Here is a 67,985-nt window from a genome sequence, read left to right on the forward strand (position 1 = left end):
CTTCGTCGCTCTGTCTCTCTCGCGCCCACGCCGGGCACCCCCCGAGCGAGAGAGAGGCAGATCAGTGAAAGCACTGTGGACGGGATCAGCCCGAGGATCAGCGCAGCCCCGGCCAAGCAGTCCAAGTGGCGGCGGCTCTGGAGACTGGGAGTCGTTTTCGTAGAGAAAACTCGCCCTGTCTCTCTCGCACCTCCGCGGAACGCCCCATGAGTGCGAGAGAGACAGAGCGACGAAACGACTCTCAGTCTGGATCGGCGTCGAGCGAAGCAGGCAAAGCAACGACGGCCGAACTATCCAATTCGGGATGGAATAATGAAAGGCGCAAAGGCCTTTGCGAAGTTTGCCTCCCAGAAGGGACATTAAAACGCTGGGGGCAAATTAATCAGCTGCGCAAGTTTCAGATGAGAGCGGCAAAAGCAGTGTTCGCTGGGTTGGCTGGCGCCGCGTCGCGCTGCGTGGTGCACAGTGTAGTGCACAGTATAGCGCGCGGCGAGTCGGGCAAATACTCAAATACTCGACCCGAGTTTCCGTCGCATGATTCAATGGACGCTTTCTTGGAGGCACAGGCTTTGTGCACAAAGCCCTGGCCACGGGCCGCCCAGCCGCGCCCAGCAGACTGATTCTCTCTCTCTCTCTCTCTCTCTCTCTCTCTCTCTCTCTCTCTCTCTCTCTCTCTCTCTCTCTCTCTCTCTCTCTCTCTCTCTCTCGCACCCCGCACTCATGGGGCGGGTGCGAGGGAGATGCGAGCGCTGTTCGGAGTGTGGTTGGACGGCGGCACGCCACGCGCCGCGCGTCGCGCAGGTCGCCCACCCCCGCAAGGCCGCAAGGCTCACACTCACGGCCCTCTCGTTGTGGAGCAGGAAAAAGGCGTCCTTCATTGGCCGTGCCACATGGTCGCCAACAATGCGGCCGCAAAGAAGAAAACGGACAGAAGAAAAATGACGTGTCGGGAATCTCTCCGGACTAAACACGTGACTTCCTCTTTTTTCCCCCCCGGAGACACTGTGGTGTCGGGGCGGCGGCGGTCGGGGCGCCGCGCCGGAGGGATGGCGGTTATATTCTGTACCGCCTCGCCGCCGTGGCCACGCCGTGCCGTGCCGCGGGATTTTCTCCCCAGTGCCCCTCCGAGGAAGCAGCAAATCCAAGTCGTTTGTCATTTGTTTTTCATCACATGCCCGGGCCGGCCCCGCGCGCCCCGCGGCTTGGCTCTGCCTTACTGTCTTGGACTACATTCCGCGCCGCTTGGGGTGCCATGCCGTCGCGCCCCGCGTCGCGCCGTCGCAGTGCGATGCAGGTTGTTTTTTTAATGCTTCCGGAAACAGATCTGGGTCCTCGGGTCCAGGACGCTCAGTCCCCTTCCTAACTAGGCCGCCCGCGAGGGGTCTCCCAGCGGGTGCCGTGATTTTGACGCCAGGCGCCCGTGACTGGCATATTTGGCTGATTAGACTTTAGCAGAGTACACATCCTTCACGTCGAGGGGGCAACCACTCGAGAAACCCTGTGTTCCTTGGAGCCTTAGAAATCTCTGGGAATCCGAAATCTTTCCCAAAAAAAGGCCAAAAAAAGCAGATTTTTGGCGTACAATTGGATAAAATCTTGCGAAAATCTCTTGTCTGAAGAAATCTTGTTTCCCCGAACATCGAACGTGGTGTCCCCCTCGCGTCATGTAGTCAAATCAACCGCATACTGCACTAGAGAAAAATTGTCGACACGCAATAAGTAGACAGGGCAGTGCACCACGCTGGCAGCTTGCTCATGGTCTGCGCGACCACCGCCAGGGACAGCCAGTCCCGACGGGGGAAATCACTCGCGTAATAGTCGGGTCACCGATTCCTAGTATTACGCGTAATAGTAATAGTGTAATAGCCAAATTTTTAAAAAAATTCCCTTTTTACGGTCCGATTTTAGCCTAAATCTGGATATTTTCGAGCGTAATAAGCCTTCTGTAATAGCGTAATAGAACGTAATAGGGATTAGTCGGTTCACAGTTTTTAAGAGTGATTTCCCCCTCGGCCAGTCCTGGGGGCAGCCCATAGCCTAGCCCAGTCATTGGGCCTGCTGCTGCTGCTAGCTGCTGCATGCCCAGGGATTTCGACAAGGCCCCGAGGCGGCCTCGGGCACTGTCCCCGATAGCAACACGGCAAAATCTAGCAGGTTAACCAGGTCGTGGACAACATCAACAACAACAACAACAACAACAACAACAACAACAACAAAAACACTGAGCGCCTTCCAGCGTCGTGGGTCGTAAACTTGCCAGAAAAAACGATCCGTGGCGGGGCGGCGTTCCCCCGTAGTCTATCCATGAGCTATGGGATCACGTGACAGTCGGCGCCAGGCACTGCTCGGCGTGCTCGGCGAGCGCCGCGCTCCGGGATGACAGGGTAGTTTATGTTCCGGGGGAAGGCTTGTCAGAGGGTACCCTGGGTCCGCCTCGCGTCGAAGTCGAAGCAGACGAAACCAAGGACACACCCGTCTGGTGACGGTGCTAGTCAACAACAACGCTCTTGGTCTGTGGTCAGTGCTGACCAACGCGAACACGCACTAACGCACGCACGGACACTGACACTCACTCGCGCGCTCGCGCTCTAGCGCACGCCGCCGCCGTGGCGCACCGGCGCGGACATGGCGGTCGTGCTGGAGATCGTCGCGAGGTTCGTCGCGGGGCGGGCAGCGGGCACGGCGCGGGCGGCACGCACTGGCGGAGCAGAGCAAAGCCTCCGGTGGTCGCGAGAGAACTGAGAGGGGTGGGTCGGGCGCGGCGGCGGCGGCGGCGTCCGAGGCGCCCCGAAGGTGGGGGAAGTACCGACAGAGGGCGCCGCGCCCTTCCGCCCTTCCACCCTCCCCCGCCGCCCCCCGCTGCCGCCCCCGGAGTCCCCGCCGACCCCGCGGGGGGCCGCCGCCGCCGCCTACACCTCCCGTCGCGAATGGCGTATCCGCCGCGGGCCGCGCCGCGCATACCGCCCTCTCGCTGCGGCGGGCTAAGACGCCGCTTTGCATGCGAGGCACGGCACGGCACGGCAGACTGATTCCGAGAGTCGTTTCGTCGCTCTGTCTCTCTCGCACTCGTGCGGTGTCCCGTACGTGTGCGAGAGAGACAGCACGACCAAAGAGACTCTCGGAATCAGTCCGCGGCGCGGCGCGGAGTCAGGCCGGCGAGGCGCTGATCTCTTCTTTACAACCTGAGGAAAGGGCTGGCCGCGTCGGTTCCCCTGCAGGGCCCTGCCTCCCCTACGGACTGATTCCGAGAGCCGTTTGCGTTGCTGTCTCTCTCGCTCCTATACGGAACGGCTCATGAGGGCGAGAGAGACAGAGCGACGGAAACGACTCTCGGAATCAGTCTGCTGGTTCCCCTACACCAGGCAGACGGGTTAAGTGAACGCCGGCGCGCGCCCGCCGGCTGCGGGGTAGGCCACCCAACCGGCACGCCCTCGACGCGGGTCGCCCTGCCGCACGGCGCTCGCCCCGCCGGGACTCTGCGCCGCGCCGGGCAGCACACACGGCAGCACCACGCCCGCCAAGCACCGTCGCACTCGCAATGCAGATTAGACGGACAGTGCACTATAAACAGAAGATGACACTTGAGGCTACTGTTATTTTCAATATGCAAGTTGCCGTGTTTTTCTAACTAATTTAAATATTCAATTTGTATTTACTTATGGAAGCGTCATGGAAATGCGGCTGACTCCCTTCACATGCCCTTTCCCTTCGTCCAAGTTTCGAAAACGGAGGTCCTTCCCTTCCCACGATCTGTAAACCCGTGTGTTGTTTCGCCACACTATCGGCAAGTGACGTCGGAATGATGTGTTTGTTTGTGGAATGATGTCACAGCCACACCCTCCATACAGTCGCGCAAAGCTTCCCTCCGCGCTCCGCAACAGCGTCTCTCGACCGATCTGTATTGATAAAAAGCTAACTTGCGCCGAGCGAAGCACGTCCTGCGACCGGATCCAACGAAGTATCCTTGATAAAAAGACGTTTCCTTAAAATTGAAAGTTTGTGACCACAATAAGAGGCGTAGAAGGCCTGCGCCGAGTGGAACGGACTCCACTTGGCGGAGTGATACTTGTTTCACGTGCTTTCTCGCTTTGTCCTTCCGAGGTGAGTCATGTTTATCAGGTACTTTCCACGCCACACCTTTCGATGAGCATTTTACGCCTACCCACAGTCAGATAAGTAGCCATCGACTTTCATTACTCGCAATCATAGCGTCTCGCGCTCCGCAGGCCTGCACTTCCGAGAGGACTATTTGACGCGGAGGGACTACTTTTGCAAAACAAGGCTCGAGAAGACTCAGCTGTTCCGACATTTGTTATTGAGGCAAAGACGTCGTCTGCGTTTGGTACCTAAATATTTGTGTGTTAATTCGCTCCGTTCGAAACTGAAAATGAAGTTCCAGTACAAGGAGGAGCACGCGTTCGAGAAGAGGAAGAGCGAGGGCGAGAAGATCAGGAGGAAATACCCCGACAGAGTGCCTGTAAGTCCTTTTTGCCGTGGGATGAAAACTGCCTAGGCTCGTCGCCATCAACTCGGGGGTCGGGCTGACGGTTCTTTGTTTACGTTATCTTCATTTCGCCTCGACGCGTTTCTTCCTTGCATCATTCTGTTCGAATTTCAAGTCATTTTCTCTCTTTGAAGAGAATTGGGCCCGCGTATTTCGACCTGACTCCTGTCGAAAACTGGCGAGTGGTGAAAAGCGACGAATGGCGCATTTGTTATTCAAGGCTGAAGTCTCAGCTCAGCTCGCCTGCGTTCTTTGTTCCCCGCGAAGAATCGGGCAAACAAGTCAACAGCTCGTTTTGGTGACGCTAGAGATGTCACAGCGCGTGCTGTTTTCTGAAAAAATGTATTTTTGGATGAATTTCTGGCATTGGAAAATATTGTGTCATTGTGCAATTAAAAAGTGAAACCTACTAAAGGACTCACAGTGCACCTGCTCGTATTAGAGCTTTCCTTGCATTCATCTGCTCAAAATCAAATTACTTTTTATGTGTACCTTTGATGCATTGAATCGAAAGCCATAACTGCCCCAATTACGTCATTAACCTCCAGAAATCTTGAATTTGTTTGGTAGTTTTCACTTTATTTGTCAGTGTCAACTGGATTCTTCAAACAGAATACAGCCATACATTTCAGAAGTAATAGTCCAAAATGAGAAAGTTTGGTTGATGGTGTCTAATATTTCACATGTTGTGTCAATATGACTCACTTAGTGCACTCTACTACTGTACAGTACAGTAGAGATCCATTTGATTCAAAATGTCTTAAATCACCAAACGCCGGTGAACTTGCCCAGGCCTTTATTAAATTAGCCTAAATTCTACCTCCCCATGACTTATGTATTAATTTGTGTGAGCAGCTTCCTGTACCTGGTTACTTACAACTTGTTCCAGGTTATTGTCGAGAAGGCACCAAAGGCAAGGATTGGAGATCTTGACAAGAAGAAATATTTAGTGCCATCTGACTTGACTGTTGGTCAGTTCTACTTCTTGATCCGGAAACGTATCCATCTTCGACCTGAGGACGCCCTTTTCTTCCTTGTAAACAGTGTAGTTCCACCCAGCAGTGCAACCATGGGTTCACTTTACCAGGTTTGTTATAATCGGTCAGCTAAAACTTTCAGACTCTTGTTTGACATGTAGTTCTGGTCTCATGTTATGTTTTTTGTTTTCTAGGAGCACCATGAAGAGGACTTCTTCTTGTACATTGCTTACAGTGATGAGAATGTTTATGGAAAATTATAACTTTAAAACCAAAACTACAGCCAGGAATTTTGAAGCAGAATCAACATAATGGAAAAATCAAGAAAAAGCTTAAAACCTACTTAGAAACCTTACAAAAAAAATTTCATAAAACTACTGAGGCATCTGCTTGTTAGAATGTATCCTTAATTTATTGTAGAGGTTTTATCTTCACTCTTTTGACTTGAGCAGTGTTTGGTTTCTTTCAATTTGTATTAGATCCAATTCCTTTCCTGCTTGTTTCAGGCTGTTGATCTCAGTCTATATTATTTCTGTGATTGCAAACTTTTTATGTAAATTTTTGTTGAGCCATTTGCATCTACCCTTGCAAATAGTGGTTTTAAAAATTGCACTAGCACATAACAATGGTGCTCCTTCAGGACGCTTCCTTCTCCAGTTCGGACTTCTATCACTTTAAAGCATTATATAAAGTATATTTTTGGTTTATGTTTTTCTTATGAATCCTTGCACATATTGTGCAGTTCTTTTTTTTAATTATTGTAATTCTGTTAATTTTGTTTCTTATCGTATACAGGAGTGTTTCACACATGTATGAGTCTAAAATAATGTGTACACTCTGGGAGGGATCTACTATATTCAAAAAAAGTAACTCCTATTCGTAAGACACCTTATATTGTGTAAAACCAGTTTATTTTAGATTACTGTAATAGTAAATCATTTCATGCTTACAAGGATATTGGGTAGTGATAGCTAGTAATAGTCAATGTTCTATTGAACAGGAAGCTAAAAATACATGTGTAAAGTATGACCGTTCGTGTGAGTGATTTGCCGTATGTGTGTGTGACTGTGTGTGTGTGCAATTGATAAATTAATGAAAAGGACAAAAAAACAATTAAAAGCCTTCAAAAAAACCTGAATTTTGCTCTGAAGCTTATTTATTTGAACCTATCCTGTACAAATTATAAATTAATCAGTCTGAGTACAACGAACATAAAAAGAAATTATCTTTGGCACACCTCAACTTGAATGCTATTTATTCAATACAGAAACCGTCTCCTTTGGAGAAATCGATACGTGGTCAGACCGTCGAAAAGAAGTCACTTCACTTCTAAGCTGTTGAACCTGCGGGCCAGTGCAAACAAAAGTGAATCTGAGCTGTTCGCACTGGGCGAGTGGGTGCAATACTTAAATCAGTCAATAAAAGATAAAAGCAGGAAGCAATAAGCCTGGGCGCAAGCAAAACGAAACAGATGGAAAGAGAGACTCACCTGTCTGTACAGGTCGACGATGACGCGCACTTCCGCCTCCTTGCGCGCGAGGCCGTCCTCCAAGTCGCGGATGCGCTGGGCCTGGGCGGCGTCGGCGGCCTCGGGGACGCCCCCAGTGCGGGCACCGCGACGCCGCTCGCGGTCTCGCGCCTCTCCGAGCGCCACCAGCTCCTCGCGGAGCGACACCAGCACGCCGCGCAGCTCCGACAAGCGCTTCTCGTTGGCCAAATCGCACACCTGGCGGGGAAGGGGGAATCACAACGACGGCCCGGGACTCAGGCCGACTGATTGTACAGTGAAGCCGGGCCAGACCTTGGTGGTGGCGACCTTGGTGTTCTTCGGCGCGGCTCTGGGCGCGGCGCGCACACGCCCCGTCGGCTTCCTGGGCGGCGGTCCTGGCGGCACCGCCTCGGCCGCCTTCCTCAGGAACGGGCGCAGGACGTGGCCGTAGTCCGCGACGTGCCGCGGGTAGCACTGGCAGCGCCCGGTCGGCCCGCGAGCCCCGCACTCCCAGCGCTCCTGTCGCAGTGCAAAGCAACGGCGTAAGCCGTCTGCCGCAATCGTGGGTTCGACACCGGCCGGCGGCAGTACGTTTTTTGCCACCTGCGGGCCTCTGTCGGCCGCGAACGTCGCGTTGTCCTCGGGCTGCTCGTGCTTCTCCTGGTCGGACGAGCACGCCGAGTCGTCGCTGGCGTCGCAGGAGGCGTCGTCGTCGCTCGCGTCCACGCCCAGCAGCGGGCAGGGGGCGGCCCGCGGCGGCGCGGAGGGGCAGGAGCGCTGCCGGGGCCGCGGCCGCGACGTGCAGGCAGCCCCGCGAGGGGTGCTGGCGCGGGCCGCGGGGGTGGGGGCGGGGGCGGGGGCCTGGCCGGGGGGCGGCGAAGTCAACGGACGCCACATCCTCCTCTGGGACTGCACCTGTCACAACAAACAGCGCATCGTGATGGGCGCCCCAGTTCCACGTCGACGGCGACATGGCGAAACGGATTGTCTCTTTATCTCTCTCTCTCGCACCCTTGGAGCGCCCTTTGAGCGCGACAGAGACCGTCTGACATGGTGACCTCCTTACCGCCTGGAGGCTGAGCTGCAGGTTGTGGCTGCGGCTGGTGGACGTGGCCGCCACGAAGGGGGCGGCCCGGGGGCGGGTGCTGGGGGCCGCGGGGGGCGGCGTGGTGGGGCGCGTCGCGGTGCCCCTCGGCGTCGTCGGCCCCGCCACGGGCACCAGGGACGGCGCCGGGCCGCGCGGCCGCCGCTTGAGGTGCGACGCGGTGGTGGGCCGCTCATACCGCGGCGCGCAGCGTCCCACCTGCCGGGCACGTCGCGGAGGTCACCAACGTGCTGCCCTGTGGTCGGCCTCTGAGCGGCACTGACCCTCATTCAAAGTAACGCAAATTGGGGGCATCGCGCCGCGCGAGATACGGTCTACGGTCCCCACGAGGTGGCCGATAACGGCCTTCGGGATGCCTTGCGCCTTGGCTGGGCCTTGCAAGCATGCCTGACTGGCAAAGCTGGCCTCCGCTCGGCTTGTTTACTTGGCTCATGTGTAGTGCACTGCAGGCGATGCCGAACAGTGATTTCGTCGCTGTCTCTCTCGCACTCATGGGGCGTCCCGCATAGGTGCGAGAGGGACTCAGCTCATTGCCTCGAATGCCTCTATCGAGAGTGACGCGCGCCAAGATGTGATGCAAGCGAGACCCACGAACCGGAGCCGCACTTTTGATTGTGGCCTCTGTGCGGGGCGGGGCGGGGGAGGGTTGCCGTGGCGGGGGCGGCGCTGACGGGGGCGGCGCTGACGGGGGCGGCCAGTCGCCGCGGGGGCTGCGGGAGGCCGTCTCGGACGGGGGCGGCGCGGGGGGCGGCATGGACACGGTCAGGCTGGACAGACGCTCCGCTGCGCCGCTGTCCGCACTACCGGCTGCACACACACTGCGATAACCCAGAGCAAACACGGCGGTGGGCGAGCAGGCACACTGCAGGACCCTAATCGCCACCCACCTGTCCACGGCCTCGGGACGCCGCGGGACAGGGCGTCGTCGTCACGGCCGGGTCGCGGGCTCTGCAACGGAGGAGGCGGGGTGAGTTGGAGCGCGCGGTGCGGGGGCGTTACTGCAGGCCCGTCGGGGCGTGCCCCCACCGCCAGGACGCCGCCGTGCAAGTGTCCGGCGCCGGCGGGAGAGCGCGGGGCGCGCAGCGGGTCGTCACGCCACTGGGAGCCGCGGGAGCCGCGGGAGCCGGTATCTGCGGACAGGCGGACCGCCGGGCCCCGCTCAACACGCAGAGCTCGGCAGCGAGCTCGGCAGCACATTTCCGAGTGAAAATAACGAAAATAATGGGCGTCGCGCGTTGGACCGCGTCAAGGCCGTCTGATCCCCCGCGCGGCCCGGCGGCGGCGCGCACGTTGCGGTAGCGGGGGTCACTTCCCTCAGTTTGCATATTTTCCATAGCAAATTGCCGTGAGCATTTACCGCCAGATTTGAACCCAGCGACGGCTGCCGTGCCATACTCACGCAGCCGGCCTTCTTGACCGCGTTCAACGCGCGGGCTGGTGCAGTCTGCACCCGGCTGGCGCCCGGCCTCGGTGGGGCCTCCGACGTCCGCGTCGCCGTCATCCAGGTCTAGAGGCAGCAGCGGCAGCCTGGGGCAAGCAGCTGTGGCCAATTCAGTCGGGGAACGTCCTCAACAACGTCCTCGATGACCCAAGGAGCACGCCAGGCCACGCCACACCAGGGCCCAGGGGCACCCGGCCACTAATTTGCCCGATTAAGCGCGGGATAGACGCACCGCCGTCAAGCCGCGCCACTGTACTGAAGCGCGCCGAGGTTCATGAAAGTACACGTTTAGAAGCTGGAGGTTTTCTGGCCACTCACTCGGACGCGCTGTCCAGGCCAGCCAGCATTTCCTGGAGCTGCAGCGGCCGGCCGGGCGGTCGGTCGGACAGCGAGAGGTTCACCACCTGCACCACCCCGTCAACACCGTCACCAAGGTGTCCAGCGGCATTCGGCCCCGAAACGCGAAACAAGCTGACTGACGTCGACCTGGTCCAAGTCGATGGAGGAGCTCCCGGAGGTGGCCGACGACTCGGCGCTGTCGGCGTTGAAGTGCTCGTTGCTGAAGATCTGCATGTCGTCCTCCAGCAGCAGTCGCGGCGTCCTGGGCGTGTCCTCCAGCGGGTCCTCGTAGACGCTGCTCCCGCTGGACACGTAGCCCGCGTCCTGCGCGGTCGCCAGGGTGCAGTTATCCTGGTCATCCTCCTCGTGGCCGTCGATGCCGAGCCCTAGGCCGAGCCCGAGGCCGAGCCCTTTGGTCGGTCGTCGCTCGCTCCCTTCTTCGTCAGCCGAGTGAGTGAGTGTGGGTGCGGCGGGGCTGCCCTGCCGTCTGATTCCGATCAGTGCTTACGTCGCTCTGTTGCTGTCGCCGCACTCATGAGGCGTAAGGCCAGAAAACTGGTGGAGGCGGCCAAAATTCTAGACGTGTTTTGAGCTAAGGAGTCTCTAAATGGGACTCGAACCGAACGTGTGGCCCCACCAATGGATTGCTTTCCGAACGAGGAATCCATTGGTAGGATCACACGTTCTGTGTCTAGGGGCGGAAGAGAGAAAGAACGACGAGGCACTGTTCAGAATCGGACTGTCCTGACCCTGGCCCTATGAGCGCGAAAGTGAGTCCGTAGGCGGGTGAGGGGCGAAGGTCGGCCGGCGGAGGATAAGTTCGGTCGGCGACCGATGCCACGTCGCCATCCGCCAATTCGTCGGCTTCGCGGACGCCAATATGCAAATTTTTGCTTTCGCCTCGCGGATTGATACAGCGCAGATGCCGTGGCGGCTATCGCGGCGGGACGTCGCGGCGCTCGTGGCGGGAGCACTTGTTTCCCCATCGAGTGGAAGTTCTGTGTGTCGCACAGTGGGCCAGAAGACCGGTGGAGGCGGACAAAACTCTAGACGCGTTTTGAGCTCCAGAGTCACTAAATGGAACTCGAACCGAACGTGTGACCCCACCAATGGATTCCTCGTTCGGAGAGCAATCCATTGGTAAGGTCACACGTTCGGTTCGAGTCCCATTTCGCGACTCTGGAGCTCAAAACGCGTTTGGAGTTTTGTCCGCCTCCACCGGCCTGGCCCACTGTGGGTCGTGCCGCCGCCGCCGCCGTTGGTCGTTTTCCCGCCCAACAACACGCCGACGCCGACACTGATAGGGCCGCCAGACTACGCCAGCCTCGCCGGTCGGGCCTACTCCGCGGCCGCGATGCCCGCGGCAGTCACGCCATGGGCCTGGCGGCCCGCAGCCCGCGGCCCGTCATCGGAATCGGATCGGCTGGCGGTCGCTGACGATGCGTTGCACAGGTTGCACACCGTCGCCGTCGCGGAGTCAGGGCCGCGACCAGGCATGTCCAGGAGGCTGCTTCCGAACGGCGCTTTCGTCACTCTGCCTCTCTCGCACTCGTACGCGCCCCACCGCAGGAGTGCGAGAGAGACAGAGCGACGAAAGCACTATCAGTTCGGAATCAGCCCGCGGACTTACTACTTCCCGTCGCTTCAAGTGCCCAATAGACGCGAACGCCGCATGAGTCATAGACGTCGCGCGCGGCCGAGTTCGCCATGTCGTATCCGGGGACGGCGGGGAAGTGGAGTGGACACTGACGTGCGCGGTAGTGTCACCGCGGCGGCCCCCTCCGCCAGCAGCCACGGGACTGGCCCAGAGTCTTAGACTGGCCTAGACCCACCAGGCCGCCCCCTCCGCCAGCAGCGCGGCGGCGGGCCTCCGCTTGCAAGGGGCTGTGCACCAATAAGCGCGGGGCGCGCAACAGCTGACTGATTCCGAGAGTCGTTTTCGTCGCTCTGTCTCTCTCGCACTCATAGAGCGTGCCGTATGGGTGCGAGAGAGACAGAGCGATGAAAAGGACTCTTGGAATCGGCCTGCAGGCACTGCTTGACGCAAGGATGCTGCTCCTGTCTTTCGCAGTCCCATTTTAAAAACAGTCACCCCGCCCCGCGGCTCACGCTGTCTGGTCGCCGGCCGGGACCAGAAGCCAAAAACACAAACAGACTCACACAGACACACCGCCACTCACACAGACATGCGTGATGCGCGGGGCAAGGCACGCGGGCGTCGTCATCTATTTTTGCACTGCGCGCGCCGCGGCGACCTTCTGCCAGGCGTCCATGTCCTGCCCATATCGTGCAGGTCATGATCCACAGGCACGCCCACCTGGGCCGACCTGCTGCCTCACTGGTGGCGCCTGCCCATGTCGCACAGTGCGCCAGAAGACCGGCGTGGAGGCGGTCAAAATCCCGGACGCGTTTTGAGCTCCTGAGTCGCTAAATGGGTTTCGAACCGAACATGTGACCCCACCATTGGATTGGTCTCCGAACGAGGAATCCATCGGTGGTGTCACACGTTCGGTTCGAGTCCTGTTTAGTGACTCCGGAGCTCAAAACGTGTCCAGAGTTTTGGCCGCCTTCGCCGGTCTTCTGGCCCACTGTGTGTCGCACCGTACACCCACCTGTGCCGACCTACGCCTGTTGCCGTCGGCGTCCTGGTCCGCCGCGTCGTCGACGACGACCCCGGTCGTGTCCGAGGCCTGGGGGCCCTGGCGGCCGTGCCGACCCTGGCCGCGGCCTTGCACCGGCCCGTCGGCCAGGCGACGCACGTCCTCGGCCAGCCCGTGCACCAGCCCCAGCACCTGCCGCCACGCCTGGCCAAGCAGTTCAAAAAGACGAGGGAAATAAATAAAATTAATTAAAAAGTATTTTGCTGTTGGTCTTATTGTTGAATCCACTGCACACAAGGCGGCGCACTACTCGTGTGCACTGTTGGCGCAAGCACTAATCTTATCACCGGTCGAGCTCCGTTGGTCTGAATGTTGAAAAACTACTTCTCCGAGAGAGTACAGCCCTAGTATTGACTCGCTTCGCTTGCAGCTGTGCTGGTGATCCCGCCAAAACAAACCCTCGAGCTGTTGCTTTAGAGGGTACTGCGTACGTACCGCGAGCCTGACACAGCTGCACGGCGTCCGCCGAGAGAGCTCAGCTACGCAAAGTGTTTTTGAGTAGATAAAACGGAAGGAATGGCAACTCTCTAGGAATCTATGTGTTGACAAGCGTAGCCCCGCCTCGAGCTGAACAGGTATCAGTCACAACTGCTGCGCGGCGACTACGCACGCTGAGTGGGTCAGCCTGGCGAGTAGGCCGCCTGCTGCTGCGCTGGCACGGGCGGCCGAAGGGTTGCCTACCCACCAGGCTGACACCGCAGTTTCCTCTAAACTTGACTTGTACCTGGTCGTCTGGCTCGACAACGGCAACCATCTCCTCGCTGTCCGTCGTGTGAGACGCCTCGGCCGAGCACGGCGTCGTCGCCGGGGACAGCGGGCGCACGGAGGCGACCTGGGGCTGCGGCCGCGGGCAGGGGCTTTGGAGCAGGGCCAGGGGGGCGGGGGCCGGCCGCGACAGCTGGACATCGCGCTGCTCGGCATCAGCTGGCGGCGAGGCCTGCACTTGCGCCTGGGCCAGAGACTCGTGCCAAGACGCGCTGGCACCGGGTGCCGCGGGCACGGGCACCGCCTCGTCGAACGGCGCGGGGGCGGGGAGGACGATGGTGGTGTCCGAGGACTCCACGGACACGGCGGGCAGGGCGTCGCGCAGGAAGGAGCTGGCGAGGCGGGCGCTGAGGTCCACGTCGGAGGGGCTCGCCTTGGGGACGGGGTTGCCGTCGTGCGGCGGCATGGAGTGCGGAGCGGCGTCCGTCCATGCCTGCTTGGCGGCGGGCAGTCGCGAGTGCAGGGTCTGCGTGTGCACGGAGCGGGCGGGCTGCGGCGCCTGGGGCGGCACGAGCGTCGAGCACGCCGTCAAGTCCACGAAGGGAGGGCTCCGCTTGGGCACGCCAGGAACCCCCTGCGCGCACCGCTGCCGCAGGACGGACGTCAGCGTGTACGACGCGGTGGGGGTCGGTTCTCGCCGCCACGGCGAGCTGCTGGACGTCGGGGTGCTCGTGTCGACGGCGGCCGCCAGTGGAGGCTGCGGCAGCACGGCCGAGGGAGGCGTGGGCCGCAAGAACGCGCTGATGGGCCTGGGCGCTGAGGTCGCGGCGAAGGGCGTCGGCATGGCGCAAGGCGTGGTGCCAAAGGGCCCCGAGGACGGTGGGCCCGCGCCCTCCATGAACGGCACGCCCTTCTTCTCCTCCCGCGAGGCGAGGCTGGACCCGAAGGCGAAGTCCAACTTCGGCGGGGCGCTTCTGAGGATGTCGGCGATGGGGTTGCTGACGGCGACGGGCATGGCGGGGCGGAACGGTTTGGCCGCGGTCGAGGTGTACGCCGGCCACTTCTTGTTGAGGAACAAGGACTCGGGCTCGCCCTGCTGCATCACTGCGAGGCCACCGAGGCCACCGAGGCCCAGACCGTCTTGCGTGGGAGGGAGAGGGCCGTCGTGAACGCTGCCCGCGCTCAGTGATCGGCGATCGCAGTGCTCTTCAGCGGGCCGCACGATGTGCGCCCTGCCCTGAGCAATGCCAACAATTCATTTTTCACCATACATTATGCAAGAGTTGTCATTTGGAAACTTGATTCTGTTATGCTCAAATTTTCCAGTGTCATGTATTACCCGTGGGGTGCGCGGGTGCAGCGCCGCCCCTGCGCGGCGACTGTCGGCCGGCCGCAGGCTCTTCATGTAGTCCAACTGGTCGCGCAGCGTACCGCAACGCACCTCCGCCAAGTCCAGCTGCTGCTCAAAGTCTACAAAATTTCATGTCTTACCAAAAAGAAGGCCAGAAGAAGGCTAGAATCAGATTTGAGCCCGCATCAGTCGCCTTGCGAGTGCGACGCCAGGAGCGTAGGCAGCCCAACTGACGCCGAGCCGCCAGATGCTCGCCTGCGAGGGAATTACCTTGCAATCCAAGTTTGCTGGGTTTTGCAAAGGATACTTCGGTCATTTCGACGACACTATCGACTACAGCTTTCTGTATATCTATGGGACAGAGGGCAATTTAACCCTAATTTCACTGTTTGGAATCGTAAAACTGAAAGAACGTCGAGAATCGAGCCAACAATGGTACGTAGAATGAGGCGCCATCGCCTGCGTTTGACAGGCCGTGCGCAGGCTAGGAAACTCGTGGACGGGAAGGACGACTTGCTTCAGTGCATTCTGGCCGATTCGTGCTCCAACCCAGGATGACAGCCGACTTTGCCACGGCACAGCACATGGAAATTAGCCAGGTTGGGTTCATTTCGATTGGACCCACGATTAACTATAGCTCAGTGATGCTTACGGACCAGTAAGGTAAGTTGGCACGCGATGTGACTGAGGGCGCTGAGGGCTGTGAAAAGCATTGGAAAGCTCCCCTCTTTTCATCCAAAACCAGAACGCCCGCGTGGGTGTCTCCGCTGTACTTCAAGTGCTGCATGTATCTTCGAGAACTATGAACTCCTGTGCCAAATCACAGGTTCCCACCTTCCTCAATTTCCTGACTTCCAAGACCCAAATTTCAAAATCTACATCTCACCATAGAGCACAAGTCTGAACAAATTTGGCTTATCGAAAACTTGAGATAGTTCGAAAACAATTGCAAAATCTAGAGACTTTGGCAGAAATTCCTTGCATAACTTTCTCTTCTCATTTTCAGGATTTCTTGTTCATGTACATGTTAAAAGTGAACCCCCTAAGGGAATTAAATAATTGAACACAGTATTTGTAATGCAATGGGTGTGCCACAATGCAGAAGAATGTTTAGTTGGACAGTCAGTTCTTGCAACTCAGATTGCCTTGCACTAGCACTTACTGCGGTATATAAGGCCAATACCAATGTAACATTGAATGAAGGAAAGTGCAAAACGATTATAGTACCTAACAAAGTGAAATAAATACATTATAGTTTTAGACTGTCAAATTCCATGAGTGACAGCAGTTAAATTAAACGACCACTGAAAGATCTTCAGGGTGAGTAAAATGGGAAAATGATGGAAAATAAAACTGACAATGTGTGAATGGCCAAATTTATTTTACTAAATAAAACCACACACAGGATAAACACTTATTCGTTATCGTCGTCATCATCATCTTCTTGACTGTTGATCTGTAATCAGAAAAAAAGAGTAATTAAAACAATGAACTGCACTAATGAATTGCTTTAACATTTCTTTTTAAGTTAGGACATTCCCATTAAGCTGCCACCCTCTTGAAAAATGGAAGTAATATCAGGCAAATGAGGAACAAGGACATTAAGCAGCCAGTAAAAGAACTTGTACCACTCAGTCTTGTAAACATAGAACCAACCACTGCAAATGGAATCAGGGTTTACACCGATTTCCCTGAACTGTTTTTCCTGATATCCAGGGTATAAATTTCCAATTTTCCCTCACGAGTTACTAATTTTATGTGCACTCCCAGAGCCAAACACATTGCAGCTTGCACCCGTGCTGCATCAAAAATTTATAATTTGACCAAATTATCAAAATTTCCCTAACTACAATCAAATTTTTTCGGACTTTGCCTGACTTCCACTTCCCCCTTTTATTTTTCTGACTTTTCCATGACTTCCCTGACTGGTGTGAACCCTGGGAATGTAGACAGGTCAATATGAAAGACAAGGGACCAAACAGAATCAAGCAGCTCTGCTGCCACAACCAAGTGTCCCAATATCTCAGAACAAGACCTCATTAAACATTAAAAATTACAATTAACTCAGCTATTCACGCAAACTGTGCTGAACATGGTTTACCCCCAAGGTTATAACCACCTCAGCGGATATGGAATATGCCCTGCTATGACTCACTCGAAAGGAATCAATTTGATCTATGAACCCTGGCAAAGGACTAGACTGCACAAAATCAAGCAGCTCCACTGCCAATCAAGCAGTCCCATAACTTAATACAGGACTACCTGGAAGACTCAATATAAATGTCAAATAGCTTTTAAAAAGAAAGCTGTACTGAACATGGTCTACCCCCAAGGTTGTAACCACCTGAGCGGATATGGAATATGCCCTGCTATGACTCACTCGAAAGGAATCAATTTTATCTATGAACCCTGGCAAAGGACTGGACTGCACAAAATCAAGCAGCTCCGCTGCCATGATAAAATGATCTCACTGAGAAGCGGGATCAAATTAACAATGAATTCAAAAAATGAATGAAGGGGAACCACAGGAATTGAATAGGACATAACTCAATCACAAAAAAATAGGAAAAGAAATGTTACCTGGAAGTATCTCAATTCATAGGTGTCCTTAGTTGTGGCAATAACTCGCAGCCAATCTCTGAGGTTGTTCTTCTTCAGGTACCTCTTAGCAAGGTACTTCAGGTACCTGAAAACAAAACATTGGTTCAAAGTCCGGAAATAAAAGAAGTACAGCAGCAGAACACAGGATAATGCATTAAAAAAAACCAACACCTACCTTTTACTGAAGGGAACAGATGAACTGAGGCACAACTTGTTCTTTTGCCTCTCAATGCTGACGGATGTGCCAAAGTTGTTAAGTTTGTTATTAACCTTGATTTTCTCCTGCAGGTACTTTTCCTGAAAATGACAAAACAGTAAGTATGTTGCACACAATCAGCAACTAAGAATAAAAGCCTTAGAGGTCCACAACTTACAAAGTTAGTAACATCCATGATGTTATCTTCCACAGGGTTCGTGCAGTCCAAGTAAAACTTAAGAGCGAGCTTAGTCTTCTTCTGAACAGCCTTTCCCTTCAGTACCATCTTCTTGGGCTGAGGCTTCTTCACACCACCAGGAACCTTCTTGGGGTCGGCCTTCTTGGGCTTGGCAACCTTCGGTGCCGCAGCCTTCTTGACAGCTGAAGCATCAGCAGGTTTGGTCTCCTCAGGCTTGGCCTCAGCCTTGGGTGCCGCAGGCTTCTCAGCCTTCACAGGCTTCTCAGCTTTGACAGCAGCGGGCTTGGCTGCGGGCTTGTCAGCCTTCACAGGCTTTTCCGCCTTAGCTGCGGGCTTCTCAGCGGCAGGCTTCTCAGCCTTGGCTGCGGGCTTGTCAGCTTTCTTGCCATCTGCGGCCTTAGCGGCTGCAGGGGCCTTGGCTGGGGCAGCCTTGGTTGCCGCGGGTTTCTTGGCCTGGAACAAACGGGGACAGTGTTAGAAGGTAATACAAGATGACAACCATCAGGGCACCTGATTATCAGCAGCATCTAATTGAAAACTCTGATGACAAACTCGGTTCTGAGACCGATTATTGGTGTTTAAATGGGCACGACGATTGACAAAGATACTGTGAAAAGGTAGAGGGAGCTGTCTGACATTAAGTGATCCAGTTAACCCTTACACATAACAGCACTACCACAGGGGATCATAACCTAAAGATAAAAAATAAAGAGACTCGAAAGTACTGTCCGTTTTCAAAGAATCGCGTCAGAAACACATAACAAAGACCACAGGTAGCCCACTTCACGAAAATTTCCAACTTAAAACATAGCCACGAGATCACTAACATTCTGAACATATCAACAGAGCTTCGCCTGCATATTTACATCCGCATCAATACAAAACATCGCGTACCGGTTAGGCATCAAAGTTAGAGACCTTAATAATATGCACATCGAAATTACAGCCGGCGATAATATTAATTGGATTGAACAAGGTTGTGACATTAAAAATACAGATTAAAAAGTCGGCACAATTTCCTAACCATGACTGCACGTACGGCACCGGGACAGTATCAATTGTGACAACTACGTCGATATCCAAGCAGCGAATGTCCAAGGATAACCGACGCAGTTGCGTCAAGACCACAAATTAACGAGTTCAAGGTTTAAACCGGCTAAATATCTCTTAAAACAATCATGAAGCGTGGCACCTACCGGAGGCATTTTACTCAAGAGACGAAACGTGTGGGAAATGGCCGAGTGAGAGGGAGAGAGGTCTTCTTCCGCTTTCTGTTGTTCTTCCTTTGACGGCTGCTGATGAAGAGTGAGGCGCGCGGCCAGCTTTCTGAGGCAGAGATGTCGTCTGCAAGCGCGTCTCAAAAAGTCATTTCCACGCCCAATACAACAGTTTCTTTCACGAAAACTTCCAAACTTGTAAGTAAATGGTTAGTTTATGGCTTTAGGAGCGCGTCAATGCTAAATATCTGCTTGAATATCCACGAAATTCGAGTTATCATGTGTGAGAAGACTGTCGTTCCGTTTCGCAGGCGGTGGACAGTGGCTGACCACGCAGCAAGCACGACTGCCCGGCTGCGTGCACACGTCATTTACGTTTGCCAGTTTCTTCTCTTATTTCAATTGTCGTAAGTGTCACTGCGTTTTAGAAACATTTTTGTTCTCTTCCTCTTTTGACATTGTATGTGTCGCTATGCGGCTGTACCTTTTATTCCGTATTGTTTTTTGTGAAAGTTTCCTAACCATCGGGTGAAAGGGTGTTTACTTCCTCAATATGTTTACATTTCTGGAATGTTAGCCCGATTGAGTATTTGGTTTCTCAAAATATAAATTAAACTCACTTTTATTTTTATTATCATTTCCAGGATTTCATCAACCAGTCAAAAATGGACTCTCTGAAGAAAGGCTGGTTTAGTGAACTGAATGAACTATGGCCGGGAATGAGTTTGTCGCTTCAAGTGGAAGAAGTGCTGCACAAGGAAAAATCCTCGTATCAAGACATAATGGTGCTGCAAACGTAAGCCTCTTAAGCTGCAGTAACTATTTCACTTGATTAAAATCAATCAACTAATGCAATTCTTGTTGCTGTTTTTTAACTACAGGAAGTCTCATGGGAAAGCCTTAATCCTGGACGGTATAATCCAATGTACTGAATCAGATGAATTTGCTTATCAAGAAATGATATCATTCTTGCCTTTGTGTTGCCATCCTTCTCCAAAGCGAGTATGTCTTTTGGATGCCTTATCTCACTGTCTCACTGTATCAATGATTTATTTTTAAAATCAATTTTATTTACAGGTGCTTATTGTTGGTGGTGGTGATGGAGGAGTCGCTAGAGAAGTAGCCAAGCACCCTGATGTTGAGAGAATTGATCAAGTAGAAATTGATGCACAAGTAATTGAAGTTTCCAAAAAATTCTTACCCTCTATGGCCGTTGGTTTTTCGCATCCCAAGCTATCACTTCATGTGGAAGATGGATTCAAGTTCATGCAACAACACGAGCACGAGTTTGATGTGGTAATTACGGACTCGTCAGATCCCGTAGGTAAGCTTTCAAGGACAGTATTATTCAAAGTCTAATTTGTATGGATCTTGAACCCTTCTTAATGGCATGTGTCTTTTCAGGTCCAGCAGTTTCTCTTTTCCAAGAGAGCTACTTCAGTTTAATGCGCCGTGCTTTGAGACCTGGGGGCATCGTATGTTCTCAGGGTGGAACAGTGTGGGCCAATTCTGAGCATGTTGCGCAAACACTCTCTCATTGTCAGGCTACCTTTCCAGCTGCTGCTTATGCTTATGCTGCTGTTCCCACCTACCCCACTGGTCAGATTGGTTTTGTCCTTGGAAGTCTAGATGAGGTATGTTCTAATACTTTCAATACAGTACAAACTACACTTGTACCAGCATTGACCTCAAAGAAACCAAATTTTGAATGTTTTGTTTGTCTTTTCAGAACACAAAATTCCGAGATCCTGTAAGAAAATTTAGTGATGATGAATTGGAATCAATGCATCTTCGTTACTACAATTCTGACATTCATCAAGCTGCATTCACTATGCCACGATTTGCACAGAAAATTTTGTCTTCGACATCGAATCCTTCTGACAGAAATAACAATCCAGGTGATTCATCCTAATACGGGTCTGTGGCCTTGGACATGGTTATAAACATAACTGATCCAAAGTGCTCATATGATTTCCTAAGTGAAGTTCAGTTTCCAAAAAGTCTTCAAAGCCATATCTTATATAGACTTATCTGCTTGCTTCATGGAAATTTTATTTTTCTTGAGACTGCATTATGTTGAAGACTCTTTGGAGCTCTTACATTCCTACTAGATAAACTTTTTGTTTAGCATTGATCTGAAGGAGAATTACGTTTTTAGTTGACCAACAAGATTTTTGTACTGATTTATATAACAGTTATTTTGAGGCTGGTTCCACTTTTGTGTGTTTAGAAGCATACTTTATTCATTTTCAATGCTAATACCACACTATGATTAAGTTTTATAAGATTTTAGTTGCCTTTTGGTACTCTAGATAAAATGTTTATATTTTATATTTTCATAATATTTTTTTGTCCCCCAAAATTTTGATCTCATGAATTTTTTCATGTCTTTATCGTTGTTTTTACCCACCATGAGGGTTGGTAATGCAGTTGTGAATTTTTCCACCTGTATCATCGTTTTATTTCAGTCCATGTACTTGTCATTATACTTTATTTATTATATTGTCAGAGGCTTGATTCTTGAAGCCACAAATCCCTTTGTACTGATTGATAAATCCTGTCTGTTTGAAAGTAATCTTTTCAAACAGAATCTTTTTATTTCAAATAAGATAATTAAATGAAATTCTATTGGAAGTTTTGGGCGCTTCACCGAAAGGGTTTTTCTCTTTTTGTATCATTGAATCCTATTCCATGATCCTGGGAGAGATTGGAAAGGGTAGGTTGGGGAAGAGATACGGAAGTTGACTATCATCGCTTTAGTCACTTCTAAAGCATTAACTTACTGAACACAACTGAAAGTCAAATAAGCATCACAGTATTTATAAATAACCTACATTATAATATTTATTCATATACATGAATACACACATTTTCTGTGGTGATATGTCTTATAACAAATAATAAACATAGGAATTACAGATCTTGCAATATTCTATAAATTAAATAAAGTAACAGTGCACTTTGGTACATATTGGCTGACAACATTAAACCATCAAACAGCTAGCAAATACTCAACGTCCTACCATGTGTTCGACTTTCTTTTTCTGGAGCCCTTATTGGTGCTCGATCACAGATTGCAGGGATCACCACGGACCAGCTCTGACGAGGATAGTGCATTCACGAACACAAGCGGCGAAGTCTCTCGCAAAGCGTTGCAAATTGTTGAACACTGGAAGAAACTGCCACATCTACGTGTCGCCATTCCTTTCCGCAGGTGGCAGGGAAACTTGAACTCCTGGGAGAAGGGATTGGCGCTCGCTTCTGCTTCAGGGCCCACACTGCAGTCGCGACGCGTCGATACTCCTTGCGTCAGGGCCTCTGAGTCCGCTCGGCGCGCTCGGCGGTCGCGGCGGCACTACCCCACGCCGACTGCCCCGATGGCCGTTGCGTTCACGACGACGCCATGAGCTTGCTGTGGTGGTGACTATGGTGACTGTGGTGATGGTGGTGGTGGGCGTAGTCGGGGGGTGACGAGGACGCGTGGTGGTGGCCAGGGAGGCCGAACTGCTGCGCCGCCGCGAAGGGGCCGTGGGTGCCGGGGTAGCCGACGTTGGGGGCGATGGAGCCGAGCGGCCCCAGCGACCCCAAGCCGCCCCCGAGCGCGCCCCCCAGCCCCAGGGGCTCGGATTTGATGGGGTGGTGCGCCGCCTGGTACATGGCGGTGATGACTCCGTCGGCGCGCTTTTTACCGCCTGCAACGACCAAACGTCCATGTTATCGAAACTTTTTCTACGATATAGCGCGGGTGGTTTGGGCGCCAGGTCGGCAGTACCCACCTTGGTCCGGGGAGGACGACAGCTTGTCGCCGCCCGAGTGCTTGGTGTCGCTGGAGGCGGCCGAGGACTGCGACAGCGGCGACGACGCCGACGTGGAGGTGGTGGTCGTGGAGGAGGTGGAGCCGGAGCCGCCCTGCTGCTTCTTGGGCTTGCGCTTCCGCGTCTGGATGCCGTCCTTGCGCATGCTGATGGGCCTGTTGACGCCGTGCAGCTTGAAGTACAGCCCGCACGCGTTGCACACCGGCTCGCCCTCGTTGTTGCGCCGCCACAGTGTCGTGGTGCGCGTGCCGCAGTTGGTGCAGCACAGCCCCAGGCGCCGCGTCGCCGTCTGCAAAGCAAGGCCTCCGTCAACAAGTGCCGCAACACCGTGGCGCGAGGGGTTCACAGTGGGCCAGAAGAAGACCGGTGGAGGCGGACAAAACTCTAGACGCGTTTTGAGTTGCAGAGTCGCTAAATGGGACTCGAACCGAACGTGTGACCCCACCAATGGACTGCTCTCCGAAAGAGGAATCCATTGGTGGGGTCACACGATCGGTTCGAGTCCCATTTACCGACTCTGGAGCTCGCAAAACGAGTCTAGAGTTTTGTCAACCGCGTCAACCGGTCTTCTGTTCCAATCCCAATGTGGGGCTCCTTCAAAAGTAGGTGTACCGACTGCATTGCCACTTTGATTAGATTGAAAATCTCACGTAATGCGTCGAAAAATGCTGCCACAGGGCAAATTTATGTGGTCTTAGAGACAGACTGAGACATGGACAAAGTGAGGCGCCCCTTTGCAAGGGCGTAACCCATCGCTCGCACGTAACCAGTGAACGCGAATAGCTCCTCGAACAATACCATGCGATTTGACGATGGCGTTCCAAACCGTCAACTACGTACCTCGAGTGGATGGCAGAGGTTGCTGACTTCGTTGACGAGTCTCTTGGACGGCTTGACCAGCGGCCTGTTCATGCCGTTCATCTTGTGGTACAGGCCGCACGCGTTGCACAGGTAGTGCCCCGTGCCGTCGCGGCGCCACAGCGGCGTGGACACGGCGCCGCAGTTGACGCACTCGCGGCCCTCGCCGAACTGGAAGTCCATGGAGCCGTCTGGAGGGGAACAACGCCACGCTTGAGATAGGGACTAAATTAAGTAAGAAATCGACGAATTCTCGAAAGTTCATTCCCCAAAGTCGTTTGATTCCATACCCTCCTCCCAGTCAAAAGTTCACTCGATCCTCCTCCTCCCCCAGGACAACAAGAAATTCCAAATGTCAATATGATCTCAAAATGAACGATTTTGGTCAAATTTTGGTCCATTTCGATGCCAAAATCACATCATTGTACTATTTTGACTTCCTGTGGGGGGGGGGAATCTCCCTCCTTTTCCTTCCTTACCGTAGGGCGACGCTCGTTGGAAGGCCGCGCCGTCGTAGGCCCGCCAGGGGTTCATCATCATGTTCTGCGCGTACAGGGCGTGGTGGGCGGCGTGGTGGGCCGCGTGGTGGGCCGCGTGGTGGGCCGTGTGGTGCTGGTACTGCGACACGTAGCCGTCGTGCCCCGACTGGTGGCCGCCCCACGACGAGCCCCACGCCCCCGTGGACCCCACCCCCGCGCCGCCGTACTGCGGGGGCAACACGGCTCTCGTCGAAGGCACGTACACCTGGACACGAATTTGCATTTTAGTTTCGATCATTCTGCGATGGCCTGAATGTTTTCTGCCGCTTCTTTTCAACACGAGAGAAGGGCGGACAGTGGGCTAGAAGACCGGTGGAGGCGGCCACAACTCTGGACGCCTTTTGAGCTCCAGAGTCGCTAAATGGGACTCGAGCCGAGCGTGTGCGACCCCCACCAATGAATTCCTCGTTCGGAGAACAACCCATTGGCGGGGCCACACGTTCGGTTCGAGTTCCATTTAGCGACTCTGGAGCTGAAAACGCGTGTAGAGTTTTGGCCGCCTCCTCTGGTCCTCTGGCGCACTGTGGAGCACCCTTCGCTCATGTTTTCGCGTCGCTGGAGCTTACAGGCTGTTGGGCGTCTTGTTGTTGGTGCGCGTGCTGCTCGTGCTGTTGGTGGTGTTGGTGGTGTTGGTGGTGCTGCTGGTGCTGGTGCTGCGACTGCTGCTGTTGTTGCTGTTGCTGCTGTTGCTGCAGGTACCCCGTTGTCCCGGTGGATGTTGACTCCGGATACATGTCGGAGTTGACCGCGCAGCTGCCGGTCTGGAACATGGTGCGTGCGGACCTGCGACAAAGCGAAGCAACGCGCGCGGTGAGACACACTGTGAGACACGGGGCTCGCGGCTTCCGGTGTTGGCCACTCCTTGCTGCTGACGCGCACACTGCAAATCCACTCAGGAAGAACGGCAAGAAAAAAACAAAGTCGAAATGAAGTCAAAATGATGCCACAGGATGCCGTTTTCGACACCAAAACGACATTCGTAGACCCCTTGTTAGACCCCGCATCGCCCCGCATGGCCTCTTTTTGGCCTGCTTGTTCTTTTTGGGCAAGTTTAAGACGCTTTATATTGGCATTGCACATTCCCGCAACCATGGTTCGTACATAAAATTGTCAACCCTCGGGAAATTAAAAGTTTTTGGCCTTGCGAGAGGCACAGTCCATAGCTGACGCGAGACGACGAATTTAGTAAATTGGCTTTCATCATATAGTGAAAATCAAAATGCTACTCCCGGGAATTTCAACTGTATAATGTCAGTTAACTAACCCGCGAATACTTCCGTGTGTGTGTGTGTGGTGGGGGGGGGGGGGGGCAGAGGCCTTCCTTCTCCTCCTCTAGGTGGCGCCGCCCGGCCCCTATGCGACGGCGGCGGCCCCCATGCCCCCCGCATCCCCGCACGGGCCCCGCTTTCGCCCCGATGTCCCGATAGCCCGCCGGCCCCCCACCTGTCCCCGTAATGCCGCGGGTTGGGCCTATTTGAAAACGGACCGTCGGTGGCGCCTCCAGGCCGGCTGTCCCGGCCGGGCGGCTGGCCCCGCACAGTGGGCCAGAAGACCGGTGGAGGCGGCCAAAACTCTAGACGTGTTATTAGCTCCAGAGTCGCTAAGCAGGGCGCGAACCGAACGTACCACCAATGGATGGCTCTTCGAACGAGGAATCCATTGGTGGGGTCACACGTTCGGTCCGAGTCCCATTTAGCGACTCTGGAGCTCAAAACGCGTCTGGAGTTTTGGCCGCCTCCACCGGTCGTCTGGCCCACTGTGCCCCGCTGGGGCGGCAGAGCCCAGGGCAGAGGGGCCGCCACGCGACGCCCTCGGCGTTGGGGACAAATCGAGCCGGGGAAAAAATAAGAGAAACGAAAGCCGAACCAACGTAAACAACAACAAAGGGACGTCGTCGTTCCGGTCTTGTCTTTGATCCGGTTTTGACGTTGACTTTTAGGGGTACTAAGTTGAGTAAGATAAGTACCTACATAGGGTGAAAAAAATGCACCCTTATGGAGCTGACATTTTGACTTTCAGCCGTCCTTGAACTGTATTTATTTTAACTAAGCATGAAAATATGAGAGCAAAAATCATGTCAAATGGATAGGTAGATCCCTACTGCAGGGTAGCACAATTTTCTTTCCCAACTTTACACCAGGACACTCACTAAAATAAATGAAAACAACAACAACGAAACACAACTGGGTGGATAGAAACGCGTTTCACAAGCGGTTGATGTTACAGCTACAGATACTCTACTTCATCGAGCTAACTCGTTGAGTGTATTACTGCATTTGCTGATTCCTAAGCGTGGATTCCGCGCAGCCGATGCGGGGCTCCCGGTGCCCCCGCGCGGCGGCCGTGGGCAGCCGTGGGACCACCGGGGCGGCTTGGCGGCGTCGTCGGCGCCACCCCACCGTCGGCTCCGCCATGGCGCCGCGCCGGCCGCGCCGATAGTACCGATACTCGAAAACGGAATGGAGTCGGCTAGTCCGGACGACGGCGACGACCGCCACAATCTTATCCAGGACGTGTCACCGCGGCCGGCCGGACGGCGCGGAGGACGGCGCGGACACCGGGGACGCCGGCGGCAAGGCGGGGCCGCCGCCACGGCCTCCACGTCGCAAGGGCACGCTGCCGCACGCACTGCGGGGCGGTTCCGCGCTTCGTCGCTCTGTCTCTCTCGCACCCCGACGCGACGCCCCACGAGTGCGAGAGAGACGGAAGCAGGTTCGGCGTGCTGAATGATGGCGGTCGAGCAGCCTCGCGTTCGACGAAACGCTGCTCGGCGCCCTGCTTGGCGTTGCACAGTGGGCCAGAAGACCGGTGCCGGCGGTCAAAACTCTAGAAGCGTTTTGAGCTCCAGAGTCGCTAAACAGGACTCGAACTGAGCGTGTGACCCCACCAATGGATCCATCGTTCGAAGAGCAATCCATTGGTGGGATCACACGTTCGGTTCGAGTCCCATTTACCGACTCTGGAGTTCAAAACGCGTCCGAAATTTTGACCGCCTCCACCGGTCTTCTGGCCCACCAGGCCCACCAGGGCGGTGCCCTCCAGGACGGCCCCCTTCAGCTTCAGCCTCCCCAGCGCGCCGCAGTGGTGAACCCCCTGGCCACGGCCACGGCTTCGAGGCGGCGCGCGGTCGCCGAAGGGGTTCACCGCCCCCTTGACGCCTCCGCGCACCGGCAGCACCGGCAGGTCCTACTTGTGATGATCCTTTGAGTGCGGCAGGGCGGCGGGGAACATTAACGCGGCGCCAAGACGCTGGCCGGGAAGCCGGAGTCCGGGAGGCGCTGCACTGCGCGTTCCCAAATCGTCTGCTTATCGGGGTGGGCCTTGGCCGCCTTGGCCCTGCCTGCCTCGGCCTTGAGCCCGTGATACAGTAGGCTGCTTCCGAAATGAACCCCGTCGCTCTGTCTCCCTCGCACCCCTCCGGGACGCCCCGCGAGTGCGAGAGAGACAGGAGCAGCGCTCGGAGTCATCCCGCAGCGCCTGACAAATGCGCCCTAAGAGGCCCATCCTGGCCCAGCCCCAACGCCACCGTGCACGGCGTGTGAGGAGAGAGATATCACAGACGCCAGTCGTATTAGAGAGAGAGAGAGAGAGAGAGAGAGAGGCCGAGGCGTCTCAGACGGCGTCCCAGACACGGCGTCCCAGACACCGCGGCCGCCGCGCGCCCGGTGGCGGCTTGGAACCACCGAGCCGTGAACATGGGATCAAAAAGTAGTAGTAGTGGCTCGACGGCGCTCTTGAGGAGGGCATCGGGCGTCGATGACACGCACCAGCCGACTGATTCCGCACATCGCTGTCCCAGGATAGTCGCTCTGTCTCTCTCGGACTCATGGGGTGGGTGCGAGAGAGACAGGGAGAGGGAGCCGAAACGCTGGGTGGAATCAGTCTGCAGGAGCAGTGAGGTGCCTGGTCTCTTTCTAGGAGGGAATTAAGATGCCGTTCCTCACTATTGTACTTATTTAAAACCTCGAAAAGGGGGAAAAAAGAATCGTGCCGGGTGATACGTTATCAGCTTGTTCCTGCCGTTTTCCTTGTTCTGTCCGTGCCCCTTTTTTTTCGCGACAAGTATTTTTTTTTGCGACAAAACAAGAAGTTTCCGTGCGACACGGCGTAGACGGGCTGCCATCTTTGTAGATACGACGGCCGTTCGGGCCAGACCGCCTTACCCCAGCACTGCCCACAGAAAACTCATCATTTCCCGCTAAAAATTTAAAACAAAATCAATGATAAGGCAATTCTCTATGATGATTGTTCACATCGACTTGCGAGTTTGCTATGTACGAACGCGTGTTGCGGTTTCAGACGGTCGTTCGCTAGTTCTAATTGGAATTTGAAAACGAGAGGGAGTGAGAGAGAAAGAGGGGGGACCGGCACCGCGAGCTTATCTCACTACCCGCATGCGATACTAGTCGTCTGCGTGGGTGCAGGCAAACACCGTATTTCGCAGGGGGGGGGGGGTCTTCGTCGGGGGCACGCTGTTTTCTTCACTCTAAATGTTTTAGTACGGTGTGGTGGAAGACTGCACCAGCATATGATGGAGAAGATTGTCTCCATCTAATACGAAATAAATTCGACCAAAATATTTGAATTTTTCCACGTAAAGTTAAAAAGTTGGCTGCACCAACATAATATAGAGAATCTTTACCACAAGACTTTTGGAGTGTTGGAGTTCAGAGTAAAGTACCCTTTTAAGTTTTTTTTAAAATTATTATTTGAAAATATTTTTTTAAACCGCGACGGCTGGCTAACAAAGCACGTGAGTCGCGAATTGACTTGTCAACAGGTTGTCAAAACGCTCAGCGCCAAACGTAAGCACAGGCACTGTGAAACAGCGACGCGAGTTCGGCACACCGACAGTACCTTTATCTGGGGCCATTCGATCGACTTGTCCGGGGCTGCGGCTCGGATTGAGCGGTCCAGAGGGGCGGACTTGGACCCAAAATGTATCACTGTCAGCAGACTGATTCCGAGAGTCGTTTTTGTCGCGCTGTCCCTCTCTCGCACTCATGGGGCGTCCCGTGCAGGTGCGAGCGGGACAGAGCGACGAAAACGACTCTCAGTCTGCAGACGACGAAGTGAGGTGTGGTGCTGGCGGAGGCGGCGTCAGGTGACGCGAAAAAGGGACGGGAAAAAAGGGGGACGAAAAAGAAGAAGACAAAACGTAAGCTTACAGTGGTGTCAGCGAGAGGGGGGACTTGAGGAGCAGGATAATTTGTGTTTGCCCCTGACAGCCCCGTGTCCACAGAGGCGCGCGCACGTACGTACACACACACACACACACACACACACACACACACACACACACACACACACTGATCAGAGGGCACCCGACACAAAGTCAGGTATAAGCGTGCAGAGTGCAGAGAGTAAACAAATAAGGAGGCACCCATTAGGCGGCAGTCCGCCTTTTGTTTTTGTTATTTTTTAAAGGCGGGTGAATTATAAGATGGCAATGATCCCTGGGGTTTTGGTGGTCGTGGCCTCTTTCGAAGTTCCAAAGGAGCTTATTGGCAGTTTAGCCGTGTAGTAGCCCCGTCTGCGACACGCTGCTGGTAGTCTCCCTATGCTGCTCGCAGACCGTCGCGGAGCCCAGACAGCGTGACCATCCACCCGCATGATGGGCGCCGGCGCAGTGATAGTGCGTCCACGTGTGTGTGTGTGTGTGTGTTGCGTGCGTGTGTGTGCGCACGCGTGTGCGTGTCCACGGACTGTGACACGGCACACCGTGACGTACTTGTCTACTAACCGTCTCCCGCACGTGCCCACCACGCGCGAACGTACGTACACCTGAACGCATTACAAGCCTGAAAGTCCAAGAAATTCGACTCAAAAAAACCCTATTTTTCCGAGGATAAATTGCGGTTTCGCTGCGCCTCGGTGCGAGGGGGCGGTGTCCAACCTTGGCCGCTACCAGACTGCCGTCCTACAGTGTGGGCGTTTTTACTTGGCTTTTTTAGCCGCGGCCTGTGGTTAGCCCGTGGCGCTGCACACTGATCGCTCTGTCTCTCTCGCACTCACAGGGCGTCCCGCACGGGTGCGAGAGAGACGGAGCGACGAAAACGACTCTCGGAATCAGTGTGCTGGCCGCGGTGTCTGTCTGCTTCATGTCAGTCGGGGTGAGGGGGGGGGGAGGGGTGAATGGATCATTCGGCGTGCGAAGCGCGAGCGTGAGACTAGCGCAAAGTGTGCACCGCGGGTTACTCTGCCGAGAAACGCGCAAAGAACGACGTCACCGTACAACAGCACCTGAAGCTGCCGAACCGATGCACGTCGTTTTCACGACGCCACTGTCGTCGCTCTGTCTCTCTCGCACCCGCGCGGAACGCCCCGCGAGTGCGAGAGAGACAGAGCGACGGCGGCTCTGCTCAGAATCATCGTCCGCAGGCACCTGACGCGGTCCGCGCTGTTCTCACGGGGAGGGCGGCTGCACTGCCGCGGGGCGCAACGGCCGCTCAAGGGCGCCAGGCGGGGCGGGGCGGGGCGGGCGGGGCGGGGCGGGGCGGGGGGGGGCGGGGGGCGGGGCGGGGAGGCACCGCGCCTTTACTACCCACAAAAAGGAGTTATGGCGTGCTCTGCACCCGACGGCCCCACGCACAGTGCACTTGCAGCCCAGCGCTGCCGTCTCTGCCGCGGGGGCGCGGGGCATCTCGGGGCGCTCGCGGCCACAGACGCGGTAATGCAGCACCAGACAGTTCACAGCGGCGTGGTGGCTCACAGTGGCGTGGCACTGTGCAGCGTAACGCCCGCTAACAGAGAGAGAGAGAGAGAGAGAGAGAGAGAGAGAGAGAGAGAGAGAGAGAGAGAGAGAGAGAGAGAGAGAGAGAGAGAGAGAAGTTATTCCGACAAACTCGTGCGGCGGACAGCCAGGAAGGACCCGCGACAGCGGACGGCGAGGGGCATCTATGTTTTATCAGCCTCCGATGTTCCATTAGTCCTTGGTAAAATAATATAATCGTCTTGTATCTGCTATTTTATATTTCAACAACTGTAGTGCTGGGTCAGGGAATGTCTTTTAAAAAAATGAAACATTGTCACTAAAGCCACAAACAAGTTTTACTCAAGCAAATCGGGTGCTGTGAGATGCGATTCGATCCAAGCTTGATCCCTTTCCATGCATGCAAACCACTGCGAATAAATGCGTTTTTTTAAAAATGAAATTTTGAAAAGTTTTCCGCTGTGGCCGCGATGAAAAAAAAATGATCCACTTGTCGAGGCGCAAGCAATCAACGCGCTCATTTCGGGCGAGCGGAGTGTACCGCTCCCGGTCGGCTTTCGTGCTTTCGTATAAACCGCTTTGTAATTGCAAATCCTCGCCGCGCAAAGCGCGCGCACCCTGCCACGCGGAGGGAAGCGGCGAACCCAAAGGACCGTGTTTATAAGCCATTATCCCTTTTAGAGGCGCTTTTTAATTTTCCGTCGTTTTGCGCGCTGGACGCGAGCAGAGAAAACCACCAGCATAGAATTTCGCACGCTTAAAACCTTTGAAGTAGTTTTAGCAGATGTAAGGTACAAACTGTTTAGTTTGTAATACGAAGAAATAGTTCGTAAATTACGAACTATTTTCTTTGTAAGCTTGCTCAAAATACTTCGTTATACGAAGCTAGATACTTCTCTTCTTAAGGTAGATCGTAAGGTTATTTCAGAGTGCAGTGCCTTTCATTTGGTTCGCTGGTTTCAAACGGAATGCGCCGCGATCGTCCAAAACTGGCGAGCGGTTTAAAGCGTGGCAATTAATCAGAGCAAAACTCCTTTGCCGCGCGCCGCCGGGCAGCAGGCCGTCCGAACAGCGATGTCTTTCTCTCTCGCACCCCGACGGGACGCGCCATGCACTGGAAATGTGTGAAAGGCTGCACCAACATATTATGGAGGGGATTTTCTCCATAATACCAACCAAATTCGTCAAAATATCTATAAGGTACAGTGAATTCTCAATAATGGTATGTTACGAGGTCAGCTGCACCACCAGAATATGGAACATTTTCACCACAATATAGAGAAACTTCACTGTAGAACATTTAGAGTGTGAGTGCGAGAGAGACAGGGCGACAACGAAAGCGCGCCGTGCCGCGGTCCTTCCGGGTCACCGCGAGGGACAAGCCTTCCCCCTTCACCCATTGGTCAGCGTGGCGCGGCGCGGCGCCCAGGCCACGCCCTCCCCCTCCCAGGACGCCGCGCCGCGCCACGCCAAGCCGCGGCGGCCGCGGCCACGGACCGGCGGCGTCGCGGCGGCATCGTCGGCTTCCCACAGTGGGCCAGAAGACCGGTGGAGGCGGACAAAACTCTAGACGCGTTTTGAGCTCCAGAGTCGCTAAATGGGACTCGAACCGAACGCGTGACCCCACCAATGGATTGCTCTCCGAACGAGGAATCCATTGGTGGGATCACTCATTCGGTTCGAGGCCTCTGGAGCTCAAAACGCGCCTAGAGTTTTGTCCGCCCCCCCACCGGTCACTGGCTCCTGTGCGCTGGCGTGGGTGGGTGGGGAGCCGGTTATTATTATGGTTTTCTCGCACGCACACAGCGCGCTCATTCCGAACAGTGCCCTCGTCGCTCCGTCCCTCTCGCACTCGTGTGGCGCCCCGCGGAGGTGCGAGAGAGACAGAGCGACGCGACTGGCCGGCCGGGTACATTGATCGGCGCGTGGCCGGTCGGCGCCATGCTCGGCGGGCATTGCCTGGCGTTGCCTCGCGTTGCCCACGCCACTGCAACTAAGGCTGGAAATAATATGGCTCGCTTAAAACGGACAGTATGACTTGGAAATAGAAATACTGCACTGAGCACTGTGCGGTGCCAAGCGCTGCCCAATCAAGGTGCGCCGCGATTGTGTGTCTGTCTGTCTGTCTCTGTCTGTCTGTCTGTCTGTCTGTCTGTCTGTCTGTCTGTCTCTCTCTCTCTCTCTGTGTGTGTGTGTGTGTGTGTGTGGCCTGAATAAGTGAGTTGTGTTGAACCCAGTGATGGAGACAAAGGCGAGCCGAAAACGCCGTAGGCGATAGGCAGTCCCGCCGAACACGGCTGCGTTACGGGACTGCCTACCTCACAGGCGCCATGGCTCCTTGAGTGCCGGGGTGCAGTGCAGCCCTGCCCTGCGGTTGGAGGTCTAAGGTTCTGGGCTGTCCTGTCAACAAACGGTTCTGTCAGACCCGCAAAGTTAGGGCCAGTTGGGGTGACTATGGGACACACGTGGTAAAAATGGGACAGCTGCTTCGTGGTAAAGATGTGACATTTCAGAACTCATGCCAAACCAAAATGTTATGTTCAGAATACAAGCATCAAGTTTGGAATGGTATGAGTTCCAAGACATCAAGTCTTGAGCAAGAAACAGCTGTCCCATTTTTACCCCGTGTCCCATAATTACTCCAACTGACCCTAGGAAAACCGCGCGCGGCGTCTGTCGGCCACCCTCGGCACCCTGTTTGTTTCCATTTACTCGGCGCGTCCGGCGGCTCACCGACAGTTCCACGTCACAACTTAACTTTTTCCGGAACGTACTTCCAGTGTGCTTGCGTGTGGCAGCGCTCCACTCGCCTCGCCGCGGCGCCGCGGCCGTTTCGAAAGCATTTCCCGGAGAGCATTAGTCGTGCCGCGTCAGGCGAGGCGGCCGATAGAAGTAAAACTGTTCAAAGTGGTCGTCGGTGGGCGGCGGGCCAGGTGGCGCGGGAAACTGTCGCGTCGGTAGGCCGATGCCGATCGGTCACTCTGTCTCTCTCGCACTCGCGGGGCGTCCCGTAGGGGTGCGAGACGGACCGACGAAGGCACTGCTCGGAATCAGCTTCCTGGCGGCGGCAGGCTCCGCGCGGCGCACAGTGGGCCAGAAGGCCGGTGAAGGCGGCCAAAACTCAAGACGCGTTTTGAGCTCCAGAGTCGCTTAATAAGGCTCGAACCGAACGTGTGACCCCACCCATGGATTCCTCGTTCGGAGAGCGATCCATTGGTGGGGTCACGCGTTCGGTTCGAGTCCCATTTAGCAACTCTGTAGCTCAAAACGCGTCGAGAGTTTTGTCCGCCTTCACCGGTCTTCTGGCCCACTGTGCGGCGTCTGCGTCTCCGACATTTTGAAACTCGCCGAGGCGAGGGTGTCCACTCCTAAAAGGGCGCCGTCGACGGCCTGCCTGCCTGCAGACTGACTCCGAGAGTCGTCGCTCTGTCTCTCTCGCACTCATGGGGTGTCCCGTATAGGCGCGAGAGAGACAGAGTGACGAAAATGACTCGGAATCCGTCTGCTGGACGCCGCCTGCTCGCAATTCCAGAGTAACAGTCGACGGTCCGACGACGGTCGCAACAGAAATTAATTGAAGACATATAGGTGGACACGATAATGCCATCAAGATACATAAATTATTGCTTCAATTAAGCCCGGCGGCCCGTTGTGTGAGTGCAGGTGGGGCCGGCCCCCTCCCCCTTCCAGCACCTCGCCGACGACGCGGCGCGGCCGCGACCTGGAGGGGCCTGGAGGGGCCTGGAGGCCTGCAGGGCGGGCGGCCGGGCAGGCGCCACTCCGACAGCCGCGCCGCACGAGTTTTGTTTTCCTTGTTTCTACTTTTATTTGTACTTTTATTCAGTGCTCTTTGGTCGGCCGACCGGCCGGCGGTCCGGGCAGGGCGTAAGGCACCCCCCTCTCCCTCCTCCTCCTTCGAGAGCCCCCCCGCGGACAGGCAGCCGGGCCGGCCAATAGGGCTGGTCCGAGGGCGTGTGGGCGCTCTAGGGAGTGGGGGCAGGCACCGAAACGGAGCCAGGCCGGCCATCCGGCGTGGGCGGGAGTCGAACCCGCGCCCGCCGGGGGAGGTCCGCGCCGCGCTGCCGCCGAGCCGAGCGATGGCCGGCCGGTCCCATTAGAATGCAACACGCATTACTCATTTCGCATCGGCATGCCGTCCCGGCGCGCCGTGTCCCAAGGCAGCGCTCTGTCTCTCTCGCACCCCCGCGGGACGCCCCGTGAGAGCGAGAGAGACAGCGCGTGCGTCCCGGGGCCGGCCTGCAGGGACGCCCCGTGAGAGCGAGAGAGACAGCGCGTGCGTCCCGGGGCCGGCCTGCAGGGACGCCGTCCCTCCCAAGGAGTTGCGCACCCCCGGGCCGCAGTGCAGCGCAGTGCAGCGCAGTGCATGCACCATTAGAGCGATATGTAGATGAGGCTGCCTGCACGTGCAGTCCGCGCGGTTCAGTGCAGCGCAGTGCATTGCAGCGCCTTGCAGTGCAGCGGACAGTATAGTGCAGTGGAAGTGCGTCCGCCCAGTGTTGCCGCATTAGTAGGCAAAACTTTCCCTATGCGTCAGTGTGCAAAGGGTTGCCACCTTACGAGGCAACTTCTTGATAGAACAGTCCAGATATTGCCGACCCTCAAGGGAATTTCCGGACGACCAGGGAAGTCGCCCTCTAAAGTAGGCAGGCTGAAGTTATAACACTGCAGAGCCGGTGCTAAGTTTGCTTGCCACAAATTTGGAAAGACGTTTTGAATGCTATTGGCAAGCTTGGCCTGGAAATACTCCCCAGCTTGCCAAAATTTTGCAAGCTTATGAAGATTTCTGACCATAGCTTGCCAAATTTTGGCATTCAAAACGGCTTGCCAAATTTGTGGCAAGTAAACTTACCACTGGCTTTGCACATGAGTGCATCTTTGAACATGAGTGCATTGTGTTTTTGGCTTACTCTGTGACGACACTGCTAACCGCCTCAGAGGGTCGAAATGATTCGATTGGCGGCGCCGGGTCGCCGACAAGCCGCGCGGTTTTCTTCTCGACTCAAAATAAAACGAGGAATTTATCTTCGGCTCCACAGTGAGAGAGAGAGAGAGAGGAGAGAGAGAGAGAGAGAGAGAGGAGAGAGAGAGAGAGAGAGAGAGAGAACGCGTCGCTTCCTCCAGCAGCATTAGTCTCCTGGCGGCGAGGCTCAAAGCGCCGCCCGGTGTGTGGCGCCGCGGCGGGGAGGGGGGGGGGGAGGGGGGAGGCTGCGGGGAAAGGCGAGCACATTGCACCACGACGAGCGGCCAATCGAAGTGCGCAAATTCATTCAATGTTGTCCCTTTTTGCAACGTCCTCTACTTGAACCCAACTTGTGCAGTATGGCGATCTCGGGGGCTGGCCTTCCCAAGGACTTTTTGGGTGACATTCCCTGAAATGGAACGGCGGTCTAGGGGTTGCTTTTCGAACGGGAACAGTCCATTGGTGCTATTCAGGGTTCGACGATTCGAGTCACATTTTCAGACAGAACTCTTTACGATACTCCCCTGCAACAAGCAGCTATCTACGCTCACTGTCTCGATAACCGACTATCTACGGGCGCTCTCCCGACAACCGGCTATCTACATGGGCTGTCCGGATAACCGACTATCCAACATCGTAGCGAGGTTAGGGTTGTCGTATAACGAAGTATTTTTCTCCATGACACTTAAAGCGACCCGTTTAAACCATACTTAATCTTGCTTTGACAAACTTTTGACAAGTTTTGGTAAAGGTTTTGCGAGGGCAACTTAATTTGGGTTTGGGTAAATAAAAGCATTCAATCTCGCGAGGTGGAGAAAGCAGATAGTCGGTTATCCAGACAGCCCGTGTAGATAGCCGGTTGTCGGGAGAGCGCGCGTAGATAGTCGGTTATCGAGACAGTGAGCGTAGATAGCTGCTTGTTGCAGGGGGGTATCGCTTTACTCTTCGTCCGCTGAGGGTGTGGGGGCAAAGCGGCCAGGACACTTGCCGATTAGACCACCCGTATGGAATTGGAAATCTGGAAACGGTCTCTTAGAGGTCTTGTTCTCGTCTTCCCGGGAAGACGAGTTAGCGAGCACGGCCAGATCGATTGGAGACTATAAGTAGACCGATGTAAGACGAGTGCCAGACGAGAACGCGGTCCGTGCAGCCGTCTTCCTCTGGTCTTCCTGCAGTCTGACCGTGGTCTGTCTGCCGTCTGGATTTGGTGCCTTTCCAGACCAGATCCAGACCAGATTCAAACGAGATTCAGCCGCCTACATAAAAACAAACACGCGAGTGGCGGACACTGCGTATCGAACACAGACTGTCCGCGTCGGAAACCGGTGCCCCATGCCGCTGGGCCAGAGCGACATGGTTGAAGAGGAGGTCGAGCGGAGCCGTAGTGTATCTGATTCGACCGGCTGGGTGGAAAGAGCAAGTGTCGCCTGAACTCTGAAGTTCTTCCCGTCTTCTAGTCAACAACACTACGTACGCACTCTATTCAGAGGTTCGTCTGTGTAGGAGGGACGTAACAATATTTATTTGAGCCGTAGTAGTAACAGCGATCACAGATATCATCGGATATCATCGCGATGTAGGGAAATTTGGAGACGTTGTTTTAGAAGACGGGAAGAACTTCACAGTTCGGGCGACACTTGTTCTTTCCACCCAGCCGGTCTAATCAGATACACTACGGCTCCGCTCGACCTCCTCTTCAACCATGTCGCTCTGGCCCAGCGGCATGGGGCACCGGTTTCCGACGCGGACAGTCTGTGTTCGATACGCAGTGTCCGCCACTCGCGTGTTTGTTTTTATGTAGGCGGCTGAATCTCGTTTGAATCTGGTCTGGATCTGGTCTGGAAAGGCACCAAATCCAGACGGCAGACAGACCACGGTCAGACTGCAGGAAGACCAGAGGAAGACGGCTGCACGGACCGCGTTCTCGTCTGGCACTCGTCTTACATCGGTCTACTTATAGTCTCCAATCGATCTGGCCGTGCTCGCTAACTCGTCTTCCCGGGAAGACGAGAACAAGACCTCTAAGAGACCGTTTCCAGATTTCCAATTCCATACGGGCAGCTGTAGCTGTAGGCGCGCGGAGACTCCAACGCGAGAAAGAGAGCGAAGCGCGCACTCTCCTGCCGTGCGGTTCAGAAGAGTTCGATTCGTCGTCCTGTCTCTCTCGCACCCGTACGGGAGCGCCCTACGAGTGCGACGGAGGCAAAGCGTCTTTGTCGCTCGCTCCTGTATCGCCCGGCAGCTGCCGCGAGTGCGGAGCTGCAGACTGATTGCGAGAGTCGTTTTCGTGGTTCTGTCTCTCTCGCGCCTACATAAAGGCCCCATGAGTGCGAGAGAGGCAGAGCGACGATGGAGACTCTCGGAATCAGTCTGCAGGCTCACTCCCTTCCCTTCCGCGTCAAAGGCCGTTTACTTGAAGGCGGGAAGGGGGAGGGGGAGGGGGAGGGGGAGGGGGAGGGGGAGGGGGAGAGTGAGGAAAGATACGGTGACAACGCGTGGCACGGCGGGCCGTCGGCGGCACGCGCCCCGACAGGTGCAGATCCTCCGCCCCACCCGGCCGGCCTGCCGGGCGCCGCACAGTGGGTCAGAAGACCGGTGGAGGCGGCCAAACTTCTAGACGCGTTTTGAGCGCCAGAGTCGCTAAATGGGACTCGAACCGAACGTGTGACCCCACCAATGGATTCCTCGTTCAGACAGCAATCCATTGTTGGGGTCACACGTTCGGTTCGAGTCCCATTTCGCGACTCTGGAGCTCAAAACGCGTCTAGAATTCTGGCCGCCTCCACCGGTCTTCTGGCCCACTGTGCGCCGTCACGGGGACCATCACGGCGGCCGGCACGCCATGCTCGCCGTGCACGCCATGCTCCCCTTGGCTCTCCCCTCACGGCCTCTGCACAGTGCGACCGTCGTTCTGTCTCTCTCGCACGGGTACGGAGCGCCCCACGAGTGCGAGAGAGAGAGCCCTCCCTCTCGGAATCAGTCCACCGGCCGAGGAGCCCGGCGATACGGCCAGGGGGCACGCCACTGTAAGTAATTGTTATTAAAGGCGCGCCCGCCATTGGCTGCCGCGACCCCCCGCCTCCCCGGCCACGCCCCTCTGTGATGAGTAGTGCTCCGCCGCCGTCTCTCTCGCACTCGTGGGGCGGCCCGGCGGGGCGAGAGAGACGGCCGCAACACCCGGTGCATCTCGTCGGCCGCCATGCGAGGCAGTCGCGGTGCAAGAGGAGCCGACGCACAGTGGGCCAGAAGACCGGAAGGGGCGGTCAAAACTCTAGACGCGTTTTGTGTTCCAGAGTCGCTAAATGGGACTCGAACCGAGCGTGTGACTTCGCCAATGGATTGCTCTCCAATTGAGGAATCCGTCGGTCACAGCGAGCGACGAAACTGGACGAGTACTGGGGTGGAATCACTCTGCTATGACAAAACTCCTAAAAATGACCAGAATTTAATTCCAATTGAAAGCGCTTTTCGAAGCCATGTCGCGTTTTCCGTACCCATTAAAACCAAAGAAAAATAAGGCCTCAATGATGCACTGCGCGAATGGCGGAACTAACGTGTGCAGTCTCTGGCGGCACGGTATGCATACGTGCTTGCGTGTGTGTGTGTGTGTGTGTGTGTGTGTGTGTGTGTGTGTGTGTGTGTGTGTGTGTGAGTGAGTGTGCGTGTGTGTGTGTGAGAGTGTGTGAGTGAGAGAGAGAGTGCGTTTGTGTGTGTGCTCCTGAGTGGAGCGCTGATTAATTGTCCCTCCCGGCTCGGCTCCGTCTCGGCCGTGTCGGCTGGTCGGCCCGGCTGCGCCGCTCGGATCGACTAATTATGCGAAGCGGCAAAGGAAAGAAGAAAGAACACACAGAGCACGCCGCGGGCTTACAGTGGACGAGTGGACCGCCGCGCCACGCCAAGCCGCGCCACGCCCTGGCCGGGGGTTCTCACGCCCTGCCCGCTCAAAAGTCGATCCGATAAATAGTCCGACCGGTCAAAACTTTGGTCCTCACGGTGGCGTGAAGAGACACACACTAAATTCTTCGGTAATGTTGACACGCAAGCCACTTACTATTTGTCACATGTAAAACTTGCAAAACATTGCAAAACTGTTCACAATAACAACGCATAACATTTTACATTCTCAAGCATAGAAGCTTACTCACGTGAAAAATATAGTTCCGAACTCACAAGAGAAATGTGCATAAGGATTCAGTGTGCATGCATACCCTGCCTCTGCGCCGCCCAAAACTCGATCCGATAAATAGTCCGAGCGGCCAAACTTCGGTCCCCACGGCGCACGCCGAGTGGACGGGTCGCCTCGCCGTGCCACGCCGTGCCGCCTCGCATCACTCACTCGGGGTTTTAAGGTTTTAAGAGAAGCTCGGCGCGGCGCCGCGACTACCAGTGTGAGTACCTTGGCGCCGGCGCGCCAGCGCGGGGAGGGGAGGGGCGGGGCGGGGGGTACCTGGTCCTGTTCTGTCCCGATGCCGCGTCCCCCCCTCCCCCTCCCCCGGGGCCGCATCCCCGCCGCTTACATTTGGGACTCGAGACCTGGAAAAGCCTTTTACGTGTGTGGATCCCCGGGCCACGGCGGCCACGGCGCAGAGCCGGCCGACCTGTTCAACACATCCATCCAGACGATCCGGGCGATCCAGCAGACCGTCCCTCTCGCACTCATGGGGCTCTCCATAAGGGTGCGAGAGAGACAGCGACAAACCGATCTTCTGGATCGCTCGGCAGTGGCGCCCGACCCGGATCGCTCATCCGTCGCAGTGCGGCCAGTGGGCCGCTCGTATCACGTTCAGTGCGGCTGGGTACACCTCAAGTTTCCGGCCAGGCGGATGGGTACATCAAGAAACGACGCAGCCTCTTTCGCTGCTATGGGTACACATTGTGTACCCAGCCTAACTCAGCCAATTTCGGCCCGATTTCGACGGGACAGGTCTCGTTCAACTCGGACGGTCAGTGCGAAGCGCGGTGCGGTGGGTTCACATTGTGTACCCGCCGTGTACCCACCGTGTACCCAGCCTAACTCGGCCAATTTCGGTCCGATTTCAACGGGAAAGTTGTTCAACTCGACGGTCAGTGCGGTGCGAGATGCGGTGGGTACACATTGTGTACCCACCATGTGTCCCACCGTGTACCCACCATTTCGGGCCGCAGACCCAGGTGCGACCACTCGTTGGAAAGTTCTCATCAAGACAAGTCATGCGACCATAAAAGATTTCCTTGGACGACCCCCCTTTTTCCCAGTATACAGTTTGGAAATCGATATATTGGAAAAAGGGGGGTCGTCCAAGAAAATTTTTATGGTCGCATTGAACTTGTCTTGATGAGACCTCCAACGAGTGGTCGCAACCTGGGTCTGCGGCCCGAATGGTGGGTACCTGGTCTGGGTACACATGGGGGTACACACTGTGTACCCACCGGCATCTCGCACCGCACTGACCGTCCGAGTTGAACGACACCTGTCCGTTGAATCGGACCGAAACTTGGCCGAGTTAGGCTGGGTACACGGTGGGTACACGGCGGTTACACATGGAACCCACCGCACCGCGCTTCGCACTGACCGTCCGAGTTGAACGAGACCTTCCCGTCGAATCGGGCCGAAATTGGCTGAGTTAGGCGGGTACACAATGTGTACCCATAGCAGCGAAAGGGCTGCGTCGTTTCTTGATGTACCCGTCCGCCTGGCCGGAACCTTGAGGTGTACCCAGCCGCACTGAACGTGGTATTCCACGGCCCACTGGCCGACCCGGTGCACAGGGCAAACTCTTGGATCTCTCGAGAAAACTCGCAAGTTTCTGAATTTCTGTTGACTTTTCGCCGCTTCTTCAGTTACGGGTTCGGCCCAGAGCGCCGTCCACCTCGGCGGATAGGCAACCTGCCCACACGGCTGGCAGAGGGTTGCCTACCCTGGCCAGGTCAGGCGCTCAAGCCCGCTGCCACCACCCGCTACACTCGAAAAACTGTTTTCTGCAGTTTTTGCTGCTGTGGCAAGAGCAAGAAGAGCGGCCTGGGAAAAGTGGATTTTGTCTTGTTCTTATTAATGGATGGTGGCAGCTCACTGCGAAAAGCGGTTGGTGAAAAGGCTGCGCCAACATATCAAGGTGGATATTTTCTCCTTATAATAGGAGAGGGATTCGCCACAATATCCATTTGGTACACAACGAATTTTCAGGAGTAACAAAGTTAGCCGCACCATCATAGATGGAAAATATTCGCCATAATGTGGAAAATCGTCAGCCTTAGACTTTTAGATTGTAGGCTATGTGCACCTATGGCTGCCAGAACGCCGGTGATCTACACTATCTGACGCCAGAGTGACATCAATACCTCCGTGTTTATGTTCATTTTCTAGGAATGTTGTTCCTTCTTGCGGCGAAAACTCGCCAGTCACCCCAGGTGCAGTGCTTTACGACGGCCTCGTGACTTGTGCAGCAAGCACCAGTCATCGCCACGCAGAGTCACACAAACCGACGCAAACAGTCCCAACCGAGATATAAATTAAAAGCAAAAACAAGGCAGGGCGGTGGTCGACGCCAGCCGGCTAGTTCCGAACGGTGCTTTCCTCGCCCTGTCTGTCTCTCTCGCACTCGCAGGGCGTCCCGGACAGGTGCGAGAGAGACAGAGCGACTGTTCGGCATCGGTCCGGGGCGGTAGGGGGTGGTAAAAAGGTATCGTATCAATTAGGATGGGATTTGACGGAGATGGACGGTCGTAAACGAACTAGGAGCGAAGCGGAAAAAGAGGGTGGGGCGAGACGGGGCCGGGGATGTGTCGGGGGGTTGGTCCGGTAGTCTGTCGGTGCTAATTGGTGGAGCCTCTCGTCACGGAGGGTAAAGTTAAACCGTCGGAACGGGCGTCCGTGCGCCTCTGTGTGTGTGTTTGTGTGTGTGTGTGTGTGTGTGTGTGTGAGAGAGAGAGAGAGAGAGAGAGAGAGAGAGAGAGAGAGAGAGAGAGAGAGAGAGAGAGAGAGAGAGAGAGAGAGAGTGTGTATGCCCCGTTACATATTTGCGTATGAATGAACCAAAAATGGTAGCGACGTTGCAACTGCAACAACTGCAACTCGCCCTTGCAGCAGTGCAGCTCGCGTCACTTTGGCTCGGCTGGCATGGCAGGCACGCACACACCAACACATACTCACTCACTCACGCGCGCACACACACACACACACGACGGCTGGATTCCGAGAATCTTGCACGATTTTCGCAGAACGGAACGGAGAGCGGCGGCGGCCTTCTGGCGACTCCTTGCAGGGGCCCTTCTGTCGAGCGATTCCTCCGAAGGATGTCGCTCTGCCTCTCTCGCACTCGTCTGACGGCCCGAAGGGGTGCGAGAGAGACAGAGCGAAGAAGCGATCCTTTCGAATCGCTCGACTGGGAGACCGGCACGCGAGGGTCGCTGCAAGGTGTGCCGTATGCCTGCCTGCCTCTCTCTCTCTCTCTCTCTCTCTCTCTCTCTCTCTCTCTCTCTCTCTCTCTCTCTCTCTCTCTCTCTCTCTGTCTCTCCGCTCGCTCGCTCGCCTCTGTGAGTGCGAGATAGCTTGAGAACTAAATGAGGAATTGTTGACTTATCACAACACATACTGTATCGGAAGCATAACTACATGCAAATATAAAATCATCTTCTTTTCAGAACGTTACCGGTGTTCTGTACGATACAAAGAGGGAAAAAACAAACATTCCCATGCACAGCCCGATTGGTATCCTAGTTATGCCGTAGTTTTGTAATGTTGCACTCTAGGGGAGTTAAGGATGGTTAGAAACGGGAATGGCCATTACGAAATTAAAATGACCAAGGGATCGCCAGTTTTCTTTGTATTACGAGGCAGGTGCTCCGTAGGTGCATTTGTGTATGTGATGTGTGTTTGTTCGTGTATGTGTGTGTGTCGGTGAGTGTGTTGGTGTGTGTGTTCGCGAGTGAATGCGTGCGTGTGTGTGAGTGCGGCTCGGAGGCGCGGGAGCGGTCGCATAGTGAGTCAGTACGAGAAGTACGAACGAAACGGATCGGGTCGGCTCGGCACAGTGGGCCAGACGACTGGTGGAGGCGGCCAAAACTCTAGACGCGTTTTGAGCTCCAGAGTCGCTGAACAGGACTCGAACCAAACGTGTGACCCCACCAATGGATTCCTCGTTCGGAGAGCAATCCATTGGTGGGGTCACACGTTCGGATCGAGTCCCATTTAGCGACTCTGGAGCTCAAAACGCGTCTAGAGTTTTGTCCGCCTCCACCGGTCTTCTGGCCCACTGTGCTCGGCCAGGCTCGGCCAGGCTCGGCCAGGCTTCGCGACTCGGCGCGGCGAGAGCGAGAGAGACGGAGCGAGGACTGAAAGGATTCCCGTGTCGCAGCGCCGCTCCGTGGCGCCAGTCGCAGTCCAGCCAGGAAAGGGATGGGGCGAGGAGGGGGGGGGGAAGGTAGTCTGGACAATGAGAAGGGGATCGGCCTGGTTGGGGTGAGTAAAAGGTGCGCGAACGTTCGATCAGAGCGGCAGCCACACAGTGGGCCAGAAGACCGGTGGAGGCGGCCAAAATCCTCGACTTGTTTTGAGCTCCGGAGTCGCTAAATGGGGCAGAACATGTGACCCCACCAATGGATTTGGTTTGCGCTCAGCAAGATTGGCGCGGCCAGGACGGGCCTGAATCGGCTAACGATCATACCTGGTCCAGCCTATCAAGTTCAAGTACCAATGGATTGCTCTCCGAACGAGGAATCCAGGTGGGGTCACACGTTCGGTGTGTGCGTCTGGAGTTTCGGCCGTCTCCACCGGTCTTCTGGCCCACTGTGTGCCGCCGCGGTCAACGCAAAACAAAACAGTCCGCCGATTTCAAATCCCGTTTCGGGCTGCCGAACCTTCTGCTACTCTAGGCACGCGCAGGTATAAATCAGTGCGCGCGTCAACGCCTTTTGGTTTTGGTCGACGCTCAGCGCTCTGCGTGACAGCGCGACACGGGGCGACAGTCCTACAGGCTTGTGAAAAAAAGAAAATAGAAAATAGAAAAAAAATCTAAAAAATATTGGAACCCGGATCGCGTTGTTCTTCGGGGGGTCATCCTCACGGAAAACCGAATCCCGAAAGATATCCTGTATCGTCATCGTCACCGTATTTTAGCAGGCCGCCAGAGACCTTTCAGCGTAAATTTGAATAGATGAATAGCCAAGTTACCGAGCAACGGTAGGAGACATACATGTTTATCTTGCCTCATTCCCGTCAATCAGAAAATCCTCAGAACATTGCATTTTATTTCACATACAATGTTTCGAAATTTGGAGGTGAAATGAGACCTCCTTCACGAGTTAGATGAAGGCGGAATCGAACTTGATTGTTCCACGACATGGCGCGTGGCACAGCACGGGGCGGCGAGCAATGATTCACGGCGCGTCTCCGCTGTCTCTGTCTCTCTCGCACTCGCACGGACGCGCCATGAGTGCGAGAGAGACAGAAACCGCGCTTCGGAATCGGCCCGCTGGGCAGGCGCTGATGGGTCCATTACCAAAAACACCACTTGGAGCGAGAATCCCGAAAATGGATCCAAACGGAATGCCATTCAGAGGCGGGGCGACAGAGGGTGACGCGCGGAGTCGCGCCGACGCGGCAGAGCAGAGCAGGCTCATGCGTCGCTCTGTCTCTCTCGCTCTCTGCGGAGCGCCGCAAGCGGTGCGAGAGAGACAGAGCGATGGAGCGAGTCAACGCCGCGCTGGAGTCCGGCCGAGTCGCCGGAGTCCTCTGGCTGGCCGGCCAGACGGCCACAGGCCGCGGGGACCCGGCGCTGGCGCTGCACAGTGGGCCAGAAGACCGGTGGAGGCGGACAAAACTCCAGACGCGTTTTGAGCTCCAGAGTCGCTAAATGGGACTCGACCCGAACGTGTGACCTCACCAATCGATTGCTCTCCGAACGAGGAATCCATTGGTGGGGTCACACGTTCGGTTCGAGTCCTGTTCAGCGACTCTGGAGCTCAAAAACGCGTCTAGAGTTTTTGGCCGCCTCCACCGGTCGTCTGGCCCACTGTGCGCTGGCGCGGCCTGGCCGGCCTGGCGGCAGGCAATATGGGATAGTCTTGTTAATCGAAGCTATAAAATGCAGCTCACCGCCTTGCTCCTTGTTACGAGTCGTGTGTTTACAGGCGGCGCTGGGAAACAACAAAAACAAAGGGAAATGAGGAGCTCCTTTCGGGGCGGCGGCAGTGTGCTGGCAGTGTGGTGGCGCCCGCCAGTGTGCCAGTGCAGTGCCACGGCGCCGCGGCCACAAAGCCTTTCGACATTTTCACAACACACTGTAAACCACAGAGGAAAACCGCCGACAGAGAAACGAAACCTCGCCTACCGCGCGTCAAACTGAGGCTGAAAAACCCGACCAAAACGAAACCGCCATTTTTCTCCGCCCCCTCCAAATTAGACCATCGTTTTATCCGAGGCCGCGAAGCACAGGGAAGTACAGGGAAGCACGGCGAAGCACGGCGAAGCACAGAGAAGCTCGCCAATGCGGCCATTTCTCAAGGCGCGAGCTTTCCCACGTGGCGGGGCGGCAGGGCGCGGGCCCTATTTGTCACGACACTGCGTGCGCCTGGCCGCCCTGCCGCGCACAGAGTCGCCCTGTCTCTCTCGCACCCGTGGGGCGTCCCGTGCGGGTGCGAGAGAGACAGAGCGGCCATTCGGGATCGCGGAGTACGGTCACGACGACGGGTACTAATGCGCGTGTATTCGATGCCGTTGGAGGGCCCGGCCGCGCGAGGCTGCGGCGGCCGCCCCACAGTGGGCCAGAAGACCGGTGGAGGCGGCCAAAATTCCGGACGCGTTTTGAGCTCCAGAGTCGCTGAATCGAACGTGTGACCCCACCAATGGATTGCTCTCCGAACGAGGAATCCATTGGTGGGGTTACGCGTCCGGTTCGAGTGCCGCTTAGCGACTCCGGAGCTCAAAACGGGTCCAGAGTTTTGGCCGCCTCCACCGGTCTTCTGGCCCACTGTGCGCCCTTTCGGGAGGCGTCACTCCATCGCTCTCTCTCGCACCCACGGCCCGGCGCCGAGTCGGCGCCTGGGAGTGACAGAGACGGAGACACCAGCCGGTGTCGGCTTTTCCCGGGTGTGACGCCGGCGCGTTGGATGTCCCCGAGTAAGTTGTTGTTCCCGCCGTTAATTGATGCACGCACCAGCCAGCCGGCCAGCCATCAGCCAGCCAGGCGTAAATCACGCCGAGGGCGGACGACCCCAGTGGGCCAGAAGACCGGCGCGGGCGGCCAAAACTCTAGACGCGCTTAGAGCTCCAGAGTCGCTAAACAGGACTCGAACCGACAGTGTGACCCCACCGATGGATTCCTCGTTCGGAGAGCAGTCCATTGGTGGGGTCACTCGTGCGCTTCGAGTCGCATTTAGCGACTCTGCATTGAGAAAACCTTACAAACTATTTTGGGCCTTACAAAGAAAATTAGTTTGTATAACAAAGTATTTTGAGCATACGTAAGCTTACAAAGAAAATACTTCGTAATTTACGAACTATTTCTTCGTATAACAAAGTATTTTAGTTTGTTATATGTATGCTCAAAATACTTCGTAAGGTTTTAAGAGTGTGGAGCTCAAAATCCATCCGACATTTTGACCGCCTCCACTGGTCTTCTGGCCGGCCGTGCGCCGTGGCCACGCTGCCACACCATTCATTTCGGCTCGACCCATTTTCTTGGGTTTGAATTCGCGACGTGAAACTCGCCGACAAGGATGACTCACTCGAGAGACGGACTTCGCGATAATGATAAAGATACTACACTCCCAATCTATTGGCGGTGGCGTTAATTTCTGTACCACCTATCTATTGGCGGTAAAACCTGGACACAAGCAAATACAAAATTACCTCCGGTAACACGTGGATATTTAATATTTCCGCATTTTGATTTTGATTTGGAGTGCTTATGAAATTGGCTGGGGTTCGCTCGCATGTGCACGTTTTGTTGATGAATTACCTTTTTTTAGGCCTTCATTTCCACGAGTTTAACTCTTTAAGATCCATAGACAGTGAATCGTGTCTTTGAAACTCACCCAAAAAAAGGCGTTTCTTGAACCAAGAAAATTTACTTGCAATAAGTAGTGAATCATCGAAGTTAAATAACTTTTGGCAAGCATGTTACCTTTGTTCAAGAAACGCCCTTTTTTGGATGCGAGACGCGCGAGCGATGATTTGCGGTCGTCCAGAAACCAGACCAGTAAAAATTGCCCCGCTGACGTGATGCTGCGCGTCCCGGCCCGTCCAGAACACTTCCTGGGAGTTCCTCCGGACTCCTCCGGGCTAGACGGGGCCTCCGAGATCCGCCCCGGACCTCGTAGACTGACTCCGAGAGCCGCTTTAGTCGCTCTGTCTCTCTCGCGCCCACACAGGACGCCACACGAGTGCGGGAGAGACAGAGCGACGAAAACGACTCTCGGAGTCAGTCTGCACCGTGGGCCCCTCGTACAGCATTTTAAGGTGTCGCCGTGTAGCGTCCCGTCTAACGTCCCTATTTCCGGCGATCGTATTCGGGGGTCCTGATTGCCTTTTAGGGTGGGAGGAAGTGTCCGCCGTCGTGTCTTTCATTTGGGTCGATTTACAAACGCGGCGTCCGTCCGGGCGGCACCGCAGGGCGGCACGGCACCCAAAGGCGCCCGTCCGTCGCGACCGTGGGTTCGACGCCGGTCCAGTTCCTCATTGTTTTTTCTTGGCTTTGAACCTCAGCTGACTGCGAGCCGGCATGGAGTGCTCTGAGAGAACACGAGAGAATATACGCTTGGCGGCCTCTGCCCCGGCTCTCGAATGCGGACGGGTGAATGACTAGCGTAAGTACACTCCAAAAAAGCCCTTTCTCCTACCAAGAAACTTTACTTGCAATGTAAGTGAATTTACTTGATAAGCATTTTATAAGCATTTGTACTTATTATCTTGGTTCAAGAAACGGCTTTTTTTTTCGTGTATACACATTGGCCCGTTCTCATCGAAGTGATTACTTCACAAGAGCAAAAATAATTATATTTCTACACGATTTGGCACTGTTTGTGCTGAAAAACGGCTAATTATTGCCCCAAACGATTAAAATTGTGAAATTCAGAGTCTTTTCAGCTGAAATATCCACCTGTACTCATGCAACGCAAGTGTTCACCGAAACATAGGGTAATTTAATCATGAAATTGAACGCGGTTTGCGACTTGCCGGCGGTGTTTTGGTCAGTAACGGGGCACTGAAGTGCTCGCGACAGCTCTGAGTGCGTGTCCTACGCACTTGGAGTGGATGGAGACTGGCCGGATAAAAAATTGACTGGCCATACGGCACACGTCGAGACGAGGCCCTTCTGCCCCGATGTCCCAATTTATTGCGATTTTACTGACTGCTCGGGGAGACAAAGACTGAGGCGAGACCCGCCGTAAAAAGCGGCCTTTTTATTCAGTCTGTGATCCTCTGCGGCCTCGTCGCCGACGGCGCCTGCGCGCCCCGGACGACAGGGACCCGTCGCTCTGTCTCTCTCGCACCCCCTACGGCACGCCCCGTGAGTGCGAGAGAGACAGCGACGAAGTTCGGCGGCGGCGCCCCGCGCGCGGAGACAACAGTGTGGGACACTGGGACAAAGTGGAGCCCGAGCCCCGGAGTCACCGAATGGTGAATTCGTCACGGGGTTGGCGCGCCAACGCGTTTCCGGTGGAGTGGCGCTAGCCTCGCTATCGTTCCGTGCGAATCCATTCGGCACCCATTCGGCACCATTCGGCGAACAGCCTCTAACGAGGCGTCTCGGGGGATGGCTTCTCGAAATACATCAAAGCAGGATTTTTCTGCTGTTTTCTTCTTAATTGCTGAACCTATAAAACCGAATGGGTCCAGCAATAACCATAGCAGGTAAACCATGAAAAATATGGTCAGGGTGTTTTTTCGCTGACGACTACAATAGTGTACAATCATAAAACTATTGCATAATGTTCCACATTTATGACTGCGGACTGTGGTTTTGCTTGAACCCGTTCTATTATTTCGATCGAGGAAGCTAAATGATGGCGTGAAGATTTTCATAAAATTACAATGATGACAAATAAATTAGCACAACTTCAAAACAAGACAGCAGCTCCTGTTCACTCCTGACTACACACACAAAAATCGAAATCAAAAGCAACGACCCTTTTTGAAAATTGTTGAGAGGGTATACGTACTTACACACATTCACGGGGAGTAAAAATGGGCCGCGGCGCCGCAGCCAGACTGACTTGGCCTGCCCTCCCCTTTCCTTTGGCACCGCAGCAGACTGATTCCGAGAGTCGTCGCTCTGTCTCTCTCGCACCTATACCGGACGCGCCCCGCGAGTGCGAGAGGGACAGAGCGACGAGAACGAATGTCGGAATCAGTCTGCAGCAGTGTGTCCCCCCTCGGTGTCCCAGTGGTGCCCCCACAGGCCCAGCTGACATTGTGTCGCGCGTCCCGGTCGGCGGAGGGGCCAGGCGAGCCAGGCGCCAGCCAAGGGCTCGGCGGGGAGGGGAGGGGAGGGGGAGGGTCAAACGCTTAATTACAGGTAGCGCTCCCTCCACCATCCCCATAAAAACGACCTGGGTAGCACACACACGCACACACACACGCACACACACACACACTGACACTCACACTCTCGCAGGCGGGTCCTTCCGGGCCCAGGCGTGGGTGGTGGCCGTACAGCGACACATTCCCCAAATTCTTCCCATTGACTCGGCCTGGCGCGCCACGGCGTGTCGTTGTCTTTGCCAATTGAATGGACCGCCGCCGGCCCGGCCACGTTGCTGTCCCACTCGATGGCTGGAGCCGAGAAGTCGTTTTTTGGCGCCGCTGGCTTGGCCTCGGCCCGGAAGTGCTCGGTTGGAGTGGCCGCGGGAGGCTCCGCGGGCTGGACGCGCGGAAGTAGCCCCTGGTGGCCAGCTTGGCCAGCAAGCCGCCCTGGGCTCCACCCTGGACTCCACCCTGGGCTCCTCCCTGGGCTCCACCCTGGACGCCGTCGTCGCGGCGAGGTGGCGGCGTGCACTGGGAGTTATTTACGATTATGGCTGGGTGTCGTGACGCGTCACCGTGCGACGCTTGCGTCTCGTTTCCTTTTTGTTGATTTGAACTTTTTTCGCAGTGCATTGGCACCCTGCGCCGCACCGGCCGAGGCTCCAGAAGCGCCACAGGACTCCGGAGCAGACTGATGACGAAAACGACTGTCAGTGTGCCGCGCGCCGCAGGGGGCGTCCGGGCCGGACTGTTGCAGTGGAGTGGAGCCACCACACTGCACGCCGTGTCTAGACTGGCACAGTGACATCGCCTCGCGGCATCGGCTGCGCGCCGCCTCGCTGCCGCCGTCAGACTTGTCCACAATTCCACGTAACGTGACGCAGACTCATTCCGAGAGTCGTTCGTTTTCGTCGCTCTGTCTTTCTCGCGCACCCGGGGCGTCCCATAAAGATGCGAGAGAGACAGAGCGACGTGAAAGACTCTCGGAATCAGGGTGCGCTGTTGTTAGCGGGCGTGTTCGTACAAGTCAAAGAGGACAGGCAAAGGGACACCGGACGCGTAATTTCACTGATTTCGTCAAACAGAAACGAAAACACGAACCTATCCATGGTCCGCGCTTTAGGGGATGCCCATTGACCAGGTCGCAGGAAACCCACACAATCAGGACCACGGCGCAAGCACCTGTCGTATCTGGCCTTGTATTGACAGTGCCTTCAGCTGCTGAGTTTCAATTCGGCGCTTGGTTGCGGGGAGCCACAGTGGCAAGACAGCAGAAAAATCATAATGAGGTGCTTTCATGGCGACTCCGAATAACGAGATAACTTGACCCATCATTCACGTTGATATTTTTCCCCGCTGTAAGTCATAATTCCGCTTCCGGCGTTGTTACAAGCAGGCTTATTCCGAGAGTCGTTTTTGTCGCTCTGTCTCTCTCGCACTCATGGGGCGTCCCGTATGGGTGCGAGAGAGACAGAGCGACGAAAACGACTCTCGGAATCAGTTGCACACCGCCTTGATGGCGGGAACGCCTCTTCGCACTTCCGGCGGCGCTCTCAAAATGAGTGCAAGTCAACCTCGCGTGAACCGCCGCACTCCGCCGGGAACAATGTCATCGCCTCACCATTTCTCAGGGTTTTCTTCTGAATATTTTTCTTTCCATTCATTCGACACATTCTCAACCCTTACTGACCACTTTAGGTACCAAGAAAAGTATAGCTTGTCACAAACTAAGTATTTTAAGCAGTCTGCAAGCGATTTCATTTTTCTAATAACAATAACAAGACGTGTGTACAACATATGCTCCAATCACTTCACAAGGTTTTAATGGAGCCAGTGATCAAAGTTAGTTTTACATCGCTGCATCGCCCATTGGTCCAAAAAACGGGTGGAGGTGGCCAAAAAATTCTAGATTGAGCTCAAGAGTCGCTAAACAGGATCGAACCGAACGTGTGACCCCACCAATGGATTCCTCGTTCGAAGAGCAATCCATCGGTGGGGTCACACGTTCGGTTCGAGTCCCATTTAGCGACTCTGCAGCTCAAAACGCGTCCGGGATTTCGACCTCCTCCACCAGTCTTCTGGCCCACTGTGCATCGGTTCGACTCTAAAAAGTGTCTCCAGTTGGGAGACCTTAACGCGCTGACAACGGCACCTGCACTGGGAAGCCTGAGCTGACATTCTCCGTGACGCGTTTGCTGCTTTGCTCGTCGTGTCGCACACGGACAAATAATACCCTCTCCTCCTCCATCACCGCGCAGCAGAGTCGTTCCATCGCTCTGTCTCTCTCGCACCCGTTCGGGGCGCCGCCGGAGAGCGACAGAGACAGCGCGACGGAGCGGCCTGCTGGACAAGGAGAGGGTCTCCGACTCGGTCCCCGAGGGGCGCGACTGGTTATCAGTCTCATTAGCGCTTCAATAAGGTCGTCACGTCACAACCAACCTAGATTGATCTGCTGTCGCATCCGGCGACGAAGGTCGCACTCACACCGACACGGGGGACACTCACACCGACACGGGGGACACTCACACCGACACGGGGGACACTCACACCGACACGGGGGACACTCACACAGACGCAGAGGACACACACACAGGGCGCGTGCCTGCCTTTGGCGCCTTTGGCCTGCCTTTGGCCTGCGGGACTCACCTGCAAAGGATCCCCTCGATGGGTCGCAGCGATAAGAGGGCCGGGCCGGAGACTGCGCCCACAGGGCCGGGCCGGGACGACGGTTCACGCCGCCGTCACGCCGTCCAGGACGCCGTCAAGCCGTGCACGTCGTCGTCATGCCGTACTCCGCCATGGTGCGCACCGACACCGGCGTGGCCGAGCACGCCGCCTCGCTGAAGACGGCCGCCGTCCGGTGGGTCGGCGGCTGAGGAGGCACACGACTACGGGTTTGTCCAGTGGAGGCACTGGTTTATCACTTCACTCTCCACCGACAGAACTGTAAGTTGTTGTTGCTGTTGTTTCTAGTTGTTTCACAAAATTTGCCACACTTCGTTTTGCGACTGGCCACTTCACACTCACGCACACAGACACAACACACACACACAGTCACTGGTCCACTCCGCGGCCGCGCGGCTCCTCGAAGACACGGGACGCGGCGGTGCGGCTCTCCGGTCTGCTCGGAGGCGCGCCAAGCACTGAGCGCGGCCAGGCCGGCCGGGGCGCCGCCTCCGCGCCGCGGCCCCCAGCGGCCCCCCGGCCGGGGGCGGGGCGAGGGGAGGGGTGGGCGGCGCCGGGGCGGGCCGCGGAGGCGCCGGCCGGTGGAGGGGGCAGCGGCGTCAGCCGCGGCAGCGAATGGAACCTCGCGTCCGTCGGCGTGGCTCTCGGCGCCGGCACCACTGCACAGTGGGCCAAGACCGGTGGAGGCGTCAAAAATTCTAGACCCGTTTTGAGCTCCAGTGTCACTAAACAGGACTCGAATCGAACGTGTGACCGCACCAATGGATTCCTCGTTCGGAGAGCAATCTATTGATGGGGTCACACGCTGGGTTCGAGTCCCACTTAACGACTCTGGAGCTCAAAACGCGTCTAGAATTTTTGACGCCTCCACCGATCTTCTGGCCCACTGTGCACTGTAAGGACTTCCACCAAAGCGGTCCAAGACAAAAGGGCCGCCGCGAAAAATTGAAATCTTAGCTGCGTCCTTTCGTGATTCTGCGACGATTCTCTGTTGATTTTGTCCCTGCGGCCGCGCGACGATAGGATGGCCCAGCTGGCGGTGGTCCCGTCGCTCCGTCTCTCTCGCTCTCGTTGGCCGTTGCGTAGGGGTGCGAGAGAGACAGCGCGACGCCAAACAGCGCCGAATCGCTCTATGCAGCTAGGCGGCACTTGATTCTCCGCACACCTCCGTGTTGCCACCAGTCAGGCGGCTTCGACAGGCGCGGAGCGCGCCGCGGCGGGGCGGGGCGGGGCGGGGCGGGGCGGGGCGGGGCGGGGCGGGACGGCCTTGTGGGTGGTTATGGACGCCGCGTGGAGTCAACGGCCGGAATGCTAAAACGCTCTGCTCCGCATCGCCGCGCCGCCGCGCCGCCGGTCTCAGACCCAGAGTCTCAGCACTGCGCCTGCCAGCCAGCCAGCCAGCCAGCCAGCCAGCGGACGCTGGGTCTTCCCTCGTTCTCTGGACACGCCGTATGATGATTTGCCCCTCGTGGGGCCCGTTCACTTGTCCGCGTCGAGTCATCCCTTTTTATTTGACACATGCAAAGGATATTTTGAGCGTTCTGGCATGGTCCTCCTGAGGACTCCCTACCCTTCCAAGATACGGATGTAGCCAACCCCAGGCTTCTAGCTGGAACCCCTAACTTGAAACTGGAAACTTGAAAACTGTTTAGCGACGTATACATCACGTCGACGTCGACGATTTGGGTATCCTGGAGGCGGCTCGCCACAGTATGTATCGCTGACGGGCAGGGTCCGGCCGGCCCGCCTCCGCCTGGAACTAATTTGCCATTTGTACGACACCTGTATTTTGCGGAGGTACTTTTGCCGCGCCCCGCCCCGTCCCGCCCCGCCCCGCCCCGCCCCGCCCGCCCCGCCCCGCCCCGCCCCGCCCCGCCCCGCCAGGGCACGACTCGCGGCGCGTTGCTGGGTTCCTGGGCACGTGTGGCTGGATCCATACATAATGAAAGCCGCGATAGCAGCGCCGCCGTGCCCTGCATTTGTTTGTTTACCAACAAAAGTGTTTCCCGCACGCGTGCGGGGAGAAAGATCTCCCGCCTGAAAAAAAACCACAAAAACAAAAACGAGGAAAAAATTACAAAATGAATTTCTGCGGCTGATTTAAACATCCACCGAACGGGTATACATAAAGTACAAGACGACGCCCAGGTCGCCAATGGTGCGCCGCTGCCTATCGGAACAAAGTGAGTCGTCGAACTCAAACATGTAATGGATTGTTGTTGTTATCCAAACGCAGCCCGCTGCCTTCGTATTTCATTTGACGCCGTTTGTCCTGGCGCAAACACACACACACACACACACACACACACACACTCACTCACACTCACACTCACACACACACAGAGTTCATCCGGAGGGCGCTATAATAAAGCGGTGTTATCAGGGAGAAAGGTGTCGTACAGGGAAAAGTACTCGGCCGCGCTGCATTCGCAAAATCGCCATCTGTAAATTACGTAATATAACCATTGCCGATGTTGCAAAAATATTGTGGTGCGAATTGGCCGGGCGCTCTCTCGAGGGCCCAGCGGCCTGCTGCGGGGGCCTGCTGCGGGGGCCTGCTGCGGGGGCCCAGGCTCGCCGAGTGACGGACGGTGTAGCGTGTGAGCAAACGGGTGGAAGGTCTGCATCGGGGTTTGGTTGGTTAGGTTGCACATTGCTTGCACACTCTGAAAGTCTTGAAGGGATGGTGAAGAATCTCCATGAAAAGATCCTCCTGGATTCACCATTTATGGTGAAGAACTTGGTGAAGATTCTCCTTGAAGGTAAAGATCCTCCTTTATCTTTAAGGATATCTTTACCTTTAAGGAGAACTTTACCTTTAAGGAGATCTTTACCTTTAAGGAGATCTTTACCTTTAAGGAGGTCTTTACCTTTAAGGAGATCTTTACCTTTAAGGAGGTCTTTACCTTTAAGGAGATCTTTACCTTTAAGGAGATCTTTACCTTTAAGGAGATCTTAAGGAGAATCTTCACCATCCCTAAGACTATGGTAAAGATCCTCCTAGATTCTCCGTATTATTGTAAAGATCCTCCTGGATTCTCCACATCATGGTGAGAATTCTCTATCTATGTTGGTGAAGCGACTTTGTAGCTTACCACTGAACATTGACTTTTGCACCATGGAGGTGCAGCCTTTCACCGAAAGATTTTTAGAGTGCAGTGGATTGGAGGCATTTTAAGGACTTTCTTGGGAGGCCGTTTCGGTGGATTCCGAGGCAGCAGGGGTTGTATAGTGTAGCGGGTTGGGGCGGAGTCGCGCAGCATAGCGCAGCATAGCGCAGCCACCCTGGCCGATAAAGCATTAGAGTTTATAGTGGCGGGGCCGACTTGGCCCGACTTATGCGCGGCCTGGCTTATCGGCCAACATTGTTGCATTTTAATGAACAACTTTATTACGAAAATGAAAGTGAGATGTCATCGTCTTTGCGGGCAAGGGCGGCGTGGGCGGGCCGTGGCCTGTGGGCCGTGGCCTGGCGGCCTGCGCGGGCCGCGGGGATGAGATGTGTGGCAAGGCTCGCCTATGCCGTGCCGCCGTGCCGAGCTGGGGTTGGCAGTGCAGTGGACGCCGTCACCGTCCACCATGCCAGGGCCCGATACACCCAAAAAAAGCTGTTTCTCAAACCTAGAAAACTGAGCAATTTTACTTGAAACATCCAAGTAAATTCACTTGATACACGTATATTATCGTATTGGTTCAAGAAACGGTTTCTTGAGGCGTTGACGACGGTTTTTAACTATTGTAATTTTTGTGTTTTGTTTTCAAAATTGAGTTTGAAAGAGGCAGGAGCCTGATGCTAGCAAACACGTACGTTTTTTGGCCAAATAAGTAACAGCACTGGATGCTCCGGGGTGTCGAGAGGGTTGTCAACCATCACCTTCAGCCGTCTCAATTTGGCCGCAGGCTTCACCACGCGCCCAAAAGTTTTTCTTGTGGGCAGGCGACGGCGATTTGGCCACCCGAGTGAACTCTGTTTTTGCCTACTGGCTTCTAGAGCGCAGGCACAAGGCACATGGATGAGCGTGAGAAACGAGACCACCCCATTCATATCGCGTGTTCGAGACGCGTGGTGACAACCCTTTTAAAGTCCGGTCCTCGGCCTCCTCGTCGGTCCGTCCTTGGCCGTCCTTGGGGCAGCCGAGCGGTGCCGACGAGTCGTTTCGTCGCTCTGTCTCTGTCGCACTCACGGGGCTCTCCATAAGCGTGCGAGAGAGACAGAGCGACGAACCGCTCGTCTGAATCGCTCGGCTGACGAATGGACCGGACCGCGGCCTTTTATTGGCCTAATGGATTCGCTCTTCGGTCCGAGGAGGCCCAGAAGGACGTACTGCCCTCACACTGTAAAAGGCATGGCGGGGCGCGGTTCAGATAGGGTCGATCTCGCGACCACGGTGTGATCCCACACAGTGCCTTCGTCACTCCGTCTCTCTCGCACTCTTGGGGCGTCCCCTAGGGGTGCGAGAGAGACAAAGCGAGGAAAGCATGCACAGTTTGTGCCGCCGGCGCCGGCCGAGACGAAATAAAGAACCAGTGAAAGGCGGGTCGGCTGGCTTGTACTGCGTTCAGGCCTTGCTCTGCAATACGGAGTCTGGAGGGGCAGAGAGAGAGAGAGGGGGGGGGGGAGAGAAAGGCAGAGAGAGAGAGGGGGGGGAGAGAGAGAAAGGCAGAGAGAGGCAGAGAGAGAGAGGGGGGGGAGAGAGAGAAAGGCAGAGAGAGGCAGAGAGAGAGAGAGAGAGAGAGAGAGAGAGAGAGAGAGAGAGAGGGGACCGACGGACGCACAGCACACGGGAACAGACGCACACAGAAACGGGGTCTGTCTCTCTCGCGCGCACACACTTACCCAAACGCATCAGAGGGGCATAAGTGGCCCCGGTAACACACAGACGCACTTGGGCTGCTGCTGCATCCCCCCCCCCCCTTTCCACCGCGCCACCGCGCCCCCGCGGTCCAGCGGCCTGGCCGGGGCAGGCTGGGGGCGGGATGAAGTCACTAAGAGATAATCCATGTATCTTTATTGCGCTTGTCGCAGATACGTGACTAGTCGGCGGGGGCTGCGGGGGCTGCGGGGGCTGCGGGGGCCCAGCCCGGCCGGTGGGGCGGGGCGTCGTGGACCGGAGTGGACGACAGGCCGGTCGACCACGCGAGCACCGCGCCACCCCACGCCGAGCGGGGCAGCACACTGACTGATTCCGAGAGTCGTTTTCGTCGCTCTGTCTCTCCCGCACTCTTGGGGCGTCCCGCACAGGTGCGAGAGAGACAGAGCGACGAGAACGACTCTCGGCATCAGTCTACAGAACGAGGCACGCCGCGTGGACAGCGTCCAACGGGCGGCCGGCGCCAGCGGGCTGTCCGAACAGGGCTGCCGTAGCTCTGTCTCTCTCGCGCTCTTGGGGCGTTCCGAAGGGGTGCGTGAGACAGAGCGCGACGGGTTGTTTACAGGCCCGGACTGGCCCGGGCCGCGGGGGCGCGATCGCGCCCGGGGCCTCGCGCGAAGCGCGGGGCCTTTCGGCCGCGGGCCACGGGGCCTTTCCACCGCGGGGCCTTCTTGGCCGCGGCAAAGTCGCGGTCTTTAACTATTTACGTACTTAAATCAAAGGGGTACCCATTTGAAAATTTCTCAAGATTTCGCAGAATTTTGCGTCAAAATTATGCCGGATTCCGCGAGATTTTGTTGGTATTCCACGAAATTTCTGCCGATTTTACGCATGATTTCGGCAAATCAAGCGCATTTTTTGGCCAACTTTGGTCCCAAAATCGTTGCGGTCAAAGGCAAAATCGTTGTGGTCAACGTCTTCCCGAGACAGGGCATGAAAGAGTGGGGTCTTAAGAATACTAGAACGTCGAGGGAGGCCTTTTACGTCAACTAGATTGGACACAGTGGCCGCCCAAAGTCAGCAAAATCAGCAAATTTCCGAGACTCGACCACTTTTTGACCAACTTTGGCCCCAAAATCGTTGCGGTCAAAGGCAAAATTGTTGTGGTCAACGTCTTCACGATACAGGGCATGAAAGAGTGGGGTCTTAAGAATACTAGAACGTCGAGGGAGGCCTTTTACGTCAACTAGATTGGACACAGTAGCCGCCTAAAGTCAGCAAAATCAGCAAATTTCCGAGATTCGACCACTTTTTGACCAACTTTGGTCCCAAAATCGTTGCGGTCAAAGGCAAAATCGTTGTGGTCAACGTCTTCCCGACACAGGGCATGAAAGAGTAGGGTCATAAGAATACTAGGGCGTCGAGGGAGGCCTTTTACGTCAACTAGATTGGACACAGTGGCCGCCCAAAGTCACCAAACACGGCTTACCCTCCCCTGGCTAGTAAATTTAAAACAATGGACGCATATCGGAAAAGGGGGCCCTTGACGTCACACTGCGACCGGGGCCCTGACTTAGCCAGTCCGGCCCTGGTTGTTTAGAATCAGCTCCTCAGCTTTTGACAGAGCCAGAGCAATGTTCTGCGTGGTGCGCCGGTTAACTCTGAAAAAGAAAAAAATGAGAGCGCTGTCGGATTGAGATCAAATATTTGTCAGTGCAGGTGATGATGATGATGATGATGGTGGTGGTGGTGGTGGTGGTGGTGGTGGTGGTGGTGGTGGTGGTGGTGGTGGTGGTGGTGGTGGTGGTGGTGGTGGTGGCGGTGGTGGTGGTAAAAGCGTCGGCGTTCGTTGGTTGTTTGAGAGTTTGGGCAGAGCAGGTGGCTTTGAGGCTAGACCCTTCCGTCCTAGTTCAGCACGAATGCTACCCGTGCCCCTCCCCCGAATTCCCCCGGCTTCTAGACTTGGCTCGTGAAAGGGCGTGAAACCCGTTTCGCGATGTCGATCTGCAATAATCGGCCACGGCCGTTGGCGCCAGACGAAACACATGTACGCATAAAGCTACTCAATGAAGTTGATGTCATTGGGCGTTATCTCGTCCGTAGATACCCCGCGTCCTTGCCGGCCGGCCGGGCCGCGTGAAGGAGTATCGCCGACAGGTACCGTCGCGGTCAGTGTGCGTGGGCCGCACAGTGGGCCAGAAGACCGGTGGAGGCGGCCAAAATTATTCTAGACGCGGTTTGAGCTCCAGAGTCTCTAAATGGGACTCGAACCGAGCTTGTGACCCTACCAATGGATTCCTCGTTCTGAGAGCAATCCATTGGTGGGGTCACACGTCCCCAGTTCGAGGCCCATTTACCGACCCTGGAGCTCAAAACGCGTCTAGAATTTTGGCTGCCTCCACCGGGCTTCTAGCCCACTGTGGGCCGGGCCGCAACCGCTTCGCAGTCATAGCCCATTCACGAAGCTGCAAATTCTATTTTCTCCGGGCCACCGGAAAAGCGGTCGCTCTGTCTCTATCGCACTTACGGGGCCCTCCGCAGCGGTGCGAGAGAGACAGAGCGACGAGCACTGCAGTCTCCTCGGCTACCCGTGAGAGCACGGCGGCATGGCCAGGGCATGGCGGCGCCGTGGCAGCCTGCCCGCTGCGAGTGCGCCGCGTTTTGGCCAGTGACTAACGCCAGCCCCGTGGCGGCCGGCCAACCATTTGCCAAACGCGACATGCACTTGAGGCGCCCGTCCGCCGCCGGAGAGAGAGAGAGAGAGAGAGAGATAGAGAGAGAGAGAGAGAGAGAGAGAGAGAGAGAGAGAGAGAGAGACAAAGCGACAAAAGCGCGTTGCGCCGAATCGCTCGCCGCCTTCTGGAGCACAAGTCAACTGCGGGTTTTACGTCTTCCGGGGGCTGATGGAGCCTCGGCCGCCTCGGCCTGCACGCCGAAACGGCGCCGCTTCGTCGCTCTGTCTCTCTCGCACCCGTACAGGACGCCCCGCGAGTGCGAGAGAGACAGAGCGACGCGGCGGCTGGACCTGCTGGAGGTACTTCCCCGGCGGCACCGCGGCACCGGCTACTCGGCCTGCACTCGCGACTCGCCGGCCGCCCTGGGCATTAATCCTGCCGTCGTTTGCCGCCTATCTCTCCGTCTCTCTCGCACTCGTGCGGCGTGCCCGGCGTGCCGTAGGGGTGCGAGGGAGACGGAGACGGGGTCTTCGGAAGCAGGCGGCTGGCCGTGGCCGCGCGGCGCCAGCGCTGGCGGGACTGCCGGCGGTGAGAGGGAGAGGGGATGTATCGTTAGGCGGGTCTGGCCGGCCAGGTCCCTGATGGCTGATGGAAGAAACCACTTAGGGCGAGCTCAGCCGGCCGTGGCAGGGCGCGGCAGGGCATGGCAGGGCATGGCAGGGCGCGGCAGGGCATGGCAGGGCGCGGCAGGGCATGGCAGGGCATGGCAGGGCGCGGCAGGGCATGGCAGGGCATGGCAGGGCGCGGCAGGGCATGGCAGGGCGCGGCAGGGCATGGCAGGGCATGGCAGGGCGCGGCAGGGCATGGCAGGGCGCGGCAGGGCATGGCAGGGCATGGCAGGGCGCGGCAGGGCATGGCAGGGCGCGGCAGGGCATGGCAGGGCATGGCAGGGCGCGGCAGGGCATGGCAGGGCGCGGCAGGGCATGGCAGGGCATGGCAGGGCGCGGCAGGGCATGGCAGGGCGCGGCAGGGCATGGCAGGGCTGGCAGCTGGCAGGGCATGGCAGGGCGCGCAGGGCAGGGCATGGGCAGGGCGCGGCAGGGCATGGCAGGGCGCGGCAGGGCATGGCAGGGCATGGCAGGGCGTGGCAGGGCATGGCAGGGCATGGCAGGGCATGGCAGGGCGCGGCAGGGCATGGCAGGGCATGGCAGGGCGTGGCAGGGCGCGGCAGGGCGCGGCGCAGCGCCGCGGCGGTGAGCGCACGGCCGGAGTGGGCCGCGAAGGACGGGGAGACGCGGCGGGAGAGGGGAGGGGGAGGGGAGGGGGAGGGGAGGGGGGGGGGAGGGGAGGGGGAGGGGGTAATAAAACACGACGGCGTGCTCTCTGCTCGGTGTATTGCAAGGGCTAGTTCGCGGCTCCGCGGTCCGGCCGCGAAGATTGAGTCATTAGGTGACTCTAGGCGAGAGAGGGAGAGAGAGAGAGAGAGAGGGAGAGAGAGAGAGAGAGAGAGAGAGAGAGAGAGAGAGACGGATGGATGGATGGGTCTACACAGAGCGAGTGCGCGGCACGCGAGTCGCATCATTTCCATATCCGGCCCAGCCTGGCCAGTGGGTGTCCCGTGTACTTCATGCCCGGAGAAAAATGGATCGGAGTGAGGGAGTGAGGGGGGGGGGCACGTGTGGCTTGTGGCTTTTAGAGTGGCGCAGGTCGCACCGACACCGACAGGCCAGCCCACGTGGAAAATGAACAGTCTGCTAGGAAACAGACCACCAATCTACCCCCGGAAAAAGACGTTCGAACAAGTCGGTGGCGAGCGGTGGAAAACCTTCTAGGAAGACTTTTCGAATAAACTTAAAACTCGGAGTGTCTTGAATGCATATGGGAACAACGTTGTTTTTGAGGTGAAGTCAGTTTGCCAGCTCTTCTAATTCAGAGAATACTCTCGCATGTTTCTCATTGTACTATTCAGTCACTTATTTATTTTCGGATACGGTGTGCCGGTAGCCAAAATGCGTGCACTCTCGAAAAAGTCCCAACACACCACAAAGTGCCGCGAGAATCCACAAACTAAATTATGTTTCTACTTGAATTATTGCCTATTGCCATGCATCTGCAAGCTATGCACACGGTAAAAACGGTTCCTGGTTTTCCCAGGAACTCCCTGGAAATCGCCTATGTCTCTACCATAGGCTTCCTGGGAAAACCAGGTTCCGTTTTCACCGTGCACAATTTAATACATAAGTTATAGGAACAATATTTGCATTGTATTTATAATATTTAACCTTATTTATGTCAAAACTGATGTACAGCAAGTCCATGAGCATTTGCCTGCAGAGTGGCTTGGCGCCTGCAACGCGCTGGGTAGGCCACCCGCCCGGCTCGCGGAGCGATTCGATTCGCGTGCAGCACACTGACTCCGAAGGGCCGCTCCGTCGCTCTGTCTCTCCCGCACCCCTACGGGACGCCTCACGAGTGCGAGAGAGACAGAGCGAGGGCCGAGGCGCCGCAGCCCTCTTAGTGTAACCGCCGCCCCCTTAGGGGCCCCCGTGACGGATTGCCGCCTGCCCCGGTAATACAGTGTAATGCCCTACGCACACCGGAGGGCTGTCTTCGAACATTGCTTTCGTCGCTCTGTCTCTCTCGCACCGACGCGGAACGGCCCGTAGGTGGGAGGGAGACAGAGCGACCACACTGTGCTCGGAAGCATGTCCGCCCTGGTTTGGGGGAGATTGCGCCCCTCACGCACCACAGTGGGCCAGAAGACCGATGGAGGCGGACAAAACTCTAGACGCGTTTTGAGCTCCAGAGTCGCTAAATGGGACTCGAACCGAACGTGTGACCCCACCAATGGATTGCTCTCCGAACGAGGAATCCATTGATGGGGTCACACGTTCGGTTCGAGTCCTGTTTAGCGACGCTGGAGCTCAAAACGCGTCTGGTGTTTTGTCCGCCACCACCAGTCTTCTGGCCCACTGTGCGCGCCGCGCTTTGTGTGCGTGTTTGAATTTCATTGTTGTCGAAGTAAGAGTCGTCTGGACGCGGTGCCGTGGCCGGCCGGCCAGTCCGGGAGGCCCAGGAGGCGGAGCCTGGCGGAGCCTGCGGCCGCGGCGACCAATGGGTCGATGGACCGTCGCCCCGCGGCCGCGCCATGGAGCGGGCAGCATCGCGCACTCTCATCTCTATCGTTTCATCTCCCTTGGCTGATTTGACTATACACTGTAAATGTCTTTCCGTGATAGGCTGCGCCAACTTACTGAATGGTGGAGATTTTCTTCATTTAGTAATACAAAACTCCGTAAGGTACAATGAATTTTCAAAAGTAATCTACAAAGTCAGCTGCACCACCGTAATGTAGACTATTTTCACCACAATATGGAAAATCTTCACTATAAGGCCTTTATAGATTTGTGCATTGCGCGAACCGCTAAAGGTCTGCATAGGCCTAGTAGCGTTGATGATGATGATGATGATGATGATGATGATGATGATGGTCAAAGCTGAACAGAGATGAATGCATCTTGTTGTTGTTGTTGAGCCGAAGAGAGATAAAATAGCACGACCCCTTGCGATGAATGAGCTACTGTGATTCAACGTCCTGCGTTGTCGCGCTCGCCCCGAACTTATACTTGAGTTTGAGGGTTGACACTGTTGGAGAGCTGCCTCAACTAGTTTCAAGTTGATTGACCCCGATTGACCCTCGTTCCTGTCATTGTGATCACAGGTGTGACATGGAAGGGAGGGAAAAGTCCTTTACGTTTTCTTTGCATAAAATAAAAAGACAAAATATATTTACACTCCAGGCTTTCCATGAATGTCAAAGTCTTAGACACAAAAACATTTTGTTCAATAAATGAATAAATCAAGCTGCACGTGGTAACGAAGTTGATGAAAGACAGAACAATGATGAAGCTTGATTATTCTCATTTGTACACAGTTATCATTACATTAAAGTAGTCAGGATTGGACGTTAGCTGTAATATTAATCACAGGGACTAGCAGGGCTCGCGCCCCAAAACTTAAAGAGTGTCATACAATCAGTAACCTATTAAACGTATTAATTTTTTTGTTATAAATTAAGTCCTTAGCATATATAATACAAGTCCGTTCAATATTCTCTCCAAACTCGTGTTGTGACTTTGGGTGGATTTTGCAGTACCCACTGAGCCCTCCTCAGAAACTTTTCGTATTCTTTGTTGGTGCAGGCCAGCCACCCAGGTACCGTCGGTACGGCCGGTACCATCGGTACGTTGCACTGGTGCGAGGCTTGGCCGCAGGGAGGCGCCACCGAGCAGGCGCGCGCAGGGCGTGGCGGCGTAAACCTCTAGCGCCGAGTCGAGGCCTCATTCGTGGTGGTTCGTCCGGTCGCCGCCAGGGTGCAGGCCGCTCAGGCCCGTGGAGGTGATGACGCTACTCGGGGCCGACACGATGCCAGGAGACCGGCCTGTGCTGTGCTCTAGCGGCGGTACGCTGAAACAGACAGGGCCGTCAGAGACACCAACCCAGCGGGCTCTAAACTAAGAGGAGTTGAACGGCACAGCGGACAGAGGTAAGCTTTGTTTGGGCACAGTCACGCCCTTTGCGAACACGAAGAAGCCAGCAGGGAAGGATCAACAGTGAGGACAACCAGTTCGCTGCGTTTCAAAGCGAGGAGTGCGCTGCTTCGCCAGTAACCCAGACAAGTCACAATGCCGCCAAGGCGGTGTGCGCTTGGACAACATTTCGCCTGCTCTTGGTTCCAGGAGTCGAAGAAAGCGATAAATCGACTTAAAATCGGAGACTTACAAAAAAGGCCAATAATAGTCTGGTTAAGCTGTTCCAGCACTGGCTGATTCCAAGCGGTGTCTTCGTCGCTCTGTCTCTCTCGCACTCGTGGGAGTCCTGTGGGAAGGCGAGAGAGACAGAGCGACGGACGGTGAGGAAACAGCCTGCTGGCTGGACAAAGAACCTATCGCTTTCCTCCGTCCTCGGACCAACGTCGAGCAGCGAAACATTCCACTTTTCACATCCACTTCCACGGCTTGGTGGCCTCGTGGTCCTTCCCTGGGGGTTCCGGCCCGCAAGCGCGAACATGACCGGACAGCCAAATGCAGGGCTACATACTGTGACATGAGGTGCCTGTTGAGCACGCCCGACGGCGGCAGTGCCAACCCATCCACGCCCGGGCCGTGGCCGAGGCCGTGACCCAGGCCGTGGCCCAGGCCGTGCGCGCCATGAGCCCCGTCATGGTGGCCGTCGGGGTGGCCGAGGGACAGGTGGGCGCCGTGGCCCAAGGCGTGGCCCAGGGCGTGGCCCTGCCCGTGGCCCCCGTACCCCACCGAGGCCCCCGTCATGGGGGCCCCGTACTGCGACATGGACCCCCCGGATATCCCGGGGCTGGTGGGGTACCCGTCTGACATGAGCATTTTCGCTGTCGAAGAAATAGCACACCATGAGGGCAGAATCAGACAGCCGGCCGCTGGTGAGTCTTGAACCAGGGGCTGTGCTCTTGAGAGGCGCGGAAGTTGGAAAGACAAGGGACAAGTAAAGCTCATGAAAATGGCATTCGTCTAGGCCTTCATGGAGCACAACATGATCTGAGATGATTCGGAGCGTAGTTGTGTCCGATGCATAGACGTTAACTTGAATTATCAACTGCCTTACTAAGAGCAATACTGCACTGAGAACACAAACAGGAAAGTTTTGTATATTTTGCATATTGCATTTTTTTTAAACAAGGTGATTTGAAAACGGGACTTGCGATCATTTTCAGCAATTGCATGCCGCCTCTTGTGCGGAATGTTAACTCCTTTCGTTTCCGGAATGGAACAAAAGCACGAAGCGGAAGCGAGACTTCGCACGAGTTCAATAGACTTTTTCCCAACACACTCAGACAGACTTTGACGCACCCAAAACACGGAAAAACGTAACCATGGCAACGAAGGAAAGCGAGGCCTTACTTACGGTGCATGCCGGCGCCGGGTTTGCCCTCCTGCTTTACTGGCGGTGTCCCCATACCGGAACCGGGGTTTTTGGGTTTGCGCTTCCTCTGTTGTATGCTGTCCTTCTTCATGGTCAGAGGCCGGTTCACCTGCGTAGTCGAAAACAGAGGACGAAAGTAGAGCAATGTCAGACTCATCGGGGTGTCTGGAGCGGTGCGTTGACTAGGCAAAACAAAGGCATAAAAACTACGCCCTTAAGTACACGACAGTCTTTCACGCCCTTTTAAGGCGTAGTTAGGTGGAAGGCATCAAAATTTTGCCCACGAGTCCTATCGCAATTCACACCCCTCCCTAGGGCATAAAGCGATTCACGCTGTTCCAGGGGCGTAACAAACGGCCGGATTTTTCACCCTGGTTCGCTGCTTACCCCGTGCAGCTTGTAGTAGAGGCCGCAGGCGTTGCACACGGGGTCCCCATTGTTGTTCCGCCTCCACAGCGTGGTGGTCGTGGTGTTGCAGTTCGCGCACATCACCCCCATCCTCCGGTTGCCTGTCTGGGGCTGCAGAGAACAGGGCAGAACGTCAGTCGGGCGGGCCCTCCAGAGCGTCCGTAAAATGAACGAGATAAAGAACACGGTTGGAAGACCGTCAAACACACTTTGCAGTCTCCGTACGGGTTGGGCGCCGCGCAAGCCAAGCCAGTGGAAGCGACAAGCTGTTTCTGCTCGTGACTCACGCTAACGGCCGGCGCGGTCTTCTTGATGTTGGGCCGGACGGGCGGCCGGTTCACGCCGTTCACCCGGTTGTACAGGCCGCACGCGTTGCACAGGTAGTTGCCCTCCGTGTCGCGCCGCCACAGGGGCGTGTGCGGCGCCCCGCAGTTGACGCACTCCTTCACGTCCAGGCCGTGCCCTGCGACGTCCAGGACGGCGAGTTAGCCGAGGGGTGTCTCATGGTGCCCGAACCAAACACACGGCGCGCAGTGGGCCAGAAGACCGGCGGAGGTGGACAAAACTCTAGACGCGTTTTGAGCTCCAGAGTCGCTAAATGGGACACCAACCGAACGTGTGACCCCACCAATGGATTCCTCGTTTGGAGAGAAATCTATTGGTGGGGTCACACGTTCCATTCGAGGCCCATTTTGGCGACTCTGGAGCTCGAAACGCCGTCTAGAGTTTTGGCCGCCTCCCCCGGTCTGCTGGCCCACTGTGTGGCGGTACCAATGGATTGCTCTTTGAACCAGGGACGTCCTTTTGGTACCACCATGTGTTTGGTTCAAGCCGGTTCAAGCATGATTTTAGAAACCGTGTGCGAAATGTCCACCGAAGCAGGGCCTCTGCGGAGCGTTTCCGATGGGTCGTTTCGTCGCTCCATCTCTCTCGCACTCACGGGGCGTCCCGTAGGGGTGCGAGAGAGACAGGGCGACGAGACGACTGTGTGATATCGCTCGGCTGGCCTACTGCGCACGGCAGAGGCAGGGAAGTCCACGGGTCCTCACCCGAGTCGTAGCCGTCCTCCGCCAGCGTCCACGCGTCCCCGGAGTAGGGGTAGGACGTGGCCCCGGAGGGGAGGCCCGCGGCGCCGGACAGCCCCGGTGACTGGTGGAACACGTAGGCCTCGCCGGGCTGCGGCGACCCGGACCACGCCGTCGACGCGGACACGGAGTACGGCGGCGCGCCGCCGTTGCTGTACAGGCCGCCCTGCGGCGTGGGGGACTCGGCCGAGTCGTAGCCGAGGTGCGCGGACCCCTGCAGCATCACCATCG

At 56.0% G+C, this 67,985-nt stretch overlaps 5 protein-coding genes across 8 annotated transcripts in view; 2 read left to right on the forward strand and 3 right to left on the reverse strand.

Moving 5' to 3' along the window:
- The first annotated feature begins 4,254 nt into the window (after positions 1-4,254).
- LOC117643629 (gamma-aminobutyric acid receptor-associated protein) lies at positions 4,255-6,619 on the forward strand. Its single transcript, XM_034382620.1, has 3 exons — positions 4,255-4,477; positions 5,394-5,591; positions 5,676-6,619. Exons 1-3 carry the CDS (start codon positions 4,388-4,390, stop codon positions 5,742-5,744), a joined length of 357 nt encoding a protein of 118 aa, XP_034238511.1. The 5' UTR covers positions 4,255-4,387; the 3' UTR covers positions 5,745-6,619.
- Positions 6,620-15,931: 9,312 nt separating this feature from the next.
- LOC117643503 (60S ribosomal protein L22) lies at positions 15,932-18,918 on the reverse strand. 2 transcript variants are annotated; one of them, XM_034382430.1, is made up of 5 exons: positions 18,764-18,918; positions 17,547-18,020; positions 17,348-17,469; positions 17,152-17,257; positions 15,932-16,027 (listed from the first exon to the last, which is right to left on the reverse strand). In XM_034382430.1, exons 1-5 carry the CDS (start codon positions 18,770-18,772, stop codon positions 15,986-15,988), a joined length of 753 nt encoding a protein of 250 aa, XP_034238321.1. In that variant the 5' UTR covers positions 18,773-18,918; the 3' UTR covers positions 15,932-15,985. The 2 variants fall into 2 exon arrangements, with proteins under 2 accessions (XP_034238321.1, XP_034238322.1); XM_034382431.1 differs by lacking the exon at positions 18,764-18,918 and adding an exon at positions 18,592-18,743.
- A 159-nt stretch (positions 18,919-19,077) lies between these two features.
- On the forward strand, positions 19,078-21,439 carry LOC117643502 (spermidine synthase). Of its 2 annotated transcripts, none has more exons than XM_034382428.1 (6): positions 19,078-19,191; positions 19,429-19,580; positions 19,666-19,786; positions 19,862-20,108; positions 20,189-20,418; positions 20,514-21,439. In XM_034382428.1, exons 2-6 carry the CDS (start codon positions 19,450-19,452, stop codon positions 20,694-20,696), a joined length of 912 nt encoding a protein of 303 aa, XP_034238319.1. In that variant the 5' UTR covers positions 19,078-19,191; positions 19,429-19,449; the 3' UTR covers positions 20,697-21,439. The 2 variants fall into 2 exon arrangements, with proteins under 2 accessions (XP_034238319.1, XP_034238320.1); XM_034382429.1 differs by having other exon boundaries at positions 19,146-19,244.
- A 56-nt stretch (positions 21,440-21,495) lies between these two features.
- Positions 21,496-53,262, reverse strand: LOC117643500 (GATA-binding factor A-like). 2 transcript variants are annotated; one of them, XM_034382426.1, is made up of 6 exons: positions 50,274-50,380; positions 24,563-24,779; positions 23,937-24,201; positions 23,440-23,648; positions 22,561-22,888; positions 21,496-22,476 (listed from the first exon to the last, which is right to left on the reverse strand). In XM_034382426.1, exons 1-6 carry the CDS (start codon positions 50,348-50,350, stop codon positions 22,175-22,177), a joined length of 1,398 nt encoding a protein of 465 aa, XP_034238317.1. In that variant the 5' UTR covers positions 50,351-50,380; the 3' UTR covers positions 21,496-22,174. The 2 variants fall into 2 exon arrangements, with proteins under 2 accessions (XP_034238317.1, XP_034238318.1); XM_034382427.1 differs by lacking the exon at positions 50,274-50,380 and adding an exon at positions 52,779-53,262 and having other exon boundaries at positions 21,497-22,476; positions 23,440-23,669.
- Positions 53,263-64,063: 10,801 nt separating this feature from the next.
- LOC117643930 (GATA-binding factor 2-like) overlaps positions 64,064-67,985 on the reverse strand; it is a 9,646-nt gene continuing 5,724 nt past the window's right edge. Inside the window, exons 6-11 of the mRNA XM_034383117.1 lie at positions 67,719-67,968; positions 66,957-67,132; positions 66,649-66,780; positions 66,244-66,370; positions 65,404-65,710; positions 64,064-64,770 (exon numbers count right to left, since the gene is read on the reverse strand). Of these exons, the coding sequence (XP_034239008.1) occupies positions 64,644-64,770; positions 65,404-65,710; positions 66,244-66,370; positions 66,649-66,780; positions 66,957-67,132; positions 67,719-67,968 (1,119 nt within the window). The 3' untranslated portion in view covers positions 64,064-64,643. The remainder of the gene's footprint in view (positions 64,771-65,403; positions 65,711-66,243; positions 66,371-66,648; positions 66,781-66,956; positions 67,133-67,718; positions 67,969-67,985) is intronic.

The sequence above is a fragment of the Thrips palmi genome, unplaced genomic scaffold (assembly GCF_012932325.1).
Source record: "Thrips palmi isolate BJ-2018 unplaced genomic scaffold, TpBJ-2018v1 HiC_scaffold_17, whole genome shotgun sequence".
Lineage (NCBI taxonomy): Eukaryota > Metazoa > Arthropoda > Insecta > Thysanoptera > Thripidae > Thrips > Thrips palmi.

Bases quoted from the DNA above. Each gene is read 5' to 3' on its own strand.
- LOC117643629 (XM_034382620.1), top strand. From the start codon at position 4,388: ATGAAGTTCCAGTACAAGGAGGAGCACGCGTTCGAGAAGAGGAAGAGC. The intron at 4,478-5,393 runs GTAAGTCCTTTT...AACTTGTTCCAG, and splicing joins AATACCCCGACAGAGTGCCT to GTTATTGTCGAGAAGGCACC. The intron at 5,592-5,675 runs GTTTGTTATAAT...TTTGTTTTCTAG, and splicing joins CCATGGGTTCACTTTACCAG to GAGCACCATGAAGAGGACTT.
- LOC117643503 (XM_034382430.1), bottom strand. The intron at 17,470-17,546 runs GTAAGTTGTGGA...TGTCATTTTCAG, and splicing joins TCATGGATGTTACTAACTTT to GAAAAGTACCTGCAGGAGAA. The intron at 17,258-17,347 runs GTAGGTGTTGGT...TTTTGTTTTCAG, and splicing joins TCTGTTCCCTTCAGTAAAAG to GTACCTGAAGTACCTTGCTA.
- LOC117643502 (XM_034382428.1), top strand. From the start codon at position 19,450: ATGGACTCTCTGAAGAAAGGCTGGTTTAGTGAACTGAATGAACTATGG. The intron at 20,109-20,188 runs GTAAGCTTTCAA...GTGTCTTTTCAG, and splicing joins GGACTCGTCAGATCCCGTAG to GTCCAGCAGTTTCTCTTTTC. The intron at 20,419-20,513 runs GTATGTTCTAAT...TTGTCTTTTCAG, and splicing joins TCCTTGGAAGTCTAGATGAG to AACACAAAATTCCGAGATCC.
- LOC117643500 (XM_034382426.1), bottom strand. From the start codon at position 50,350: ATGGGAAGAATTTGGGGAATGTGTCGCTGTACGGCCACCACCCACGCC. The intron at 24,780-50,273 runs GTGAGTGTCAGT...GCTTTGTCGCAG, and splicing joins AAGGACCCGCCTGCGAGAGT to GTCCGCACGCACCATGTTCC. The intron at 23,649-23,936 runs GTAAGGAAGGAA...GTTCCCCTCCAG, and splicing joins CCAACGAGCGTCGCCCTACG to ACGGCTCCATGGACTTCCAG.